The 62,500-nt window shown below is 38.1% G+C and overlaps 3 protein-coding genes across 6 annotated transcripts in view; 2 read left to right on the top strand and 1 right to left on the bottom strand.

Annotated features, from left to right (window-relative positions):
* The window catches only part of fli1 (Fli-1 proto-oncogene, ETS transcription factor), a 33,622-nt gene extending 29,545 nt beyond the window's left edge, over positions 1 to 4,077 (top strand). For all 3 annotated transcript variants that reach the window (XM_077225048.1, XM_077225047.1, XM_077225049.1), the window contains 4 exons: positions 960 to 1,019; positions 1,301 to 1,363; positions 1,584 to 1,631; positions 2,614 to 4,077. In XM_077225048.1, coding sequence (XP_077081163.1) covers positions 960 to 1,019; positions 1,301 to 1,363; positions 1,584 to 1,631; positions 2,614 to 3,131 — 689 coding nt within the window. In that variant the 3' untranslated portion in view covers positions 3,132 to 4,077. The remainder of the gene's footprint in view (positions 1 to 959; positions 1,020 to 1,300; positions 1,364 to 1,583; positions 1,632 to 2,613) is intronic.
* Positions 4,078 to 6,323: 2,246 nt separating this feature from the next.
* Positions 6,324 to 9,751, bottom strand: LOC143733354 (ATP-sensitive inward rectifier potassium channel 1-like). Of its 2 annotated transcripts, none has more exons than XM_077225051.1 (2): positions 9,562 to 9,751; positions 6,324 to 7,981 (listed from the first exon to the last, which is right to left on the bottom strand). In XM_077225051.1, the coding sequence occupies exon 2, from the start codon at positions 7,970 to 7,972 to the stop codon at positions 6,854 to 6,856; it is 1,119 nt and encodes a 372-aa protein (XP_077081166.1). In that variant the 5' UTR covers positions 7,973 to 7,981; positions 9,562 to 9,751; the 3' UTR covers positions 6,324 to 6,853. The 2 variants fall into 2 exon arrangements, with proteins under 2 accessions (XP_077081166.1, XP_077081165.1); XM_077225050.1 differs by having other exon boundaries at positions 6,326 to 7,985.
* A 21,550-nt stretch (positions 9,752 to 31,301) lies between these two features.
* Positions 31,302 to 54,872, top strand: kcnj5 (potassium inwardly rectifying channel subfamily J member 5). The gene is made up of 4 exons (XM_077225034.1): positions 31,302 to 31,582; positions 43,948 to 44,030; positions 45,315 to 46,191; positions 53,116 to 54,872. Exons 2-4 carry the CDS (start codon positions 43,968 to 43,970, stop codon positions 53,457 to 53,459), a joined length of 1,284 nt encoding a protein of 427 aa, XP_077081149.1. The 5' UTR covers positions 31,302 to 31,582; positions 43,948 to 43,967; the 3' UTR covers positions 53,460 to 54,872.
* The last annotated feature ends 7,628 nt before the right edge of the window (positions 54,873 to 62,500 follow it).

Genomic DNA, 62,500 nt, shown 5'->3' with positions numbered 1-62,500 from the left:
TATGTGAGGAAAGGCCAGGGAAACGAGTGCAGCAATGATTTGAAAGTGAAATGAGTTTGAGTTTTTAGGAGTTCCTAGCGTTTAAATGAATCCATTTATTAAAAATATTCATGCACTTAACCACCACATACATTTACTTTTACTTTTCGAAATGTTCACAATTTTATTGGAAAGCTTTTGGAAAAAAGTTTTTAAGTTGTGCTAATAAAACATGTTATGGGAGGAAATATTTCATTGTTTGAGCATAACGCATACCACTGAAGCCTGGGAGACGGATATAACTTATTTCTTTGGCTCTAAAATCAGTCACAGTCTGCTATGTACCTAAGTGCTCAAAATGTGTGTGCAATTTGTGGTTCTGTGAGATCTCTAAAAACAAGACAAGCTGATGTTCTTACCAAACAGATTCTAACTGCAATCCTGACAACATCATTATTGGTTTCTCAGTGTGATTGCATGAGTATGTTGAGTGAGTGTGTTGTGAGTTTGTCAGAAAAAACAAACAGCTTGTTGTTTTTTCATGATTTATGGGGACTTTACATAGACATAAGGCTTTTTATACTGTATAAACTGTATATTCCCTATACACTAACTCTACCTTAAACCTACCCATCACTCAAAACTTTTAGGATTTTTAAATTTTCGAAAAACATCTCTTTTTAAGCTGTTTTCCTCATGGAGACCAAAATATGTCCCCACAAGGATAAGGATTTCGTACAGTATATTGACATCTTTGTGGGGAAATTGTGTCCCCATAATGTAGGATTTACCAGCCACAACCACCCCAACACTCAGCTTTAGTTTGCTCCTCAGGCAAGGACATTGGATATAAACTGCTATAATCGATCCAAATAAAATTCTGCAGGAACATTAAAACATTTTCCAAAGCCTTACAGAGCTTTTGGAAAAGCAATAGCAGGTTACAAAAATACCTTTAAATTCTTTTCTCTTTTCTCCAGATGCGTCGTATGATGCTGTCCGGAGGTCAGGCTGGTCAAACAACATGCACAGCGGCAAAGGTCAGTGTCAACAGTCCACCTCGATTCATTGCTTTCATTGGGTGGTCAGACACTTAAACGCATCATTGTTGGTGTGTGACGTTCTTGATCTGTGCAGGAGAGTCAGCACATGGCCAGGCTTTATTTAAGGGACACTGGGAGCTGAAGAGGCTCATTAAGTGCTTTTGCCCTTGTTTTCTTTGGACCGAGACTTGAGCGTCTGCTCGCCCAGACGAATGTGCTGAACTCTTTTTTTTCTCTTTCTTTCTTGCTGTCGCGCTCTCTTCCTTTCTATTTCTCAGGCTCTCCTACAGTGGTCTCTCAGAACGTGTCCAAGAACACTGAGCCGGCTCGGCCTCAGCCGGGTAAGCGTTCAAAGATATTTCATAATTTATGTATTTAGCAGGTGGCAGCCTAAATGTGCATTTGGATTATATATTCACTTTCTGGGAGTTTAAGTCATGTCCTTTTTGTTGCTAGTACTATTCTTCTGCAGTTCATCTAGTGGATCTCCAATAAAATTGTGGAATTTGTCAACTATCCAGTTCCAAGTTCACATCCAGATTCATTTCTCTTTCCTTTCAGACCCTTACCAGATATTAGGACCCACTAGCAGTCGACTTGCCAACCCAGGTAACAACAGGAAAACTTACCGGTTTAACATTGTACTTTTAGAAAACCAGTTCAATTTTAACCAGTTTAAATTATGGCCAATACGGATTATTTTCTTGTTATGGCCAGTAACTAACCGGTAGATTCTATACTATTCCTCTGCTATTCTAAAATTCTAAACTATTTGGTCTAAATACATTGAAAATTAAAAGTAAAATAATAAAATAATATTGGTAACACTTTACAAAAAAAGTCTAACTAACATGATCTGAGAGTGAGTAATATAGAATAGAATAGAATAGAACAGAATATGTAAATAATGTGCATGCTATGCACAGTGCATTAACTAATGTTAACAGATACAACTTTTTATCTTAATAATGAGTTATTAAATGTTGAGATTAACATTAACGGAGATTAATACATGCGGTAGAAGAATTGTTCATTCTAAGTTCATGTTAAATAATGTAGTTAGTGAAACCTTAATGTAAAGTGTTACCATAATTTTCGTTACTTGATTTAAAACGGCGTTAACTGTTTGAAACTTTACCTGAAATAACCTAACCTAACCCTAACCCTAACCCTAACTTGAAGAACTAAAATAACTAAAACAAAAACTGAAAATAACAATTAATTAGAACTATACATATTTTAAAAGTAATAATACATCACAAAAAAACTTAAAATTAAAAATAAGATTAAAAAATCGATTAATATTACATCCATAAAAATAAGATTAATATTATTTCATAATATTAAAAGCTATAATAGCCAATCAGTGATACTAAATCAACAGCACTCAAAAATTGATAATTAAATTGCATTATTTCAATAATTAATTAAATGTGAAATTTTGAAGTAGAAAGATTGAAATAGTACTTTCTACTAAAACTTACTCAAATAATATTTGTTTTATTGACAACTGGGGGAAGAAAAAATAATTGGTCCTATATATATATCACATGTACCTCTGGTAAGATTCCCTCTTCGTGTCGTTGTCCAGGTTCGGGTCAGATCCAGCTGTGGCAGTTCTTGCTCGAGCTTCTCTCTGACAGCGCCAATGCCGGCTGCATCACCTGGGAGGGAACCAACGGAGAGTTCAAGATGACGGACCCCGACGAAGTAGCGCGTCGCTGGGGGGAGCGCAAGAGTAAACCCAACATGAACTACGACAAACTCAGCCGAGCCCTGCGCTACTACTACGACAAGAACATCATGACCAAAGTGCACGGCAAACGTTACGCCTACAAGTTTGACTTCCACGGCATCGCTCAGGCCTTGCAGCCCCATCCCACCGAGTCCACCATGTACAAGTACCCCACCGACCTGCCCTACGTGCCCAGCTACCACGCTCACCAGCAGAAGGTCAACTTCGTTTCGCCCCATCCTCCGTCCATGCCCGTCACGTCCTCCAATTTCTTCGGGCCCACCACCCCATACTGGAGCTCTCCGGCAGGTGGGATTTATCCCAATCCCGGCATGCCACGTCATACCAATTCTCACCTTGGTAGTTACTACTAAAGCCCCTCACCTCTCACCCGCGCCCCGAATGCCAAAGCTTGAACTGCACTCGGAGTGAAGACAAACAAGGAAGCTGGAAAGGGAGGGATTTTGGCCGAAACGTTTGTACATGGAAGCAGATGTTGAAAGACAGAGAAAGTAAAGACAAAATGGACCACAAATGGCTGATCCTCTTCAAAATGGAGTACTACTTATTCAAAGGACTTGGGTTGGTGTTTGTTTTGGAGAGTCTGCGCATGTTTCTCGTGCATTTCCACAACCGAAATCTGCACCGATGGGCCAGAGTCCCTTTCTACCAAATAAAGACCACATCTATTATGTATAAGTCGGCGAACGAACGAACGAACGAACGAACGAACGACCGACCGAAAAAACGAATCACTGTAAACTCACCCTGTGTGTTAATGCAATTGTGAACCGAGTGTTTATATTTTTGGACTTAGTCCCTGCTTCCCTTTTGGATTTTAAGTAAACCCACCTTGGTTACATGAATTTATCTTTTGTAAGTTGTGACTGAAACTCTCTTTTCTAAAGCAAATCTGGCAACTGGAACAAATATTGGCATTCAGCCGCCATTTATCCTCCTTGCTGGAGGACGTGGCGCCTGATTGTTTTTTAGGAGCTTCTCAGGCTAGCTGGCTCAAGCTGAACTCACTTACTCATCTTTAGCACTCCTCTATGCTGATGAAGAAGACGGTGTTGATGTGAAAGCTTTGTCGAATGGATCGAAACCTGCTTTACATTTCTGATGTCCCTTGTGAATCTCACTGCCTCCTCAGTGAATATCCACTCGTTTTCATCTCAAAACAGCCAAAGTGTTAAATTCACATGAGATGTGTTTGCATTCATATATGTCTTAAAAATCCTGACTAGATTATTGGATCACTGAATGTGGGCATCATGCAAAGTACCTCTTTGAAAGAAGAGAAAAGAAAAGAAAAGAAAATAACAGTTTAAACAGCAGCACAAGACGTTGAAACCAGAGATTCGCGAACGCTGTGCGTTTGTCAGACCTATTTGCTAGTATTTCTTTTTTTTTTGTTTTTTGATCAAAGGTCAACTAGGCATTAAAAGCATCTTACTGTATAAATTATGCAGAGCTATTTTCATATGTGACAGTGTTAAGAATCATACGTTAATACGAGTTGACCTCGGTCAAAATGCAAACTTTTTTATCAGTTACTGAAGGTAGTTTGAACTACGTAGGTGTTTTGTATCTGTACATATGGGCAATAAGTTTATGAATGTTCTCTTGTATTTTTCAGAAAATGCATTTTCTAAAGTTCCTGGTGTGCTGCCATGACAATAAGAAAGTTATTTTGATATGTAGTTAATATTTTTATTCACTAGAAGCAAATGCCTTACCAAACATGCTTGGAGACAATCGGTTTTCCGAAGTGCCATAATAAACCCTCAATGCCAAATCGTATTACTGGCAAATGTATGTGCCTAAGAAAGTGTCCGGACAGTGTTAGTTTCGCACAAGCGTTTTCTCTTGTGTATTTTGTAGCATTAAGACAAAAGATGATCGGAAATTCCCAAGTGTTCATCTCTGGATCACTCTCAGATATGAAGGAATTGTGCTATTTTATATATGCAAGTATTTGGATATTAAATTTATTGCTATATAAATATATATATATATATATATGAAATATTGCAATTAATCTTTTTTTGTTAATTTTGTTGTTTCTGCAATTTATTAAGTATTACCTTTTGTAAAAGGGTCTGTTGAATAAGTAAAATGTGACAAAATAAATGTTTTTACATTAAAAATCTCTCCATATACCTTTCTGTGTGTCATTTGACCAATGCATCAGTTGAAAAAATATCTATAAAAAATATAGGGTATTATTTAAGGTGATTTTAAGGTGACGTAGTTACACGTGCTTACCATAGTAATAACAGTAAATTATGCATAATTACAAATAACTAACCCTAAACCAAACACTAACCGTTTGGTTATAGTACATATATAGTACTTATTTATGTTCTATAGTGCACAATTAAATTACTCAGTACTTATTTGAATAAGTACAATGAAACTATGTCACCTTAAAATAAAATATATCCAAATGTAGTGTGTTGTTAAAAGGGTGATGTTCTAAACCGCTAAACTAAACATGTTTGGCTTACACTTAATTTATATAATCACATAAAAAAGTCATATTTTTCTCAACTGAAGGCCTATTTATTAAAATTTTAAATCAAATATTAAATCACATGATATTTCAAATGTCAGATATTTCATCTAATACAGATATTTCATCTAATGTTTCATCTAATCCAGTACTGAGTGATAATAAACCATCATGAGCACATCTGGGGACCATGATTGCACATTAAATCTGCTGGGTATTAATAATGTTTTATTAACGAAGTCCGGGAGGAACATGTAAGGAGGCCTGTATATACTATACATGTATATACACATAGCCGACTCACCTGTGTTCCTCAATGGTTCTTCTGTATCCCTCCGTTACCCCGAATCCTTTCTCTCGTTTGGTTCCTATCCCAGCCAGGGATTCGAGGGAAGTACTCTGGGTTCAGGCCAAATTCCTCCCCTAAGAGAGCATGCCAAATACTTAATACTCTATTACTCTATCTGACGTAATTTCAGTGCTAAAGGATTGCACACACATATGGATAGTCTAAGGTAAGATGTATTAATTCTAAATGTTTGGCAGTGAATGCTCTTCGGGGAATTATCTTCATCCCACATCTAATATATTTTAAAGGCGCTTTATTATTTGATGTGTCATGTAGTGAGTCAGTGGGCCACAGCTTCAGACAACAGATATCTATCACGCACCACCCTTTCTTACGCACAACACTGCATGCTTATGCTTTATGAGCTATACAAATTTCCAAGTACTCATCGCTGCTTAGGGCAAAGCTCTTTGTATGGGCAAAGCGATTGCTTTGTTTGGCTGTGTTTGATACACATTAGGGCACTGTTATCTAGGAGCCTGGGACTGAGAATGGATATAATATAATGTTGATCCAGCACAGTGGACACAAAAAAACAAGAGTTGTCAACTATAGCTTTGTCTTGTACGCCCCCATGTGGTTAGTTTTAGCAGAAAAATGTAGATTGGTTTCAATGACATTTAAATTAATTAACACACCAACTCAAATTCATATTTTTTATTATTATAAAAAAATATATTTACAAAGTACAAATGGAATTTACAAATTCAATAATACAATATTAACAATATCTATTAATTTACAAAGGAACGCACCATCCCAGAGTGATTCAGAGCATACATGCATCTGCTGGTTAATTGGTATTTGAAATCAGTTCATCTTAGACTTTTATATTCAGACAGGAGTAATAAAAGTCAATCTCGTATTAATGAACTTGCAGTTAACACTCTCATTCCCGACACAATGACCCTGTAACAGAAGCATTCACAATTTTATATTTTTGATATTGTCAGAACAAAGATACAAAAATATTGTTTTGTTGATGCGGTTTTGAATGCTAGTCGCTCTAAAATATGCAATAAAATAATTATAAAAGAAATGGACTGCAATATGGGTTTTACCCTGTCAAGACGACATTTTCCAGTTTTTCTTCAAATAAGGGGTATTTCAAGAGATAAAAACACTATGAGAGACAAAAAGCTTGTGTGTCCAGTGCTTCTTGTATAGTGCAAGATGTTGACCTCGCAATGTTGCTCTGTGCAATACATACAGTACATGTCAGGCAAAGAGTTCTACATTTTGGTGCTGTTGGGCGGCTCAATTTCAATGACCTCAAAGCCCTGGTTATCGATGCCGTTTATTGAGTGGTGATGGTGTCCTGCCTCGTTGTGGTAGCAGTAAGCGCAATGAGCCGTTGGTACGGGCACCATTTTGGTGAAGTTGGAAAAGTCCACCCGGTATTTTCCCTCTTTGCTGCGGGAAATGATAGGGAGAAAGTTGTATCCCCACATGATCTCCTGTGGGATGTATGAAGTCCTGACCTGGCAGGACGAGCTGGTGGACTCGGCCGTGCCATCGAGAAACACCACGAGCTCGAACTCCTGCTGATGCAGAGTGTCTACGGCCATGTCGAAGAACGGGCTGGATTTATTGATGACGTGGTAGAGAGTTAAAGGGCAGACGAAAAACAGGTTGTCCTTGCCGGCGTCCACCATGAAGTCGATGTTGACCTGGTCCATGATAATGGTCTCACCTTCAGGGGTGATCGTGGTCCTCAACAGCTTGCCGTAAACCTGACTGCCGATCATCAGGGTCTTGCGCAGGTTGGCCACGCGGATCTGAAGGCAAAGAGTTCCTTTTTTAGGGCAGATAACTGCGGATTCGCTGAACGTTATGGTCTTGGCTCTCTTCTTCGGAAGGGCGATTTTTGTCATAACCACACCGCACCAGAAGCAGTTGATTATGGCACCCATAAGACTCTGAATTATAATCAGAGCCACGGCTCCTGTGCAGGCGTTGGTCACGTACAGATTGCCGTAACCGATGGTGGTTTGGGTCTCCAGCGAGAAGAGGAAAGCGTAAGTCAGGTCGGTCACACTATAGACGCATGGCGTGTGGTTATTGGCTGGATTCTGCCAAGTTAGATCACCGTTGTCTCTGGCGATCCAGTACCAGATGAGGCCGAAGATGAACCAGCTAAGGGTGAAGGACGCCACGAAGTGCAAGATGACGAAACGCCATCGGGTCTCTACGAAGGTGGTCCATATGTCAAGCACATAGGCGAAGCGGTTTCTGTGCATCACGTTGCCAAACTCGATGTTGCAGCGGCCATCTTTGGTCACCAGGCGATATTTGCGAACCCTCCGCTCCGACATGTACTCTTTCAACACCTCTCTCACGGAGCGAGTCATTTTCAGGATCTGTCTGGGAAGAGAATCAAGCCATATTTGTTACTAGAATCAAACCAAGATTTGATGCAAAACAGCAGAACTATGGATTCATTGTGATCCTCTCCAGTCATTCTGTTGCTACAGCGTTTCAAACAGGACAGAGAACGTGTTGTCCAACAGACTGAAGTATTTAGGGATAAACACTTGCTATTGTTATGCATGAGATAAGATAGCCGAATCCGTCCACATACTGTATACAAGCAAGTGAACACCTGATGTGATTTCATATTTTGCAAACAGTAAATCATAATTTTGAATCTGGGCCATTTCAAATAACATTCCCAATAACACCTTTCAGTGGCATTGTTATTAGCAGCTGATGCTCTTTTTGCATTTTGTGACTTTTTTCTCCAGGACATTATGGCCTGGTTTCACAAACCAGGATTTCAGGATTAGGTTTCAGTTCAATTAAGTTAAGTGTTCTAAACACAAGTCTAAACATTCATATATAGTCTGTAACATATCGTGGTATGCACGGCCCCAGAGTGTTAAGATATATCAGTGCACGTTGCTTTCTGTTAAAACAGCTCAAACATGCATTTTAGTCTTTAGTCTAGGCTTAAGCCTTGTCTGTGAAACCGGGGGTATTAGAGTTCATTTGAAGCTAGCTATAATTTCCCAGGCTGTGCTTAGTGCAAGAGGCAAAGCATGAGTGAGTGTGTTATCATTAATTAGCCAAAAGCCAATCTCTGAACTCTATGCAGAGTGAAATCAACACTGCTGAAGTGTTTTGAGGTCATAACATAGTAATTTGTAAGGAACCGTGTGGAAATAAGTCTTAATTAATTCATTATCTGCTACTGTAATCATAGTGTGATTTAAGTGTTCATTTCAGCTGCAGTGAAGCCTATGTTTAGGTACGTTTTTCCAGAGTCACTTATTTCCTATGAATGCTGTTTAAAAGGCACACTTGCGAACCGGTGTTCGGAGATCCTCTTAAAATATGACCACAATTAAAAAAAAAAAATATTAAAAAAACTATGCATACAAGTGCAAATTAGTTGAATAAATAAGCGAGTCCAAGCACTCAAGCAAGAATTTCGTCTCACACCTGACTGTGTTTCGCTGCAGGCTTTGATTTGCGATCATTTTACTCCCCTTGACACATTCTGAATGTTTCTTTGTACTTAATTACAACAAAAGCGTTGATAAACGCAGGCGTCGCATGGCAGCGTGTTCAGGGCAGTTAGCTACGGGTAATCTCCGCTTATCTGTCGCTATGAGCGACTGAGTGCTGCTCGGTTTGCTCCAGATCCATTTGTTCCATCTCCGGAGTGTGCTTAATGTTTAATGCAGAGTCTATTAGAATACACATCAACTCTGTGCTGAAGCTCAATTACAGCACAGAATAGCAAGTGTTCAGCCCAGCCAGAGGAACCCGCAGTTCTCATCCACCACCCATCATCTGCTGTGCAGATTTATGAATTTAATGTTCCCAAAATACCATGAGGAATATCGGTGCTGATGACTGAACCAGACCACACATCAGATGAGCAGAGATTTACATGGCAGACCAGACACACGCACTGTAAGAAAAATGTTCAGCTTACCTAGAAAAGTCTGACCAGGTGCCAATCACAAACTTCTTCAGTCGCTCACCGGCTCTCTTGCTCGTTGTCCTCTCTTTTAAATGTGAGCTAAAGCAGGAAATTGTAAATGAACATGTGTGTGTTACTCATTAATAAGCTGTGTCCCTCCTCAACTGTTTCACACTCCGCTACTCTCTCTTTCTCTCTCTTTCCGTCCAGGTGTCTGTGTGACAACTAATGCCCAACTCTTCCCTTTTCTAGGCTTCCCTCCTACTCACACAGTCATCCCTGTTTATGTATACACAAGTCGACGAGTGTATACACACAAATGCTTTACACAAGGGGAGCATGCAGGGTGCACTTACTTTCGCATCCTCAAGACGGACGTACGCATCAACACACGCACACACTCCCGCACGTTTGATTGGGACGCCCTGGTACCCCTACAAAATCACTACTTTTTGCTTTACCATAAATATTAATCAGCAGCGATGGTCATGTTTTATTTAGCGATGCATGCAGTGATAAATCAGGCTTCTGGGAATGTTTCAGGACACCAACCGGCTGCAAATCATAAAGGTCACAGGTCACGCTTTGCTGCAACTGAAGAGGATTTGATTTCGGGGGTCTATAGATGAATATCTGATGTGTGTATTTGCATTTTTGTACATTTGGATAGACACCAAAAGAGTGATAATCACAAAACCATTATGAGGGCCCACGCTGCAGGTCAATATTCAGACACAATCCCATAGCGAGACTCTCATTTGTTAGCAAATGATGTTGAAACGTTGTTTTGATGTGCATTTTAGTGTTTATCCGAACATGCAAAACTATATGTGCGCAGGAAACACCCTTTACTTGTGAATTTTGGCAAATATTAATTATGAGATCCCGTTTGTATTGCACATCGGATCTGATTCAAAGTCTAGAACAAATAATAATCATTCCATTCGAGTTTAATCAAGTCTCTCAGATATTCAGAATCACACTCTTTCTTCTAGCAGAGCAACTCAGATCATAAATGTGATTCTCTGATCTTTTGTTCTTTGGACAGAGAGTAAAAAATGACAATTGTTTCAACCTGAGAACTCAAAGCATTTCCACAGAGACTGATTCTACAAGTGTGCGGACATTCATACAGTCCTTTGACACTGAAATGAGGGACTGATGTTGAAATCGCTTCCTAGAAGTCTTCACTTGTTGTTTTAACAATCAAATCATGTGATTAAGAATTTATTAAATGTCCCTGTGTTCCATATTGTATTATGCTATACAAAAGTTAGTTCCTGCACTGAAATCTGATTCTAAATAAGCGACACGCAAAAGTTGTTCCTCCATTGTTTGTAACTAAATAGACAAAATAATGCAATACTGTTTCTAAGATGTAAGTTTCTAAGAAATGAAAATATTAAATGTATTTTAAATTTATATTACAGCTATATTAGACTTACAATTGTGATTTACAGCGATATTCAGTTAAAAAATATATATTAAAGATAGTTCAGCCAAACATTCTATCATCTAACAAATTTTGAAGAATGTTCTGCTCTCAGAAGGAGTAAACGCAATTCAATATCCCATTGTTAGAAAATGGTTCCATGTAAATCAACCTCTCATAAGACAGTGATTAATGTAAATTCCCACTGTGAACTCATGTTTACATCGGAAAAGAGGTTTCTGCTTTGGTCTGTCTATATAATGAAATGCAACGAGAGGCTGGTGTGATTCTGTAACCCAGACTAGCCCGTGATGTGAAGTGTAAAAAACACTTTTCATCATGTATTTTATAATGTCAAAGTATTGCATCTTCTCTCTTTATTCCAGAGCATTTGATGTTTGTATCTATTATCGTTGTACTGATTATGCAATTGGCGTGATACATTTACCTGACATAATAAATTGTAAATATTTGATTTTATTCTAATCGACTCTGATTTTATTTTCAGTAAAGAGTTAAAAAGAATAGTCAAACACTCGCTCACATTTAATGATGCCCAGATATCATTAAAACCTTTTTTCATTTATGGAGTCAGATGAAATAACGAGTTAATACATATGAGAAAATGTATTTCCTTTAATCAAATTACTTTGCCACGCAGATAGGCCGTAACGAGCAGAGACCTTCACCCGCTGACCGGAAAACCTTCTTTGGGCCGATCAGGCCGGGTTTTACAGTGACCATTGACTTTCATGGTGTATATATAAAAAACTACATTTCTCAAAATATCTCTTTTGTGTACCACAAAAGGATTGGAATGAAATGGTAAGCCATCCCTTTAATCATAAAACTAGCAAAGAACGATATTCAAAGCAATCCAAAAATACTTTGATTGCTATGTATATAATGTGAGTTTCCATTTGTCATCACAGCTCATTTCATGATTGGATTTCAAATTGGCCTTGTGTTTTCTAGTTAACTGAATCAATTTAAAGCAATGGTTATTTAGGATTCAGAGAGCCTTGAGCTTAAACACAGATAAATGTTTCTGAAGTATTATCACACTTTTGGTTGTGTTTACATCAGTATTCTGTCTTGTTACAAGGATTACTTTGGGAAGAACTGGGAGAATTTCCACTTCTGGCAGTGACCAAATGACACAATATTATTTAGCCTAACAGATTATTCATTAGACGTTCACAGCTGTTGTTTAAATCACTATTCTGGGGTGTGTTTCCCGTACAATGACGTAACCCGCTGCTTAATACCATAGTACAATGCATCGTTGTAAGAAATCAAATAGCTGGTCACGACTGTTTCACAAAACCGTATTCTCCTGTCAGTCATTCGGCTATAATCTTCATTCAGTTCAATACCTTTGTGAGCTTTGACATGCCGAAGACCAAATTTACCTCAGCAAAGCTTTCAATGGAAAATCCATAATAAGCTTTTCAATAATACCAAACCACAACATGTTGCCTTAGGCCGCCATTCAAGATCACTGATCCAAGAAAGTTTTTCCACACTGACTTTTCTGCTGAACTTATTTGTGTAAACAGCAAAAGTTGTAAGTTTCAAACCACTTCTTGTACAGTACAACAACACGCCCGTTACTCTATTTAGAAAATGCTGAGTTTCTATGGCCTGGATGTTTTACTTCACAAATTATTTTGAAATTCATTTCTTTTCATGCATACAAATTGCCATCGGGACTGAGCAGAACATGTTTTAATGAAAACCTCCCAGCATATAAAATGTTACCAATAAGCACTGAAAGGACTCTAAACTCTAAACTGGAAAAATGCCTGACTTTTTGAACTTTTCCCTCATTCGAATAATTCACAGAAGCATTGCCCTCTTAGTCGAGGTGGCAAAGTAAAGTTTCTCTTCACCCTTCTGTGATCATAATGATATAATCACCTGTGCCAGGTGGCTGAGGGGGTATTTCACTATTGAAGTGTGAACGTTAATGACCAACTTAGTTCCATTGAACGACCCGAGCGAGTCACACGCTCCAGGCGACACTCCCACTCATATTTTCTGCTTTTGTTGCCTGATTTTTTGACTCCTAAATAGTCATCGTAGCTTTTCGAGCCGTTCGGTGGATAATTTGAGCACTCGGTCGGTGGTCGAAAATTAGAGCCAAAAGTCATAAGCATTGTTTGCCAAGCTAAAATCTATTTAATACATTTTTTATTAAAACATTTAATAATATGTTTTGTATATCATTTACTTCAAGTCCTGGAAGTCATTATCATTCATGGCCAATGTATCATTCTTTGTAAAGTCATGGTTTCTATTGGTACATGGTTCGCTCTAATACCAGCAAAAACCTGAATTACTCCATAAACCAACCTTGACTTGACATAAGGGAATCCAAGGAAACAAGTCATGACTTTAACTGTCATTGAAAGAATGATACTCCCTTCATTTATTTTGGTGTTTTGCTAGTGGACTTAAAGGGATAGTTCACCCAAAAGGGTGAGTAAATTATAGGATAATTACATGTTTTGGTGAACTATCCCTTTAAACAAATGACTGTTTAAACGCAGATGTGCCAAATTAAAGTGTATTGTCCTCCACTCACTTGTGTACGTGTGTATGCACAACTGCTACAGTTTGTCATTGCAATGCCATGAAGGGCCTATATCTGTGAGGTGTAAAGGGTGGAGGAATCATAAACTTTGTGAATCAAGAACTCATTTCATACCAGATTTAAGAATTTATCCATCCTGGACTATGCTATGGCCCAAGCTGATACTGCACAAATTGTTTCACTACATAACACTGACAGATTTGGCAGACGCATTTATCTAAAGCAAAGCACATTGCGTTCAAGGTGTACATTTCATCAGTTCATGCCTTTCCAGGGAATCGAACCCATGACTCTGTCTTTGTCAGCAGCATTTATTACTGTTTGAGCTACAGACCCAGAGAAAATCAACATCAAATATGTGACTGTGCATACATATTTTTGTGTGAATTTGTAGAGACAACCTAATGTGTTTTCACGAATATATTGTCTTAATAAAACAAGCACACAGCTTTGAAACTTATCCAGTCTTCTTTACAATTTAATTGATTCAAAATTATTCAGATTAATTTGGAGCACCACTCATTAGATTATTGCTTATTTAAAATATACATATATATATATATATATATTAGGTTTTATTATGTTATCCTATTCGTTTTTGTTCCCAATTTACCCAATTTTTTGTCTTTTTACCGAAGATATTTCATTTTAAATAACAATGCAGTTAGCTTCAGTTAGCTTGAGTATAGCTGAACTACTTTAAATTACTTTTTTTTAGTCATGGTCATGGTTTCTATTGGTACATGGTTCGCTCTAATACCAGCAAAAACCTGAATTACTCCATAAACCAACCTTGACTTGACATAAGGGAATCCAAGGAAACAAGTCATGACTTTAACTGTCATTGAAAGAATGGTACTGCCTTCATTTATTTTGGTTTTAACAGTTTTAACAAATATGGTTTTAACAAATATGGTATTTCAGCCATGGAGAGAAAAATTAGAGATAAAAACTGCAAACTCACCTTCCTTTAGTGTGAAGAAACAGCAGCTCGATCAGTCAATACTGTGGCCATTCGCACTTCCTTCTCATACATTGCGCTGATTCTGTAATTCAAACCTCTTTTTATATTCATACTCAGTTTCTGAGAGTACAAAGAGTTCATAAAATAGATACATAGTACTTTATAATGTGCCCAAAACCTGCTCGGATCCTTGGTTTGCTTGATAAACTACAGCAGTCAGAGCTGGTGTGTGGCCAGCAGAAAGCTGTCAGTATACGCAAGGCCAAAGACGCTTGGCAAACAGCGGCTGTATATTTGCCAACAGCTCCTTGTTTAATTCAAGAAGGAAAGCATCTGAGAAAAAGCCTGATTTTCCTCTTAAGAATATTTATGGCACCTGCAAATGGAACCATTGCAATTCCGGTACTTTCAGAAAGGTGTCACTGCTGAGCAAACACACACATTTGATGCTTGCTAAGTCTTTGTTCTCATGGATAATCAGCTTCGAGACATCAGAGTTGCACATGAAACCTCAGTCCTGAATGTAAAGGTAATAAAGTCAGCGGAACACACCGCTAATGCGACAAACTAATCCTCTCTTCTGATAACATGACAAGCGTTCATGTTATACTCTCGTATGTGGGCGCTGAACAGCACTTCAAGCTAAAGTGAAACAGTCCAGTGTGATTTATGATCAAACTCAGATCAGAGGGGGAGTAAAGCGCACTGGATTATTGAACACTATAGTCTGACAATATTCATTATTAATGTTGTCACCCACAGTAAAGTGATAGTTTAACCAAAAATGAAAACTTTGTCATAATTTACTCGCCCTTATGTCGTTTCAGACCTTTATGCAGTAACAGTTTTGGTGACCATTGACTTCCGTTGTATAGACAGAAAATAAAGTTGTCAAAATATAATCTTCCACATTACATATATATTTGATTCATGCTCCAAGGAAGAAAGAAACTTTGGTTTGGAATGACATGAGGTTATATTTGTTAACTAAAACTAAAATCATAAAAAAAAAAAAACATTTTCATTTCATTAACTGGTCTCATTTAATTTTAGTTACAAGCTGTTCACACACTGGTTATAAAAATAAAATAATTCCAAAATAATAAATAATAATAATGTCAAAACTGAAAATAAAATTACTAAAACCTTAATTAAAATGAAAAAGAAAATAGAAGAATAAAATAGAATCAAAATATTAACAAAAACTATTACAGCATAAAACAACACTATAGGGGGAGCAAATCATGCATTATGAATTATGCTTTTAAAGCCTGACATGGTCCACAAAAGGCATTCAGTGTCAGTATAATTGTCCTTGTTCAAAGTAATTGTCTCTTCACAAAGCAAAATACAGAGAATAAAGTGCTTTCTGTATGATAGAACATTTCTATGGTTAGTAAAAGACGCTTGTGTAACATTATACAGAGGAAGATGGCAATGTGTATTTATATGCAAAATTATTCATGAAGTTCCTAGTTGTAATTTTGATTTGAAGGGATGTTCAGGTGCAACTTTAAAGTTTGCAACTGATAATTATGATATTTCTGACAGAATGAAAGCAGCAATAGCCACCTCGATATAGGACAATTGGGAACATACTGAAACCACCAATGATGCACTAGAGATTATCCTTTGTTTAACAATGTTTGTTTTTACAGACCAGAACATTTATAGTATACCAGTTGAAATGGTAGAGAAATGGCGATTACATAAACATTGAAAACTAGCTCAATGCAAAAGACGTGTGCAGTGAACACAGAACAAAATTTCAAGGGCATGTTATGACATAAAATATGACGCATATTTTGGTACTGACGAAGACAAAAATTGGTTGAAAAAAAAAAAAAAACACCCCAACCACTAAGTTTTGTTATCACATCAACTATGATGCACATTTCCCTGTTAAGAGAATAAAAGAGATAAAATATGTCATGTCACTCTGGTGACAATAACACTTGCTTCACACACGGGCAACAAATGTAGCCGAGCCTCAAGGACTGTGGCATTTGCAAATGAACTGTAACACAAAAGATAATTAAACAACAAAAGAAAATGAAAAAAAGAAAAAAGAGTAAGCATCCCTACACTGATAAAATGATTCTGTGGTGAAGTAACTACAAAATTAGGTTTTTTTTTTAAATTTCTTCAAGAAAAAGTTAGTTCAGGAAACAATTTAAAAAACAAAGTAAATTCTATATTAGTACACAATTCAAGTGTGTAGAAATGAAAGCGTAAATATCAACCTTATAGAATTACTCAACTTTTGATACTGGTGTTTCCATCATGCAGTGGGCCTTGAATAATTAATGAGGTTGATTTTTCACTGTTTTCTAGCTGTATTTACACTGTTTTATCATTGCTTTTATTGTTAGGATTAGTAACTTGCCATTTTGTGACATTAGAGTTAATTTTCTACGTTCTGCGTTAATTAATTACATGATGTTTGAAATATAGATCTAGTGTCTCCACGATATCTATTGTATAAAATACTTAAATGTTTCTAAGTAAAGCATATACTTTAAAAGTGTGGTTTTGTTCAATGTTATATTGTTTGAGTGAAATGTATTGTGAAGGAAACTTAAAGTTTTAAGTCTTGCCATCAGATTGAGGTCTGGCTTTCGACATATCGGTTATTGGTTTTAAGTAGCTTTAGAAGTGTATTAGGAACCTTTCACACAAAATCATTTCAAACTAAAACTGAAAACCTTTTATGTGTTTTGTTTTACACAACAATAGAGCTTTAGCGGCCTGAAAATGCAAACATTTGAAAACCGGTTTCAAAGTGTAAGTATTTGACACTGCTACCGTCTCCTGTAAATTACAAAAACATGAATTTGTGAAAATGGTTACATCATGCGCAAGCACATCACGTGTTCAGTTTATAGGCAGCAGAATACAGTGATTTTAGTCGGTTTCGGATCTGTGTGAACGGGAATAGTTTTTGACGACATTGTCATCCGCATGCAAAACATTTCAAAAACACACAGGAAAAACATTTCTGTTTTTAGTACATCACTGTCGTGTAAACATACCCTAAATGTCATTGTCCTGACATTGTAACTTCCACACCCGTCTCAAGTCTTTTGCAGACTGAAATAAGTTTCCTCAAGAATTGCCCATTTGCCCATTGCCCTTAATCCATCACAAAACAAGGACCGTACTGTTTGAGTACGGGAATAAAGTGTTTCAAGCATTTGGCAAATGCTTTTATCTAAAGTAACTTTCTGAACATTGCATTCAAATTAGACATTTATCATTTCATGTATGCCTTAATATTATTAATTCATCGTTGTCATTAGGATACGTACCAAACACTTTTAAGCTGGCTGTTTGTTAAAACTCTTGATCCGGGAGAATTAGTTAATTACACACTGATATCGAATCTCCCTTTTCTGTAAAAAATACTAGAAAAGACAGTATCCGCACAACTTTGTTCCTTCTTAGAAAGAAATGATGGTATCGGCGAGGATTTCCAGTCAGGATTCACATCATTGTACTAAGACAACTCTCATTAGAGTTACAAATTATTTGCTCTTTTCATCGGATCATGGTTGTATCTCGCTATTAGTGTTACTGGATCTTAGTGTATTGGTACTATCGACCACAACATTATTTTGAATAGACTTGAAATTATGTTGGCACTGGTGGAATTATATTGGCATAGTTTAAATCATATTTATCTGACTGTTATCAGTTTGTAGCAGTAAATGAAGAGATGTCTTATCGATCACAAGTTCAGTATGGAGTACCTCAAGGCTCAGTACTAGGACCGTTGCTGTTCACCCTGCACATGCAACCCTTTTATGCTGATGATACTCAGCTCTATATTTCTTCACACCCTGCCAAAACATACCAATTCACAAAATTAACAGAATGCATTGATATAAAAATTGGATTACTATAATTTTTAATACTACTTAAATCTGAAGCCAGATCCGGGTCGTATTCAGATCAGATGGTGGACCTGCACCTAGACAGGACCTCATCGCAGCAAAGAATGTCAGCAGAAACAAGATCTACTTAAACAATCCCATTTGAAGGCTTTCTCGACATGACAGCCATCGGCACAGATCCTCAACACAAGAACCAGACACGTCCTCTGCACAGATCCCTATGGCCAACTTCGTCTCCATACCAGCGTGATGAATCCGATCTACAAGCAGAAAGAACTGGACGAAATGATACCGATCCACAATCTGACTTGTGATGCAGCCTGAATGATAATCACACCATGTTTGTTCATTGGCCAGAGGAGAACTGGTCCTCGACTGAGTCTGGTTTCTCCCAAGGTTTCTGTTCTCTATTTCTGTCACTGATGGAGTTTGGGATCTTTGCCACTGTCGCCTCTGGCTTGCTTAGTTGGGGACACTTAATATTCAGGAATATTACTGACACCATTGTATGAGAAATTAACTGAGATGGAAGATGACGACATTTTTTTCTGCAGAACTGCTGTATAGATGAATTGAACTCATTTCGTAATTGATGTACAAAGTTATTGAACTGAAATGAACAGACACTGAACTGATTTCAAGTGAATGATGACTGTTTACTATTGTATATTGTTTTTAGTGCTGCTTTACCGCAGAATTGAATTCTGTTTGCATCATTGAATCTTTATGTTCCAGTTTATCACTGTAAAGCTGCTTTGAAACAATCTGTAGTGTGTAGACATAAAGGTGACTTGACTATTCCCTGTGATTCAAAACTTCACCATCACTTTTTTTAAAATGAATAAACAAAGATGTAAAAGCCTTTGTTAGTTGGTACTGTACATTACAATGTCAATAGGAAAATGAACTGATGCTATAACATTCCCCAGGGGCGTGTTATTTATTTATTTTTCCCCTTCGTGCACTTCAATAGGAAAATATGCTTCATAGTAAATGTCAAACATTTGAAATCCTTACGTCAAGCGTTTTTGCCTGCAGACTATTTTTAGTGATGTATTATTTTTGTGTTTATTTTAATCGCCATTAAATATTTCTTCTGAAGTATTGTTTTTAGATCTGTTTGCCATGGAATAAAAAAACCAATACTTTTGATGGCACTGTAAGTAGTATCAAGGACTTGTTGCACAATTTATTTATTATTTTTCTTTGCAATAACATGTGAATCGTTTAAAATAAGACCAGGAAAGTGCATTAAGTAAATAGGGTGAATTTGAATGTAATATGTTCTCTTTGTTTTCATGTGTCATCAAATGGCATTATTCGATTTAATGTTAATGTTACAATTAACTGTTTCATATTAAAAGAGAGAAGTGACAAAAATAAAAAAATAAAAAATGCACTAGATCTAATAAGACGTGGCCAAAGTAAAATTAAACACTTTTTTTTTTTTTTAAATTTAGTAGGTCTGTATAAATGTATTTCAATTTATTCCTTTGATGTCTGGATTTTCAGCAGCCAAACTTCAAAAAACTTCCCGATCCCAAACTTTTGAACAGTACTGTATATATGTGTAGGGATGTCTCACAACATCATGACAAATTGATTTCTTTGCAAACCTACAGTCGCTCAACTTGAGGTAAATCCAATCAACTTTTCCAAAAGTGTGTTTCACCGAGGATCATGTGAAGGACCTTTAGAAATGTTCCAGAACCAATGATGTAATCGGGGACAAACTGCTGTTTTTATCCCACAGCCAAAAAAAACCTTCAGAAAGAAATTGTAAATATTGCAATAAACAGTGATGCAAATGACCGCTAACAAAAACACTAAACAATAGGGTTTGAAGGGTATGTTATAACAGCAAATATGATATTTTCCTTTTTGAGGAAGAAAAAAGGAAAATGATATATATTTAGCATGACCCAAAAGAGTATGTTATAACATCAAATATGAAGCAAACTTTCCTAGTGATGATGCATGGAAAAAAAATAAAAATAACAAAGAGATTAATGTCCTTGGTCCGTAACAAACAAAAAAAAAACATTGAAATAAATAGAAGTTACTAAACGGTACTAAAATATGAATAACATATTTTAAAAATGAAAAAAATACATTTTACCTAGTTGCCAACATTACTCATGTTCTTTGATTTAGCTTGATGTACTAAAATAACTTAAACTATAGACATAAAAATAAAAAACTAATAAATGAAAATAAGTTTTCAAATATATATATATATTTGAAAACTTATTTTCATTTATTAGTTTATATATATATATATATATATATATATATATATATATATATATATATATATATACATATGTACATGACATAAAATATTAAATGTGAGTATAATCTGGTATTATTCTAAGTGTTATAATTAATGACAGAATGTTCATTTTTGGGTGAATATCCCTTTAAGAGAAACTCCTTTAAATTTTGGGTCAAATTAAACAGTTGACATTAGCAAGCCTGTCATCTTATATTGCACGATTGAATTACAAAGATGGTCAATCCATTTTCTGAAATCACATTTTGCAATTTTATTTGACATCTTTTCTTGTCAGTCCGTAAAAAAATAATAATAATAGTTTCATCTTTAAAAAGTCAGTATTAGTGCTGCCTTAAAATGTTAAGTTTAGTCAACTTAAACGCTCATGTGTGCGTTCGTGCGTGCGTGTGTGTGTGTGTGTGTGTGTGTGTGTGTGTGTGCGTGCGTGCGTGCGTGCGTGTGTGTGTGTGTGTGTGTGTGTACTTGTTTTACTTACCAAACTAAAGGAAAACACATTCTTTAATGTGGGACATTTAATGTTTAAATGTGTGAAATAAAATGTCATTTGAAAATAAAAGGCTTTTTAATAGGCTTTGTTTCAAAAAGTCTTAGAAGACTGTTTTTGGTTCATGGTTGAATATGCATCCTCGTTTTGACATTGTGTTTGGAGCAATAGAAAAACGGTCAAGATGGCAGATTAACTTGAATGTTTACCAGCTTGTCAAACTCACAACACTGCCATATTTAACATGCACATAAAGTAGATCAGTCATACCTTTAATTTTTAACTAACTATTAATATAATTTGATATATTTGTCCAATGAATACTGTTTGCATTTTACAGATCTATCACACAAATAAGGTGATGTTTTTTTCTTATGTGTGGGAGTAAATGACAAGATCCTGACGAGTAACATTTCTACCTGTACAAAACAACAAGAACACAAGTGTACCAAAAAAAAGACAACCAACCCACACAACATGAGCAGTCTGGCGATGTGGATTTCATAGCTTCAGTCCTCAATAGTCTTTCTGCTTAAAACAACTTAACCAGCAAGCACTTCTTGATGTCTCTTGTACATAAAAAGGAGATTCGTGAAGTGAGCACTTTCAAGCACTTATATCTGAGGTTCCTCACAGACTCCCTGCATTTACACTCCAGTTTCTGCATTCAAATGGTAATTCAATGCTTACTCAAAGATTTATTTAGGCAAACTCCAGCTGGAAAACAACTCAAAATGATTTTACAGACTGCCTGGTTAAAAAAAAACAAAAAAACTTCACTGTGTGCCCCCATACCATTCAGTCAATAAGTTGAATATTTTAGTGGAAGTGTATCGTTCTTTTGCTTCAACTATTACATTTCTCCATATCACTTCTCCCTCTAAAGCTCCTAATATAAATGTTCACTGCTTTTGCTCACTCGGCTGATGAATATTTAAAAAAAACTGCATTTGGTTTCTTCTCACCCATCTTGGAAAGCAGAAACTCCCCTAACTAAACATCTAGGAACATTAGGATACTGTATTTTGTAAAATCCTTCATATGCTTTACATATGTTTATTGGAAAGGGTTTAAAAGCAATGTTCTTCATGCAACCATAAACAATTATTGTACATGCACATATTGCATGACAGGCGGTAGACTATTAACTCTTTCACTGCCAGCGTTTTTGAAAAAAGTTGCCAGAAAGTTTTGACCATTTTCACAAAAGTTTCATGGCTCCCAGAATATTTTGTTTGAATGTCTGAATATGCAATGAATAGAGTAGATGGAGTAGATCAAGTACATCAATACCTCCACAGCTTCACAGTCCTGTAGCTCGTGCTGGGACGACATTTCATTCAGTAACATTAGGCAGTTTTGATTTATATGCTGTTTAATGTTGCTGATCGCATTATTTTACATATGCATCTGCTATGATATTGCTTGTTTCTGCTTCTTCTTCACCTGTGTTGTTTTGGGGGGTGGGGGGGTGTGATGGTTCCTGACAGGCGCCTTTTAAAAATACCCCCCCCCTTAAAAACAACATTAAAATATGTGTATTGTAAATATAATGATATATACTTTAAATGGTTGTGTAAGTAGTAAAACAATACAAATGCAAACGGGGCAACAACAACAACAACAACAAAAAAACGTTTTAACATTTTGAGTCAACCTCCCTTGCTTTGGTCCATGAAGAAATGATAATTTTCTCTTTAATATAGATGATGCTGCGTCATTAATAAATCATGACAAATTTTTTTTATGAAAACCAATGTACTTTTGTCTGCCTCGCTATGTTAGCGATTATAACGTTTACCCTTGTTTTATACAGTCTATGCATGAACTTAGATTGTTTAAAATCGTTCCCTCACACTCACACACACACACACACACACACACACACACACACACACACACACACACACACACACACACACACACACACACACACACACACACACACACACACACACACACACACATAGAGTGTATGTACACATACACTACGCGCAGTCTTGTAGATTAGACTAGTGCGGGTGCGCATTTAGATTTTCATGCTTTCACTGTGTGATTTATTCGGTTTATATAATTTAATATAGTTAATCTAATATAATATCACACGAAGTGTGCATTTTGCTCCAGATATTAGCATGATAATAAATACGATTTTGTTTAATAAACAAAAAGTTAATATTAAGTGACTTTTACACACCACATTGCCTGTTTTAACTCTATTTCGGCAACGAAAATAGTTGAAAACTAAGCCACAGCACTGTATTTGCGTCTCTGAGAAACACACATTTCCTTACTGAATGAATCAGCTTTTTGAACGAATCAGTTGAATCGCAATGACTCACTCATTAACAGTGACTTGCTGCCACCTACTGGCGGTTTTAATTTCACATTTAAAGTATCTTTTCATGTTTTAAAATCATTTCAAATATCAATATTCAACATTTTATGTTTTAAACAAAACATTATGTATGTCAACATATAAATGTCATTTCAAATGCAGCTTTCCTCTCCATTGCAAAGATTGTGTTGATACTTATTTAATTTGATTGGTAACAGCCCTATGTCGTCTTATTATTATAATTAAATGTAATTAAGTTTAAAATAAATTTATAAAGGTAAAAATGCCAATTAAGGTAAAAATCAATTGATACTTTTTTGGAAAAAATGATCTCTGTCACTGCTGTGAACTGACCGCCAGAATATGAAGAATATCAAAAACTTTAGGAGTCGGCTGTCCACGGCAGTCATAAACATGCCAAGGTACCGGCACAATAACACACTCAGCAAAATAATGTCTAATTATCGTTATATCGATAAAATCCCTGAAAATAATTATAATTTAAAAAAGATAATTTTTTGTCAATATCACACACCAATGAAGAATATTGTGGTCAATTTAGTCAGCTTTTTCAGTGAACCAGAGAGAATCTTTGAGAAGAAGGATAATGGCACGTTCTCCATGCAACACTAGTAATAGTAGGAGGCTTTCCTCTGTGTACACATATCCTTAGAAAGTACAATTTTGCCTGTATTATTGGCGTCCCCTTCAAAAATTGCTCTTGAGGAATGTTATGTTTATTGCCCCCCCCCCCCCCAACACTTAGATGAAATGTACGTATGATGTATAAGTCCGGGACTACATCTCCTGTAAGACAAATTAAAAAAATTGTAAAAAAAAGATGACGATAAATAAAACGGTAGACTAGTGTATAGCGCACTCTAGTCGCATCCATTCATTGGATCTTCGAACAAGCGTGTGCTAGTATCAGGTCACCTTCATTTAATTAAATGTGAGCATGAGGAAGGTATGGGTTTTGTCATTGAGAACTCCTTGTTTGTTGATGGTGAAAGGCCTGATGACAGTCTTCAGAGTTTATGAATGATGTGTAAGCGAACTTTGCTTGAAGGTCTCTTTTAAAGAAGGACCCTCTGGTTGATTTTTAATACCTCTCTTTCTATCTTTTTATTTATTTAGTTAGTTTTCTGGTTCTTTTTGGGGACATTGTGTTGATATTATTGCACATTTTTGATTGATTTAGTTTTGTGATGCCATGGCAGCTGCAGGGTCTCCTCCATGCGTGTGAGTCGTGCTTCTTTTTGAGCGCTGTGAATTCTCTGCTGAATTGGAGTGTGTATTGTGATTAGTGGTTGTATTATTTCTATTCACACTTATGTCCTGTTGAACCCCTTTGGATTGTTGTGAATTTCTGTTTTATTCTCTTTCTCCTTGAATGAGATTTGTATTAGTGTTTTAGACATTTACTATTTCATGCAAAATCTGGTATCTGTTAATTGTAATATAAATTTTACAGTAATTTTTTCTCTTCTTTTTTTTACAGTGTAATTATTACACGTTACATATAGTAATAATTAAAAATTATGCATAATTACATGCAATTAAACCTTAACCTCACAAATGGATGGATAAAAGTCAACACATTCATCCAGAAAGCAACATAGTGTCGGCGCAGATCCGGCCCACATCTGGTGCATGTGGAATCCTAACCGAACCAGATGTGGGCCGACACTATGTTGCTGTCTAGGGTCAGTACATTCTGCAGTACACTTCAAACTCAATTTAAAGACTATGGAAGTAATTATGAAACTACATATATAGATATATACTTTAGTGTGTCAAAAAAGCATGCTTAAGGGTTAACTGTTGCCTTGGCTTTTGGCTTGCTTAGTTGGGGACATTTAATATTCAATAATATTATTGATCTGCCTTACTTAAGGTGGACGTTGAAGCAGTTTTCTTTTAGAAACAAACTCTGTTATATTATTTTCATGTTATCACTGTGAAGCTGCTTTGATACAATCTGTATTGTAAAAAGCGCTATATAAATAAAGGTGACTTGACTTGACTTGACTTAATTGCTAACTAATAGCATTTAACATAAATTGAAAATATCATTTAATTGCAATTAACATGCAGTAAAGTGTCAAAAAATATTAGTGAGTAATATATTATTTTAAGTATATTATTTGCATAATAAGGACTCCTTTTTAAAGAAGGATTTGCCAAATTCATAAAAATGAGCAACAGCTAAGAAAAATGAAAGTCACGCAATTCAAAGCCTGAGAGTTGTTCTCAATGCTTAAAGGTTCACCAATTACATTTGTGTTTCGCCAGTTCAGCTCTGGAGCACAGTTATGAATTACTGCATGTTGACTGATGAGAAAGTTAAATAAATCAAATAAGAAATTCTCTTGAAAATGTCAAAGTTTGATGGCGTGGATTAAATCAGTGAAATTACAAAACATGCCTAGACATATAATTGGCAAGAACCATGACAATTTGCGATTTAATCATTTTTGAGATTTCCCCAGCCTGAAGCCTTCATTTAATGTGTACACCTTTTTAAACATTTGTCAGATGTAGCTACAATTGATTTCTTTAGATCTAAAAACACTAAAATAGACCTTTAACATCAGCAATCTTGATGGCAACATCAATATTCACGGTACACATGCTGTGCACTTCATCTGTTCCTCAGAGCCCTGAAACACCTACAGTAAATGAAATACAATCAGACATTTGACCAGTGCTGTGATTCGCTATTGTTGCACCCAAGTATTTAACTGACCCCATGGCATTGGCCCAGAGTCTTGTTTCATCCACATTTTCTACTTCACATCATCAGCACTGTGAACAATATCTTTTCCTCTCTGCATGCAGCCTATATAGTGCTCCGTGAAGACACTTCAGCATCAGCCAATCATCCTCTGGGCTTTTTCGTCTCCCTGCACTGTGAACATTCCTGAAGTGCAAATGAACAAACAGTACATCCTCCAACAACAAATGACACCATCTAACCGATGACACCTTAACGTCACCTTACCCCAGTAGGAGATCTTAAATCGGTTCCATTCTCTTGTTTCAATCGTCACCTTATGTTCACAGCTAATTGAACACCTGGAGCCAAATCCCCACAGTGACACACAATTAACCCTAAAAGGCATATGTGCATTTGATTTTGTTTAATTTTTCTCTCCATGCATATTCTATGAATTCATTAACTATGCCTTTGATCATGTGAGATAATATATATATATGCACACTCACCGGACACTTTATTAGGCACACCTTGCTAATACCGGGTTGGACCAGCTTTTACCTTCAGATCTGCATTAATTCTTAATGGCATTGATTTAACAAGGTGCAGGAAACATTCCTCTGAGATTCTGGTCCATATTGACATGAAAACATCCCTCAGTTTCTGCAGATTTATCAGCTGCTCATCCATGATGTGAATCTCCTGTTCCTCCACAAGCAAAGCTGCTCTGTTAGACTGAGATCTGGAGACTGTGGAGGCCGTTTGAGTTTAGTGAACTCACCGTCATGATCAAGAAACCAGTTTGAGATGAGTTGAGCTTCATGACGTGTGTGTTATCCTGCTGGAAGTATCCATCAGAAGATGGTCCAATGTGGTCATAAAGGGATGGACATGGTCAGCAACAATACTCAATCTACACCCTACCATCTGAATGTTGCATCAGAAAATGAGACTCTTCTAAAAGAAATCTTCTATTGTCCAGTTCTGGTGAGTCCGTGTGAATTGTGGCCTCAGTTTCTGCACTCAGGAGTGTGTGTGTGTGTGTGTGTGTTGTGTGTGTGTGTGTTGTGTGTGTGTGTGTGTGTGTGTGTGTGTGTGTGTGTGTGTGTGTGTGTGTGTGTGTGTGTGTGTGTGTGTGTGTGTATGTGTGTGTGTGTGTGTGTGTGTGTGTGTGTGTGTGTGTGTGTGTGTGTGTGTGTGTGTGTGTGTGTGTGTGTGTGTGTGTGTGTGTGTGTGTGTGTGTGTGTGACAAAATGTCCCCATGAGGATGGCAATATCTGAAATCCTTGTTCGTGTGGGGACATTTTTTGGTCCCCATGAGGAAAACAGCTTATAAATCATACTAAGTGATGTTTTTTGAAAATGTAAAAATGCAGAAAGTTTTCTGTGATGGGTAGGTTTAGGGGTAGGGTTAGTGTAAGGGAATAGAATATACAGTTTGTACAGTATAAAAATCATTATGTCTATGGAAAGTCCCCATAAAACATGGAAACACTACGTGTGTGTGTGTGTGTGTGTGTGTTTGTGTGTGTGTGTATGTGTGTGTGTGTGTGTGTGTGTGTGTGTGTGTGTGTGTGTGTGTGTGTGTGTGTGTGTGTGTTGTGTGTGTGTGTGTGTGTGTGTGTGTGTGTGTGTGTGTGTGTGTGTGTGTGTGTGTGTGTGTGTGTGTGTGTGTGTGTGTGTGTGTGTGTGTGTGTGTGTGTGTGTGAAGATGCTCTTCTGCAGACCTCGGTTGTAACGATGGTTATTTGAGTTACTGTTGCCTTTCCATCAGCTGAACCAGTCTGGCCATTCTCCTCTGACATCAACAAGGCATTTTCAACAACTGCTGTTCACTGAATATTTTTCTCTCTCTCTTTTTCTGACTATATGTGACCCTGGATCACAAAACCAGTCACAAGTAGCACGTGTATACTTGTGGCAATAGCAACAATACATTGTATGGGTCAAAATTATCGATTTTTCTTTTATGCCAAAAATCATTAGGATATTAAGTAAAGATCATGTTCCATGAAGATATTTTGTCAATTTCCTACCGTAAATGTATAAAACATTTATTTTTGTGAGTGAATGCAGCACAATCGAGAACATAAATGGAAAACTTTAAAGGTGATTTTCTCAATGTTTAAACTTTTTTGAACCTTCAGATTCCAGATTTTCAAATAGTTGCATCTTAGCCAAATATTGTCCTAACCTAACAAACCATACATCAATGGAAAGCGTATTTATTCAGTTTAATAAAATTGAACCATGCTACTGGTTTTGTTGTCCAGGATCACATATTCTATGTAAACTCTATATTTCGCCTTAATTATTATTGTAATAATTGGCTGTCCCCAATGGATCAGATTTACTAGGTAGGGGTGGTGATTTAGCTATGTTTGCTAAGGGTTTTAAATGTATGAATATAAAAACGAAAAGGCAAAAGTTGAGCTAAATAAAAATATCCTCTGAAAACAAATGTTCATAGACGCTGTTTCTCATTCAGTGATCAGAGCAAAGCAAATTACTGACAGACTGCTACAAGACAATGCTTTTTCCGTTCTCCCTTTCATTCTGTCTTTATCCTTTATTCAAATTTATACCGGAGAACAATGAGAGAAACTGGTCAGAATGTGAAATAAAATAAATGCAGTCTTGAACATTACATCTGCTAAACACTTCCAATTCTACAAATTACGAAATGGTTCAACTTTATTTAAAGATAATTTACACACTGATACACATTGCATTGATTACAGCTGGCCTCATCTAACCAGATGAAATTAAAAATGAAAGATTTAAGACACACTGCATTGACATACTGTCTTTCCTTTCCTACCACCGGTCTCACGTCTATATAACCTTCCTCTCAACACTCTAGTGATCCAGAGAAAAAATAAATAAATAAAGGACACACTTGGAGTAATGAAGGACCAAGGCCTTGATTACATTTAGAGGATTGATAACCCATTGAAAATGTTTATTGATTTTGCAATTACAGGCTCGGTTGACTGATGCAGAATCGCACAATGCTTTATCACACATTAAAAACAGAGCAAATTAAGTGCTGTAGTGTTTCTTCATTAACAGTTTGTTCTCAAAGCATAAAACTGATCAAAACAGACCACTATTTTGAGTTTAGAAGTCTCTTAAAAGTGATTCAGGCACAATATAATAGAAGTGTGCTTACTTAAGGACTTTCTTAAAATCTGCTAAATATATAACTATATAGTAATAATATATTAATAATAACTATAATTGTAACCATTAAGACTAGGGTGCAATTAAAACATGTCTCAGATTGTGCATCCCAAACAGCATGAGCCTATAACTGTCTGTAAGCATTCCCGCTCGTCTCAAAGGCAGCCAAATCTGTGCAAACTACTTTTTTACCATTCATTTGTTTGTTTGTTTGTTTGCTTGCAAAAGCATAAAACTCAAATTGACAATTTAACAAGACATGGCAGCTCATAGTGACCGAAAAGAAATAGACTGAATAATTTTAAGCATTGCATCCCTTGTGAAAAAGAAGTTAATTGTACTGAATGTGCACTTATAGTGTACTTTAAATCTTAAAAGATTTTTTTTTTTTTAAACAACACTTTAAGGGTCCAACAACATTGCAAGTGTCCAAAGTCATTCAGTTTCCATTTATTATATTCATTTAAAGTATAGTTTTTACATTATCTGTACTCACATAATGGGACATAATGTTCCTTCACATCACAGGCTCCTTTATACTGCCACTCCATCATGTCAATCGGTGCACACTGTATATCCGGTCCGTTGTGCACACGAATCAATAAACAACATTCAAGCATTGGATTGGATTCCTGTGTAAGAAGAAGAATTGAAATCCTGTGTAAATGCATTTATGCTACTATGTGCAGCATTTAGAAGTGTGAAAACTATATTTGAATAACCACAGTATAACGTCAAAAAGGGCCTGACGCACTGGTTTCTGGACCCGTCAGCACCAGCTGGATGCCCTTTACACCAATGGCCACCATGATCCAATACTGGCCGCATTGGTTTTACATTCCCAGCCAACATTTCAAGGTGGCGGCAATGTAGGCACAGGTTTGCAGTGTGTGTGTTTGGGCTTTTGGCCCTGAATGGGTTTGTTCCATGTTGACCCATTCTGAATAAATCCTATTAGGGGCCCAAACCTTAAGACCATCTAACGCTTTCTCATCCTTTTGCGTCATATGTGACGCCATATGACAAAACGGCGAAATACTACGCACATGGCACCCTTTATCGTCAAGATAACACGCACTGTGATGGGTAGGTTTAGGTGTGGGGTAGGGTCTGCGTCTCATATTCACGCTAAAGGATGGATGCCAGTCAACTTTATGACGCCTTGGGTTCGCGTGTTATATTCACGCTAAAGGGTGCCATGTGCGTAGTATTTCGCCGTTTTGTCACATGGCGTCACATATGCCGCCAAAGGATGAGAACGGGCTCGACCATAGTGTGTCTACACCATGAAAGTTGACTGGGAATGTAAAACCAACGAGTCCAGTATTGGATAACGGTGGCCAGTGGCGTAAAGGGCATCCCGCTGGTGCCTGCACTGAAACACATGCGTGGGCAGTTTTACTTCGAATAGAAGTAGACAGGACATGATGTCGTGTGTGATTGCATGTGTTTGTGTGAGACTGCAGAGTCATAAATCAGAGTCCATGCCTCATGTTTAACCTTGCTTTAGTGCTCCCTGCCATCCCGAAACATCTGCTCGCCTCAATCTGACAACCTTGAAGAGTAAACGTCCAAGTTTATCTCTCGCAACACACTCTCAATCAGTCCTGCCCCTCCTCTCGGCTTCTGTACATACAGTATCTTCCAGAACTGTGCTGTGGTGAATCTCACCCTCAGGCTGTTCTTAAGCAAAAAAAAAAAGAGAGAGGAATTGATTATCCGGCACATCTAACACGATTCCTTCTCTCCCTCGTCTCGTTTTCACGCAGTTGCGTAAATCTCAGCCTGCGAATCCAACTCATCACGCACTAGGATGCTTCCACACACACACACACACACACACACACACACACGAAAGGACAAATCCTGTGCGGGGAGACGGAGGAACAGGGGGATGTGGGGGAGGAAACATCCTCTCATGCTCACTTTCACATCCCTCCCTCTCTCTTTCTCTCTTTCTCTCGCTCTCTCGCTCGCATCCTCCAGGAGAGCGAGGTAAGGAGGTGGTGGAGCGCTGTGTGTGTCGAGTCAGTGAGGCAGTTGAGATGAGCGCATCAGAGCTGGAGTCCGAGCAGAGTGCAGATGCCCTAACATGACACCGCACAGACACCCCTTCGCTCCAATGAAGGTAAGTCTGAGAGAGTAGAGTCCGATTGTGTCAGCGTTGAATGGGGTCTCGATTTCATCGTGCCTCTTGAGAAGGATCGTCATGCTGAGAGGAACAGAGAGCCGGCGGGGATCACAGGATTACCCCATGGGCGACCCCTGTCCCATTGAGACGCCAAGCATTTGCTCCTCATCCACAATGCCATGGATCTAAAACGCCTTTCAGCACGCGAGGCTGTGTGTTTCCCCAGCGTTCCCTGGTTAGAGAGTGAGCACGTGTTTTAGTGCATTGCAGGAGTTTCGCAAGCCCTGCCAGTTGCATTGCAGGAGAACTTGCATGTGAGTGCATGCACGTGTGCGTTTGCGTGTGCGTTCACGTGTGTTGCGGCAATCACACACTTAGTAGAGGAGAACCTAGTGAATGTCTGTCGGCGGGAGTCATATCGATTCTCTCTGATTCTTGGTTACAGGGGTATTAGTCCTCTCGCCTGGGGCTGCGAATACAAAGTGAGATTTTCCTCTCTCCAGCCTCTCTGGTCCTGTCACACTCAGAGTCTCCAGATAACTCAGCTCGAAAAGCCGGGAACAAAGCGGGGGCTGCTCGATAAAGGGGAAGATTATAAAAGCCAGCTCGATTGAGGTTTCAAGGAGAGGGAATGAGTGCGAGATTGTGAATTTTTCATAGTTTGCTTGCAGCTTGCATAGCTAATGTGTAAAATGTGCTGTACGGTTTCACTTTACCTTCACTCATGTCATGTTTAAATATACATGGAGTTACTAGAAACACAAACATTATGCAAATGTTGTATCCTCTAACCTTAGGTTTAAACCTTAACTCTCACTCTTTTAGATTTTCCTTAAGACATTATTTAGTATGTTTACTAAGCAGTTTTCCCCCGTGGGGATTGTTGGCTGTTGCTCATAAGTGACAGTGATTTTAGTTTTTACGATTCTCGTGGGGATATTTGTTCCCTACATTATAGGCTAAGCCTGATCAACACACACACACACACACACACACACACACACACACACACACACACACACACACACACACACACACACACACACACACACACACACCTCTGAGCACATACATGCAGTAAGGAGTTTTCAGCCTAATCCATTTGCAGAATGGTCAGTGTTTGCCAGAGTTTGCGCATCATTTAAGTCTCTGGTTGCCATGGCACAGTTGATTCTGACAGAGTGACCTTTGACCTTTTTGACTTCACGAGAATTCCCTAAACTCTGAGCAAAACAGCTGCGTCACACACACCAAATGCCTTACTCAATTACCTTCTGCCAATTTCACCGGTGTGAATTACTAAAGGCAGAATAATTTACTGACTCAAACTACAGTAGTAGCCTATGACTTTAACATGTTTGTGAATTGCAATAGATGAAATGTTTTCAATGCAACTACAATTAATGTGGGATGAAATGATGTTCCTCACACATAACTATTTTATAGCTCCAGAATATAGTGCATGTCATATGGAATATTTCTTATAATGGGTTGTTTGTGTTGTTTTTTTAAGCTTGAAAGCCTCAGCAAGCGGACGTTTTTAAAAACTGTTTCATAAAAAATATAAGTCATATAGATTTGAGCTTTATTTATTATTGTTGTTTAATGTGGTGTTCCATGAAAGAAGCCACAGATTTGCAATGGCATGAGGATGAGTGCATAATGACATCATTTAAATTCAAATCTATTCCTTCAGAACTGGGCATAACATATTCAGCAAAGTGAGCACAGAAAACACTTGCAATCCTGAACATTCAGCAGAAATACGGCTCTCTGAAGTCACGGTCAGGCTAAATGTTCTTGAAAAGTCAGAGTGATCTTACACTTCACATTTGTGGAAGTCTCAACTGATACTGTGTTACCTTGAAAGAAACTGATTTTGATTTTGCACACATATGGTGTAACTGTGTTTGTGTTGATGTGTGTGAGTTGCACCTCACTTGTTCCCAAAGTCCGTGCTCCATTTGTATTGTGTGAGGTGAGATCCGGGCAGAAAAGTCCTCAAGCGCAATCCATCTCCTTGTTCATAATTAGATCAAACTTCTGTCTTATACATTCAGAGTATTTTCATGTCTGCTGCCGTTTGAGAGGAATTTTATTTCCTGCTGCATTGATCCGTATGCTTTGAAAGTGTAGCGGTCTAAAGGACAGGTATTTAAATGAAATCTTCATGGGTCATTCATCTTATGCTGTACTTTCTCAATTTGCTCAGGCAATTCAACTTTATTAATTACAGCTTAATTATTTAAATAATGGCGAGATAATAAACAGGATGGAAATAAAGAGCTAAAGTCAATGGTCAAAATGCTGAGATGATCATACTAATTTATGTTTATCAAGCAGAATGCAGTGTTTTGCAGTTATAACAACTAATTCCACGGAATATCACCCAATTAATTTAATAAAATGAACTTACTGTTGTTTGTTTCGGATGATGTTTTCACATCGACTGATGTCACTTCCTGACAGCTGATGTCATTGAGGAAATAACTTTTGTTAAAGAGATGTTGAGTCCAAAGGATTTTAGGGATGGAATTTGATATTAAAGAGACAAAATATCATTTAAATTGATAACAAAAATACATTCGTATTATACCAACAACATTGTCAAAACAGTGTTTTGCATATAACATTTTGATTATAGAAAGTAACAAGGGAAGAAATACCTGTTTTTCTAAGAATTTTAGCAAATATTGGAAAATAAATTGGAAAAAAATGCTAACATACAATTGAAATTATTTTCTATAATGTTTTTATTTAGTTCTACCTCATAATATTATGATAAAAATAAACTCTCTTGACAACACATACAATACATAATTACAACAAATTATGCATATGCATATAAAATATCGAGCTAAAAAGTCTATTCAACCGGAACAAATCAGACAAGACTTAAGAAGACAAATAAACCAATGAAAGACTACACAAGGAAACCAAGAAATAAAAGACAGGAACTAGACCTTTAAGACATAACAAAATAAAAGACATGAAACTGCAAGTGACTTTGTTCAAATGAGAAATAGTTAACCCTTCACATCTTTGTCAGACATATCAAGTTTTATGACTTTTATGAAAGCTTCAGCTTCTCCTGCATGTGACCTCACGTAAAAACACCCGGACCACTCCAACATTTAAAGGTATTATAACCACTTTTACTCTTTGTTCCTCCACTTTTTTTGCAAGAGAATATAAAGGTGTGAATTACAGAGATTTGAGTTAATTGAGTGATTAGGTACTTTGAAGCTCTTTCGGTGTTGTGAGTGTTGCCATAGAAACGAATAATCTCTGAGTCTGAGGATGTGAACAGCTTCAGCGTAGAAGTTATGGTAATTATCAAATACGTGAAAGCAGGATCACATTTGAATGTAGATCTTCTTTTTACACTCCGGCATGTCACCGCAGTTCTGTAGACATATAGAGCTGACGTGAGCAAAACAGTGGGAAGTAATACGGCAATCGTAAAACAGACGATCCGCTCCGTGCCGTGCCGTAACAGAGAATCATTCCCTCTTCTTCTGCCTCATAAACACGGCAGGCCTTGTGGTTGTGTGTGCCTGTGTGAAACTGACAGCGTGCAATAAAAGCAGACATAACAGATAATGAAAAGGCAAGAGTAAAGAACAAAAGGCGTGGTTAAACGTCAGATTTACAGTTACATTCAGGCCTGGTTTCTGCATCGAGATGCATGCACACGATGCTGCCGACACACTTACGCAGACAAATCAGAGATGCATCAGAACGTCTGATGTGTATCTGAAAGAAACAAGCTCTAGCCTTCGCTAAATATAGCAGGTATTGATTTATAAGCATGAAAAGATGTGCTTGGAGAAATTTTACAACAAACACAATCAAAAGTTTTCCAGACGCTTTATTTTAGCTGCATCCAATCTCTGCAAGAAATAGGACATCTTTGGTCGTGAAAGACTGCAGTGTGTATGTGTGTGTGTGTACTTGTATAGTTATCTTTGTGAGGACCAGTTTGAGTTTTAAACCATCAGGGTGAGGTCCCCAATTGAGGGTTAAGGTTGGGGTTAGGGATTGCCTTATATCAATGAATGTCCTCACAAAGATCAATGTCCTCACGTCGTACAAACGTGTGTGTGTGTGTGTGTGTGCATGCATCAGTCATTCAAAAGTCAAGAAGGTGATCAATGTCAAATCGATGAAGCACCATGTAAATTGTAATAGATGTATATATTGTGTATATACAATGTATATATTACATTGGTATACATTGTTGCAACATTGGAAATGTCAGACATTAGTTTTGTGATGCTTTTAAAGACAGAAGAGTTTCAGGCCTTTCCCTCACGCAAAATTCCCAATCGTGTGAATTCCTGGTGAGATGACTGGATTATACCTGCATAAAATATTACTTTTTTATTACAAGATAAGGTTAGTAAAGATACTGATTAATGAAAAATTAAGGAATAATTTATTTTTGTGAACATTTTTTTTTTAACTTTACCTAGAAAATAAATATTTAAACTCAATACATCCTTTAGAGACAGATTTACTAACAGCTTGTGCCAGCACGAACCCTGTTTTGGCATTAACAAACTACAGTTTAGATTTACTAAAGACATGCACTGAAACATTAGCACTGAAAAGGCTTTATCTGCGTCTGACCTTGTTGCATATGCATTTGTAGGAGTTTCCCTTTCAGACGCAAAATTGATGGGAGGAGAATATTTAAAGGAATCACGCAAGGTGATTTACTAAGGTTTGCGCTAGTCAAATTACTGGTATTTGCGACATTATTTACCGCCCAAAAAAGCACGTCTTACACCAGCCGCTAATTTACGCTGCTCTTGATAGATTGCATTGGTCATTATGGAAATGATCCGGCTGCGTCTGTGTTCCTTCATTTACGTCAGTAAATCAAGCGCAGATCTTTCCGCCCCCATCGGCGCTTCTATGGAATTGCGCTCTCAAGCTAATTTGCCCTGTTTAGTAAATCTGGCCCTTTGTGTATACAGTAATGAGGCATAGATTTCTAAAAAAATATTTTTTTATTCCTTTATTGTCGATACTGTTGTTTGTTATTGAGCCGTGAAGGGAAATCCAAACCGATTGCATCGTATAGGTATCCCCCTTGCTCAGTATAGAGAATAAGAGCTCTGATTTCCAGTACAGTGAACTGGTTTACAGTGTGTTTGTGCAGAACAGATGGTCTGTCTTCAGGAGGATCTGAATGCGCTGCTCCAATCATTTCACATGTGCTGACATTTTGAATATTTCCCAGAGATTCCCCAGAGATCCCAGTCCATTATCACTGGATTACAAGTGTTCCCAAAAGAAAAGGATTTAGCATGGTCTGTTCGCGCACCACTTTATTGACCCGAGTCAGACTTAAGGTGTTTTAGAGGCCTTGTTGAGGCAGTGATTCAGTGATCGAGGAATGCTAATTAGGGCAGTTGGACACGGCGCTCACTTTGGCAGACCCGATGCTGCAAATCACTTCAGGGAGCTGACAGGCCATCTGATAAACACAGGAGAGAGTGTTGAAGAGCCTGTTCTCTACTTAACACAACGCACCCCCAGCAAACACACACGTACACATACAGTCAGGACCGCCTAGAGAGCATGGCCTTGTTAGCACTCTTGAGTGAGTGTCATTGGACCAGGGATGTATGCATTCATGCACACCCTATAAAGCCTTTTGGAGTGGGTGTGATTTGGCCGCCTATGTGAACTTCCCGAAGCATCACTTGTGTTGGTGTGGGACGGCGAGGAAGGTCGCTGTCATGGCGCCAGTGCCGGCTTAGTTTCAGCCACTGCTATTCCTGTCACTGATAGGACGCTCTCTCCGAGACGCACTCCTTTCATTAGGCTAATTGTCCTTAGTGTGGACAGGATGTCTTCTTGAAGGCTTGGTGTCATTCAGAGCGATAGGGACACTAATACACACTTGCACAGCTGAACACACACGCAGGCGAGTGAATGTGGAGCTGGCAGCGAGCCGCGCTGGATGCTGTTCGTTCCAGGGGCATTTTAACTTATTTGCCCCGACTAACCTCAAAGTGTCATAACAGTTTCAGATATAGACAGCCGAGCCATCATCCGCTGTGTGTGTGTGTGTGCATGCATGTTCACACACATTCGCACTCACACCAAAGACGACGCTGAAACGGGGACATTGACAAAGTGTCCGAACGCAGGGTATGTTCCAATCTCTCATAAAGTAGACTTTGTTTTTTAGGTCCCTTTGACCTGAAGTAACGACACATTTCCATGTTTGTGGTTCTCATTATAAGCAGGTAAACAAATAAACTATATAATATTTTCTAATAAGTGTATTATTTTGACTTAAATTATTTCAGGTTTATATTTTAGGATTTAAAATATGACCCTCTGAAGATCCCTCCAGTTTGGGAAAACCTTTTTTTAAAGTGATGGTTCATCCAAAAATCTACTTTTTATCATAATTTACTCACCCTCAAGTCATTGCAAATCTATATGAATTTCTTTTTTCTGTGAGACACAAAATTGCGTAGTTATTCTTTTTAATGCAATTTCAATTCAAGAGGACTAGTCCGGTGAGCAGGAAGGGACATGTTCTGTTCACTTAGTTTTGTCGTGGCCACGTATTAATTTGTAGGAACGTCGTATCAACTCGTGGGAACGTGATAATAAGTCGTGGTTGCGTGATAATCATCTTTATGTCGTGTCCACGTGATGTAAAGTCGTTGAGGGATTATGTCGTTCATATGTTGAGGGAACAAAATCTATCTCTCATAGCCACGAGTTAAATACGTAAACAACCTGCGTAACCATAGCAACCTGGAATTATCAGAAATGGATAGGCCTATAATAAGATTTATTTTTAATTAAGAATGATAAAATAAGGGCAGAATTAAGAAATTATTATATTAATATATAATGTATGGGCAACATTGGGTGCGATATAATAGGCAACATATTAATATAATAACTTCTTAATTCCACACCTTTTCTTAATTAAAAATAAATCTTATTATAGGCCTATCCATTTCTAATAATTCCAGGTTGGTCACGCAGGTTGTTTAACCATTTATCTTGTGGACACGAGAAATAGATTCTGTTCCTTCAACACATGAAGTCGTGGCCATGAGAAACATATTTTGTTCTCTCATCATATGATCTCTAGGCCACAACTTTATATCGCGTGGCCACGACTTATTATCATGGCCATGACAAAACTAAGTGAACCGAACATGTCCCCTCCTGCTCACCATAGATTATAGCTTTTAAGCTTTTAAGCTTCAAAAAAGGATGCAAAAGTTTTCCATAACATACTATATTTTACATTTTTCAATAATGCCTTTTCCACATAGTTATCCTACGGCTTCTGAAAACTTGGAATACAGCACACAAGTCAAATGGATGACTTTTATAATACGTTCATGGATCCCTTTAAAGCTTCACAGCTTAATATTTGTTCATTATGAAATGATTTGTTCAGGCAACTGTGTTTGACTAGTTTGGGCAACATTTGGGGGAATTCTTTTGTTGCTTCAACTAATTCACATTTAGTTAATTTTTTTTACAGTGTAAAATGTGCTTGTTACGGTGCCATTATTATGACCATAGGTTATCAAACGCTGAAAAAAATTATAGGACTTTTTTTTGTTAACGCATTGTAGCTTCACTGTGAAGTTGCAGGGCATTCCACTGAATTTTTAAATTTCATCTTCTACAGAAGTCCTTATTAAGTGTGTAGGCAGCAGTGATTTGCACAGGGACTGTGTGAATTGTAACACTGGTACAGAAATGCTCTGTTGAAGAGTCGAAAGCTCTACGATGTCTCCACCAATCAAAAGTCTGGCTTGTTCTGTTTGTTTTGATGGCTCTTCAGAATTGCTTACTCCTACTAAATGTAAAGGGAAGAGAGCAAAAAGCGCAACCCCTGACTGCAGGACATGGATGAATGAACTCATCTCTGAGTAGTAAACGCACCGCTGCAGTGTGAGCTTTATTCCTCCTCCCGCAGTCATTGCTCTCCCATGTGTTTGAGTAGATCGGGTTGTTGGACATCACTGGTACTGCAGTGTGTTGTTGACAAAAACACGTGGGTCATTCCCCAGACATTGCAGGAAATGTCTCTCTTTGCGATAAAGCAGCTGGTCCAATTTGTTTAGGGAGGTTTTAACAGCCCTGCAGTCTGATGACAAATCCGCAGGTCTAGCGAATGAAGTGTTTCCCAGCGTGTCGCGCTGATCTGCTGTATGAAGGGGTGAAAGTGTGTGTTAGAAACTGAATCTTCCCACTAAACTCTGCCATTCAAACACTAATTAGTATTGATACAAGTGCACGTCTGGAGTGTGTTACTCACGGGGAAGAGGTCACCTTTCAGAGGGAAAAGAAGCTGATGTTGACAAATTATGCAGCAGCATTTCTTCCAGTGCAATTAAAGCAGTCTGACAGCCAAAACTGTTGCTGTACAAACATAATTTCAGCCACTTAGAGATACTGATGCCGGTCAGAAAGTAATAGAGCATACGAGAGCTGAATTTTTTTTTTAAAAATCCTGCATTCTCCACCATATAAATATCTCTCCTGAATAAGTTTCCATTAACAGATGTCGCATGTGTTTTAATCCAGTGATGCAGACAGAACTTTGAATAAGAATACACTTAAAGTACGATTCCGGAACGAATGATTCATTCGGTTAATTTTAATTATTCAAAAGCACACAGCACAACCAGTGTAGTCCTATTCCAGAACATATGACTCTGATAAAACAGTTATTTTTTGCTGAATCAAACGCATACGGTGTAGTCTGATTCTTTGACAAATGAGTCTTATACTTATGAGTCGCTACTTTTTAGTGTGAATTTATCAAATACACAGCACACAAATGTGTTGTAATTAAGGCTCATGGAGATTTAAATCATTAACTGCTGGTTTTTTATGACAACGTATGGTTAAAGAGCTAGGAACATACCCTTTTATAAAAACAGAACGGATGAAATATGTAACCATAGTTTTGTTTTGGTGTTATTAGTCTTTAAAATGTCTGTAAACACACCTTCAATACGAACATGTTGACATGTATTTATTATTGTAACAATGTGTTCATGCATTGGCTTTTTTTAATTCTTGAAAGTATCGATAGAATCGTTAATGGAACTGTAACGGAATCAGAACCAGAATCGTTGAACATACGCTTCTCTCTCTCTCTCTCTCTCTCTCTCTCTCTCTCTCTCTCTCTCTCTCTCTCTCTCTCTCTCTCTCTCTTTATCTCTCTCTCTCTCTATCTCTCTCTTTATCTCTCTCTCTCTCTCTCTATCTCTCTCTCTCTCTTTATCTCTCTCTCTCTCTATCTCTCTCTTTATCTCTCTCTCTCTCTCTCTCTCTCTCTCTCTCTCTCTCTCTCTCTCTTTATCTCTCTCTCTCTCTCTCTCTCTCTCTCTTTATCTCTCTCTCTCTCTCTCTTTCTCTCTCTCTCTCTCTCTCTCTCTCTCTCTCTCTCTCTCTCTCTCTCTCTCTCTCTCTCTCTCTCTCTCTCTCTCTCTCTCTCTCTCTCTCTCTCTCTCTCTTCTCTCTGCTGCATTCCCCATCTGGCTTGCAACCAGACATCAAAATCACAAAAAGCATTGCTACTCTAAAAGCTCGATAAGGAGCTTGTTACCTCCTCAGAACCGCCAGATAAGCAGGAGGGAACAGACTCTGCTCTGGCTCACTTCACCGGCGTGCAACCATCAAAGTCACATGGAGCTGCACAGGGACCGTTTTGTCATAAAATGTGGAAATGGTAGAGGAGAGAATGTTGTGGAGGCCTGCCGTCTGTCTGTGATGTATTCTCCATGTGCATTCGGATGCGGGTCACGTCAGTGTGCCCTTTCACTGCAGACCTGTCAGTCAACACTGTATTCCTGAGTGGATGGCAGCTCTGACGTGCCATCTGCGCGCAAGCAGGGCCGAGCAAATACAGATGAGTGATGTAACTGCAGTGGAGTGGAATTAGACAAATAAGAACAAGGGTCAAACAAAGGACTTGAATCTCCAGTGAGGCCGGCCTTCAAATTCCTGTAAAACTACAAATTGTGTGTAAATGTACAAATTGAATTTAGCTCTATTACGAGAGGTTTTCTATCTAGTGTGCACTAATTAGTCAGAGATCAGCTGTTGGCCAATACATATAACACCAGGTTTTGTGTGTTTAGCTCTACGCAGTGCTGATTATCTCATTCCCGACTGTGTGGGTTATTTTGTCTGAGCTCAAACTGTGTGTGTGGCCATTACAGGGCATGGAAGAAAAATATGCACCAGCATTTTGTGGTAATTTGCTCCCGGGGTTCATCGGTTCACCTGATTACTCTACATTGATTTACTCTCCTAGATGATCAATACCTATTTTAAGGTCTTTTTTTTTTTAAGCAATGGCGGATTTGAAAAATATCCCCCTAAATAGAGTGCATTCTCTCTCTCTCTCTGGTTCTCACTCCCTTCTTATTTTACACTGTGTTTCAGATGAATATATATACAGTATATGCCATTACTTAACTAATATCCTAAACAGCTTTCAGATCACTTAGAGAGTGAACATGACTGGCATGACTTGCAGATATGCTGTCAGGGATACATTTTTGCCGTCATTAGTCACCTTATGTAAGCGATTAGCATAGATTAGCGACGGGAGCACAGGTGCAGTGTGGGAGTGACCAGGATCTGGAACTGAATGATTGCTTAATGCACCATGTCATAACATCTGAACTAGAAGTTAAACTAACAATGGAAACAAAAAAATACAGTCAAATGTAACGTAAAGCTCTGCTCCAAAACCTAGTGAACGTAGGCAGGGGTGTCCAAACTTCGTAGGACAGTGGCCGTCCGGGAGCAGGATCGGACACCCTGTGTTAAGGCATGTTGAACTTGATTTCTGTTTAACCTCTTTGTTGATCCTGGAACAACATAAAAAATATATATTTAATGAAAAGAATTATAAATGAACATTGCAATTGTTTATGTCAAGTTTTGTCAACCAGGGTTAGATGCTTCTACATCAGTGTAACATCCCACTGATGTTAGGGATAAGTTATGGCTAGGGTTGGGTTTACAGGGAGGGATAGAATTAGGAATACATTTTCTGACAGAAAAGTTGTTCCAGGATCAACAAAATATGTTGATCCAGGAACTTGGCAAAATCATGGTTCATCATAGTAACTCCATTTGCTTAAATTATTTTATTTACTTATTTATTTTTTATTATTTATTTTTTTATGTTTTATTTTTTATTAAAAATATAAATATAAATATATATATATAAATGTGTATATATTATTTTATAAAAATGTTGTATTCATTATGTCCAGATCATAGACACTTAATTTGCTTAAACTATTTATTATTTTAGTTTTGTTTTGTTTTGTTTATTAATTATGTCCAGATTATAGACACTCATTTAAAAAAAAAATCATCAAAAGGATTCAGGATATCATCTCATATCACCCTAGCAGCACTTTCTGTTCGGGCCGTATCAGCTCAGAGTGTAGCTCAATAGATTTGACAGGTGAGCACTAAAAGTGTCAGAATGGAGATAGCGAGCTGCCGGGAGCGAGGAGTACGCAGAGGTGCTCACCCAGGTTGGCGTAACTTCTGTGTGTTAGTATGACGGAGAGCTTGACTGGATGATGGAGACAGCAGCAGCTTTCATGGCGTGACGGTGCTGATGCAGTCAGTCTTTAGGGAGCAGGGAACAGCTGAGACTGCCAGCCTGTTTTAGGCACAAATTAAACTCAATCCACACACTCAGAAAGTACATCTCCCTTGTGAGCTTTGATTTAATCCTTCAATGTTCTCCCGAAGGTGTCCGTGTGTGTGCATCTCGTTCTGTCTTACAGTCATGTCATGTCACATTTAAAAAAAAACACTCTATTTAATGTGAGAACCTGAGCAGTCAGGTTAAGTTATTCTGTTTGCCCATTAGAGAGTCAAACAGCCATGGTTGAACAGCTTTTCCCGAAGTGTTTGACATGATGAATCTGTTTACTCACCTAATTGAGAGAGGGTGAGACAGTGAGTGAGATATTAGCTGATCAGATTAACCCTGATTTTGAATGAGCCTTGTTTGCTCATGTGAATCTGTAAACAGTGGTAATCCTAAAACCAACCATTCCATATCCCCATAGGACACAATAAATCCATGTAATGACATTTGTCTCTCCAAAAGCAATAATGGTAATGTATCAAGGCTTAGCCCATGCTCAGACTAGTAAATCCCATAGGTTGATTGACTATTCATTAAAGGTCTACTCAATATTATTTTCCTCTAACTAAAAGTTTTACACACAAGAATGTGCATGTTTTTTTTACTAAGCAATAAGCATGGGCGATTATGTTGTTTTATTCTTTTGAGTTATCTCTCTCTGTTTCAGGTTTGCAGTCGAAGCTGAGGATGGCAGGAGATTCCCGCGTCCACATGGACCACGACATGGAGATAGGAGTGACTCCAAGAGAGGTCAGCCGGACCCAGTATCACTGTCAGCTTCAGTAGTTGTGTAAAATCAAATGTATTTTTTAAAGCTCTTTATGTTATGTTTATGTGAATATTGTATATGTTATGAATTACAACAGTTATTTTTAAGTGTATTTAATACATAATAATTAATGCATATTTTATATTAATTCTAGAATTTATATAATTAATTCATGTTTCATTATAACTTTAAATAGAATACTGAATGTAATATCTATCTTGAAGTACAAAGTTGGAAGCACATCGAGTACTGAAAATTGGCTCTTTTGTAGATATTTATTTTGCGATGTTTACAAAAAGAGTCTTTTATTTTTTTATTTTTTTGTTGTTGTCCAAGATCTGGCTTTGTCTGACAGAGAATAGAGGGCCGCAGGTGTGTGTGCAGCATGTGCCAGTTTTTTCATAAGCACTTTAAGGCTTGCCTATAATTGTCCGCCACCACCTTAACATGATACCACGTTTCAATTAACAACCAAGTACAATCTTCAACAAATGGAGAGACAACGTGCCAAAGCGTCCTTGTGGAGGACACTGTGCTGTTGAATTGGGAGGCGGACAAGGATTCTTATCTGGGCTTGCCAGTGTCCCATAGGGAAGAGGAAGGCAATGGGGGAAGTGTCCCATTGAGCTGTCGTAGAACAAAAAATCAAAAAATGGACTGGAGCCAGGGATAGAAAGCGACAGGGAGTCATGGGGAAGAAAAGAACAGTAATAGAAAAAAGAAAAAGCCACTAGTGTTTTTACAATGTTGCAGTAATCTGCATGTGCTGTATGTGCCGAGACGTACTGTGAAAATGTCATGACAGTAGCAAAGATCAGAGCACTTACGTTGTTAGGAAGGAACAGTGGGAACACGTCTGCTTGATGTTGGCAACTATGTGATCCATCGCTGTCATTGCCTGGCTTATAGCAGCTCAGTGAAGAGATAGAACTGAGACAGATGGGAGCTGTTGACCTGGCATGCAAAATATGCTATATGATTCTGGTGGGACTAGATTGCAACACCATATGACGTGTTGGAAGCATCACATCCTGCATGTATTATTCCTCAACAAACCAACGGTCTCCCTAGAACTCCCTAACAGTGATGCTTAATATAGGTCTACAGGTTCAGACTTGCTAATATTGTAGCCCGTTTTATCATCATCATCATCATTATTTTGAATCAGTTCCTTACTCTGGAAGGAAAAGCGCAGCAGAAAGATTTCTATGTCACATTGATCCTGTTACCCAAGAATGAATTTGTTACTTTTCTCTCTCTTACAGCAGGTGAAGAAACTCCCCAAGCACCTGAGGGAATCACAAATCCCTACGGATCGCACCCACCTCATCTCAGATCCTGTTAAGAAACCCCGCCAGCGCTATGTACAGAAAGACGGCAAGTGCAATGTCCATCATGGAAACGTTCAAGAGACATACCGCTATCTCAGCGACCTCTTCACAACACTGGTTGACTTACGTTGGCGCCTCAGTTTCTTTATTTTCACCTTAGTCTATGTGGTCAACTGGCTCTTCTTTGGGTTTTTGTGGTGGCTTATTGCGCTCATACGAGGAGATCTCCTACACGGCGATGAGGAGGGCTGGACCCCATGTGTTGAAAACCTCAACAGCTTTGTCTCGGCTTTCCTCTTTTCCATTGAAACTGAGACCACCATTGGCTACGGCTACCGTGTCATCACGGAGAAGTGCCCAGAAGGGATCATACTTCTGCTGATACAGGCCATCTTGGGGTCCATTGTCAACGCCATGATGGTGGGCTGCATGTTCGTAAAGATCTCGCAACCCAAGAACAGAGCAGAGACGCTGATGTTCTCCCACAAGGCCGTGATATCTGTGAGGGACAACAAGATGTGCCTGATGTTTAGAGTGGGTGACCTGAGGAATTCCCACATTGTGGAAGCGTCAATCCGTGCCAAACTCATTCGTTCGCAGCAGACCAAGGAGGGCGAGTTCATTCCGCTCAACCAGACGGATATCAACATTGGCTTTGACACAGGAGACGATCGCCTCTTCCTGGTGTCGCCTCTCATTATCTCACACGAGATCAATGAGAAGAGTCCTTTCTGGGAGCTGTCCAGGGCACAGATAGAAAAGGAAGAGTTTGAGATTGTCGTCATCTTGGAGGGCATGGTGGAAGCTACAGGTATGTTCTCCTTGACATCAAGCAATTCAACTCTTGACCTGTAAGTGTCATAGTCTCCGTGAGTAAGAAATGACAGAAATAAAGCTTTGCATTAACCCTCTATACTATCAGTCATTTGGAATGGCTTCAAGGAGCAAGTTGTGCATTAACTGCCAAGCTCTGTAGAGCAGTTGACCTCAATTAATTTTCCATGATTTTGTTTGTGGTAAGCGAGAAACTTAAAGGTCAGTCATTTAAATATACAAAACTGCTCTGGCATTATTCATTTGCTGACAGCGCTGAGTCATCCCTTCCATATGTATGCTGACTACAAGAAATAACTTACAAAAACTGACAAGAAGATAAATGATTTGATATTGATGCTGTATTTCCTACACATGAGTTGGGTTGGGTCTGAGAGCCTCTTGTTGTCTGGCTAGCCATGTCCTTGCAAACCTGTCCAGGCTGGAGTTGTGGAAAGAGGTGAAAGGTGATGAAAGTACTCCGGGTATGTTCCACTCTGCTGGAGGGGATCCTTTGGAAAGCTTATTGGAGCAAAAAAAGTTTCTTTTTCCACTCTTCATTTTAATTAACATTGTTCCAGTTCTTAGGTCAGTGAAACTCAATAACGGTCAGGCAGTTCAATGAGGAAACTGCTTTTAAAATGTATTTGAGAGCACAGTATTATACCTTAAGACATCAGCAGGCTACACTCAGACTGCAGGCAAAAGTGGCCCAAATCCGATTTTTTTTGCTCAGATCTGATTTTTTCTTTTATAACAGTGAGAACAGTGCAAACCTTGTGGAATATGATCTTTTCGATTCTGATTTTGGCCGCTCCTATATGTGGTCCTTCAGCATGATCTCATGAAATACGTTCTCTATAGCACGCCTTGTATTTATCATGCAATTTATACGTGAAAATTATTTTCTACGTGCATATGATACGCAGTTTTCACGTGCATATGAAAAGCACTTTATGGTGTGTAATATGCATGTACCCCACACCATTAATCCTACTCAAGGGGTTTGAAATGGATATCATATGCACGTGAAAAAACACATTTTCGTGTATAAATTGCATGATAAATACAATGCGTGCTTTAGAGAAGCATTTCATGAGATCGGATTGGGTCCTAAATCAGATGTAGGTCGGGTGTTTTGCAATGCGTCCTCAGTCTGAACAGTCATATCGGAATTCATATGGCTTGTACGTCACTCTATATCGACATTCATCACAATTCTGTGCTGATGGGATGGTGAGCTGTTATACTCATAATTTTCACGGTGACAGCTCTATACAAGCAAAACTTGAGGAAAAACTGTTCGAGAAAGTTGCTCAATGCTGTCTTTCTGCTCATCCTCGTCTGCGTCCTCCTTATTGCCCGTGCATGAATTCACTGGCTTCTGCGGCACATAATCTTATAAATTAACATGTAAATGCTGACTTCAGTAACCTCCGTGTTAACTTCCGTATGACACTGTGCTGCGTACCGTTATCGTTATTTTGTTCATGAGGGGCAGTTCAGGACCGTAACCAATTAACACTCGAATCTGATATTGGCCACATTTAAAAGATAATGTGAACAGCCAAACAAACAAAACAGAAATTGGATCTGAACAATTAATCAGGACTGAGCATTGAGGCTTGCAGTGTGCACGTAGCCTAATTCACATTACACAACAAAGAGCCCAGGGTGTTGTGGCATTCAGATTGATTATTAATAATGCTATTAATGGGGAGATACTTTAGCAGTCCTGAGACAGTTTATTCCATTTTCAGGGCCATCTAATTTTTAGTCCATTACTTAAAAAATGTGTCATAGTCTGCTAAATGCAATCAATAGAAAATAATTTAGGAACAGTCTGTACAAGGTTAAGTAATACTAGTTTAATACCCGGGCTTTAGCAGAAAACATATGCCATCTGAATATATAAAAGTGGATGGATTTATCTAGAGATCTCATTCTCAGCTACTTGGTTAACCTTGCAGAACACTGTGTGCAATATTGATTTGAGAAGATTTCTTTATTCTAGTGGCTGTTTGGGGAATAAAGAGGCCTGTATTGTCTAATTGCAGATTCATTCCCAGGCTGAAACATTTCCCATGGTTTATCAGATATATCAGGTGAATGTTTGCAATTTAAATTACTTATTGGGCCTTTGTCCAAAAAGAACTTACACTGCTAATCTAAATCCAATTCATTATACATGCTTCCCCGTGAAGGCATCCAATTTTTTGCTTGTTTTGCAGTGAATACCAATGAGGATTCAGCAAAGAAAAGGTGAAAAGCATTGTATGATTTCATGCATTCATAATGCAAAAATTTGCATGTTTGGAGGTTTTTATACCACAAACATGCAATTCTTATTGATTGATTTATCCAAGGATCTAATGGGAAGAATTTAATCTTACACTAACCTTGCTCTGGGCCCTAGACGCCATATGACATATCAGCAGCGTCCTCAACCTTCCTGTCACTTTGAAATGTTTTCCACTTTCCACTGTAGAGATGTGCCTACGTAAGCGCATGTCAATAGCCATGTGCTATGATACCTTTGATCTACTGAAGTCTGTGTAAATTACGCCTTTAACAGATCACCAGGTATAGATCAGAGTGCTGTTGGCCAGGATAAGCCTATACAAATAGGCTCGCAAACCAGATCGAAGTCATTGCTAATGAGGGATGATGGCTTCCTTTAGATGTGCAGTACAGAGAGCTAATGACCTGGTGAGTGTAATAAGGTCACAAACAACCAGGTGTCTGATTTGTCAAATTTAGCAATGCTTTAATTCAGCCCTGGCATGTGTCAGAGATGATGGATAGCCGCTTTGGTCTAGTCTATTATTTTTCCAGTAGTGAGGGTCAGGAGTTCTATAGGGAGTCTCTCGAGTACTGCTTGCAATTTGCATGAACGTGACGAGACTGTAATGATGGTTAGTCAGATGTAATTTGCATCATATAATTGTTGCTACATAAGCAGTTTTCATTTTAGAAATGTGTTTGATCCTGAACGATACGATCGGGAACAACAGCTTTTCCCTAATGAAAGATTCATCACACTGCAGAACAAGACATGCAAACGTATGTGAGACACTCTGTTCCAAAAGCTATAGTGAGCTGACTACATAGGCAGCAGTTTAAAGGATTAGTTCATTTCAGAATGAAAATGTGCTCACCCCCATGTCATCCAAGATGTTCATGTCTTTCTTTCTTCAGTCGAAAAGAAATTAAGGTTTTTGAGGAAAACATCTGTGTCCATATAGTGGACTTCAACGGGTTGAAGGTCCAAATTGCAGTTTTAATGCAGCTTCAAAGACTCTACACGATCCTAGCCGAGGAATGAGGGTCTTATCTAGCCAAACAATCGGTCATTGTCTAGTAAAAATAAATATATATATATACTTTTTATAACCTAACATTGGAAAGGTTAGGCGGTGACGTTTTTTAATTTTTTTTTTTTTGTAAAGGGTGTTTGATATAGTCTTTGCACGTTGGCTTTGTAAACATTAGGTCTCTTTCTTCTTCCGCCTACGTCACACGTGACCTTTCAACGTGATTATGTAATGTGTGGCGCTGTCGTTAAAAAATATATACATGTTTTTTTAGAAAATGACCACTGGTTTGTCTAGATAAGACTCTTATTCCTCGGCTGGGATCGTGTCGAGACTTTGAAGCTCCACTGAAACTCACATTTGGACCTTCAACTCGTTGATAACCATTGAAATCCACTATATGGAGAAAATCCTGGAATGTTTTTCTCAAAAATCTTAATTTCTTTTTGACTGAAGAAAAAAAGACATGCATCTTGGATGACATGGTGGTGAATAAATAATCAGGATTTTTTTTATTCTGAAGTGAACTAATTCTTTAAAGCTTAATTTGCTACCTTTGATTATGCTACCTCTTAAGATGTCTTCTTTTCTAAGCATTGCATACATTATTTGCTGAGAAGACAAAAGCATTGCTATGAAATGTTGATTATCAAAACAATTCTTCAGCAAAAAGCAAATAGTTCAAACTGACTGTTATACCACATGTGCTTGCTATGAAATTTTAGCAACATCCCTAAACTCTGGTGTTCTTCATTTAAGGAGCGCTACATGTTAGTACTTGATGCCTACATAGGGCATTTCAAATTGATCATTGGTATTGCTTCTGGGCTGGCTATTATGCGGTACAATCAACACTGAAAGTTTAGAAGCAGATCACAAATGTCTAACAATATGGATTTAAAATCAATCGGGTTTATTACCTATTAGAGAAAAATAACCTGCCATTGAATGCTTGTCTTCTCATCAGCATAATAAATGCCTAAAACACAGCAGCCCATTGAGTGCTCATAACCAACAGCATCTACTAAAAAATACGATGGCATTAAGATAGGCCTCTCTGTGTTTTAAGTAGAACCCATTAACTTTCCATTCATTTTGCTATTAATGAGTCTCAAACCCACAGAAAAGAAATTGCTTTGAATTAATGTTCTATAACTAATATAGATTTTTAAAGGTTGACTGTATGAGGTTGTGTGTTGATTAAGGGAAGAACTGCGGAGGCAGTTTAAAGGTTATTGATGTGTGCTTGAACAGTTTAAATTTTAACACTGGCTATTAGTGCTGGGTTTTCATTTAAAGCTCAGACAAACCTGTGGAGAATTCTGGCGTCCTCTGAAGGCGGTGATTTTCACTTCTCATGTCTTTGCCACTCATGAACCATAAGATAAGTGCTAAGTGCTTAACCAATATTTTTATTACAGATTAGTTTAGTTACCCAGGTGAGTTTCATACCATTTGGCATTATGTGTACTAATCCATGCACACAGATTTATAATATAATTCATAATGTAGTATGTTGAAGCGAAATGAAGACAACAGCAGCTCCTATATTGGTGCTTCTAATCAGAGGAGAAATGATAGTACACATATGTGTCAGTAGCTTTCAGTGTCACCGTTGTTCTCCACAAATAGGCATAGGACCTCCTGGCCTTGAGGTGCTGTGCCCTTATTTATAGATTTGAAAAGCATCTTCGTGCATGAAACCAGCCTATGCTAGGTTACTGAGATCAACACACCCTCTCCATGTCTTTGTCATTCACTCAAACACGCACAGAGTAAACTACAATGCTAAATGAGTTACACCCACTCCCACACACTCTTGCTGCTCTAAAACATGTGAAGTAAAAGCAGGGGGAGTCAGAGACTCTCAGAGCGTTACGTTCATTTATGTTTCAATCAATGCAACATTGTAGATCAGTGGTTTTCAATTGGTTTTGCTTCAGGAGCCAGATTTTACATCAAGGGGCGACCCAACACAGTACTACGTTTGTTTATACAAAAGTAGGTAAACATTCACTTGTAGATCTTGGAGATGAAGTTGCACCAATCTTTTAAAAGTATACCTTTTCAGACTATTTTTTTTTTTTTTTACCAATGCATGATTATATTTTTAATTGCTGATTACTTTTTCCAATTGGCATTCAGTGATCTTTTCAGAACGGGCATGCAACCCATTTTTTGGTTTTGACGCACCAGTTGAGAACCAGTGACGTAGATTGTGACACAGTTGGATTTATGTACTGGTGTTGTTTAATTCTCTATAATCTTTAATTACAGTTGTATCTATAATATATGACATCACTGAGTATTATAGCTATAATCATGAGGTTTTAGTCTAGTATTATTCTTAATGTTTTGCAAAAACATAAATGCAGTGATTAACAACTTGGACTTTTTCCGTAATTACAGGTCTACACTAAATGGACTGCATGATTTTGAGTTTCTGATCACATTAAGGCAAAACATAAACTGCTGAGGTGACGCAAGACATGCATACAAATGTAGGAAATTTCCTTTTATCCTCTAGCTGTTTTTTTTGTTTGTTTTTTTTGCTGGGTGTGTATGAGGTCACGAGAAAAGATAATGATCATCTTGAGGTTTTGTTTTTGTGTTTTGCATCCTGTCTTCTGTGTATGGATATTGAAGTGGGAAGCACACAGCACATTAACTCAGCTTTACATGACAACTTAGTGATATGGGCCAACAATTATGTTTCAAGCTGTTTCCAAATAATCACAACTGAAGACACACACTGCACCAAATAGTAAATGAAATATGCCGTAATGCCTTTGGCTTCCAGCTCATGCTACATTATGTCACACCCAAAAACATTCGGAAAAGGAAATGTAAAACAATCTGCTTAACAAACAAACTTGACTTCCCTTGGGCACAAACCCACAATTGGTGACGAGTCTGAGAACCGCAGCACTCCTCATCGATTATGTTTTATTTTCCAGTGGAATGTCTTTCTTTTTTTTTGTTAATTATACATTAATTAATACATTTTAAAAAAAAAATCGAATTCCCTAGTTTTATTTTGCTGCATTTTATTTGCATTTTCATAAACCATGCAACAAAGTTTTAATCATATTTCAGGATGAGTGCTTTTAAAATAAAGTAATAAAAATAAAGTTAACATACATAACAAACATTCTGAAAATTGGCACATCTTACCCCCATGCGAATATACATTGATGGAATTCGATATCCACAGTATGTAATTTTATCACAGAAAGAAGAGAACATTGTGTCATTGAAATAAAAAGGATTAAAAGACAGACAACAAATGCAATGTTGTGATGTAATAGACATTGCGGACCTTCTCTTCTTGGCTCTAAAATGTGAGCGTAATGTGAAATGCAGCTTACAAACTGATACGGCCCATATCTCACCGCGAAAGCTTGTAGCTCCAATATCATCTGACCGGTACAGCTGCTGTAAACATTAAGAGCCTGTCTCATAAATAATTTCTTTCTCTCCCTCTCTCCCCTTTTTTTTTCTCTGTGTGTGTGTGTGTGTATGTACATAACCGTGTGCACGTGTTCATCTGTTTTGTATGTACCTGCATGTGTGCGTGTCTGCGCCCATATTTCCCTCCATGTATCCAGGCATGACGTGTCAGGCGCGCAGCTCCTACCTGGACTCTGAAGTGTTGTGGGGCTACCGCTTCACCCCAGTGCTTTCCCTGGAAAAGGGCTTCTACGAAGTCGACTACAACAACTTTCACGACATATACGAGACCAACACCCCCACCTGTAGCGCTAAAGAACTGTCCGCTCGATTAAAAGAGAGCCCACTCCTCCCTCACCTGCCTCTCCTCAGCCCCGACCTCAGGCAACACACGCCAGACCCCTTCTCCACCCAAACCTCACGGGACGACACGGACAAGGACAGCGAGAAGCCGGCGGAGACAAACAATGGCTCCGCCAACCGTTTAGAGGAGAACCCCTGAGGGAAACCCTGCTCCGAACAGACTCAAGGACTCTGTAGTGACTGGCAAGCTTCTTCCCCCTTGCATGGAGAGATATCCTTGCAATATCCATGCAATACGACCCTCTAGAGAGCCGAGCTGATGTGTAGATCAAGGTTAGACGCACAAACAGATGAGAATCCGTATATTTATTCCGCACACGTTATTGACGCCTACACGTACTCTATTTTAGCTTTATAAACTTTGTCGTGCAGATTTTCATGGTATCGATCAACGCCCTGTACCTCAAGGACGAAATAGTAGCCATATATTGTACACATCAGTCCCACCGCAAATGAACGACCCGGAGGTCAAACCTCTTAATCGAACCATAACAGAAAAGCAGCTTTACTAGAATCCCGATGCAAAGACTCTTACGAGAAATATGAAGCCAAACGCAACGCTTGTGTATTTAACCACGGCGAAGGCCCGCGGTGTTGGTTTCTTTAAGCTATTCTATTGTATGTTTTATCTGCATTATAATTATGCATTATAATGATCAATTTCCCCTAAAGGCCCGTTCACACCAAGACAAATAGCTATAATGATAACTAGGATCCACACATGTTCTGTTTATTATAAACGCACGTGCAGTTATGTTGTTTGCTGCTTTAAAAGCGCGAGCTCTTTAAATTTAAGTGGATTCTGATTGGCTGTCAATGATTTTATCATTCATTACCTGAAAAAAAAAAAATCCTTCTGAGAGTGATTCCAATGATATTTTTTTTATAGTATTATAATAGTTATCGTCTTTGGTGTGAGCGGGCCTTGACTCTTATTGAAGTGCATTATTGCATGTGTTTCGGCTTGAATTTGAGACAATTTGAAGGCTGGAAAATGTTTGCTGGTGCACCAGACAAAAGCACAACCGCTGCAGTGGCAGACGCACAGTACGTAAACCTGCAGCACACTAAAATAACGGCGAAGAATGGAAATATTGCACATGCATTGTCTCTGTGAAGGATTGGTTGACCTGCTGAGTTCAGTCTTGCCCTGTCCGCACTCCTGGACTCATATTTTGTCTATCACATTTGATTTGTGTGCAAATTTGAGGCCACGCGCGTGAGACTGTCAGTCCTATTTCCAAGCGGTCCGAAGAACTGCTTTAAAGCATGAACCCTAACGCAAGTTCTATACACTTTCTGAACAGGGTATTTTCTATAAGGCATGCAGACTTCAAAAACACAAATGCTTTCTACAAAAATTGTACAACTTAATTATGGATGAAGGTGAGCGGAAAGCTCCACTTACAGCAGAGACTTTAAAGGAGACTTCACCCCTGCTCAGAGTTTATGTGCAGTTTAGACGGATCTCACCTATGACAAGTCATTTTCACTGAATAATATTATATGCAGGCAATTTACATAAATAAAATGAATAAAGAAACGTATAATTGAATACTGGTTTTGTTGTTTGTACATGGGGAATAAACTAAATTGCTAAATTTTTAGGGCAGTTGATAAATGTTGATGATGATGATGATGATGATGATGATGATGATGATAATGATGATGATGATGATGATGATGATGATGATGATGATGATGATTTATAGGCGAGAATATTATTGAATAGACATCTAAACAAGTGGCTTTGAATATATACACTTTTTTACGAACACGACACACTTTAGATTCTTTGTGCTGTTTGCTTTTATATAATTTCACGCCTTTTGTTGCAAGTTAAATTTAAGTGTCGATTATCTGAATACATTTTCTTGGGGGTTTCAAATGTCAGGGCATGTGAGCTAATCGCTTATTTTTTCATTTCATAATTTTTTATTTATTACTTAATTATTACTTACTTATTACTAACTTATTACTGATTACTTAGTATCTTGTTTGTTTGTTTAATGGATTCAGGACAAATGGATTTTTTTTACAGTAGCAGATGCTGAGAGTTTTCCTTTTTGGCTCTGAGAAGTTTTGTTCCCTTAATTATATTTAACAATATGCTTCGTTCTAGCCATATGTTACGTGCCGGTGCTCCTTCTGCCCACGTACATATGCATTATTCAAAGATGAGAGAAAATTAGTTATCTGCAGAAATTGGGTCACATAAAAGTTACTTACATTTCTCTAAATGTATCACACATCAAGTTCTTATGAGGAAAATGCCCTAGTGTACCTGACACAGCTGACTGCGTGGGGAACACATATCAATTCATAATACCTCTGAGTTTAACTGATGCGCACTAGGGCATGCTCCTCATCATCCGTCTTCATGCTCCCTGAAAGTTGCTTTACGACAAATAAAACAGTTTAATAAGAACAATATGCAACGGTTCAAATGCCAGACGGCTTACAGTTTTGTCACATTGCATCTAAAATAGGATGATATTTCATCTCTTTGCACAATACAAGCGATATTGCCTGTGAAACTCAAAAGCAGCGTAATCCCTCAGAAAAATGCATTTTTTGCGTTACAATGATTTTACCACTGTAAGAAAGCCTAAAATCCTCCAGACTATGATAAATCTTTAATGCATGTCCACAAGGATTGTGTTTATAAAATATGGCCACAGTAATATGATTAAAGTCACACATGTCTAATAAACAGTTAGATATAGGGATGTCCTGAGCCGATCATAGGATGGTATTGGGGATTATAAAGCGTGTTTTTACTGATCGGTATAAGCTATCCTATGCCGGATTCTTCACTTTCCGTCAGTTGTCACTAGCGTTCATTTTGAGAGCAAATTTCAATTTAGTTTTAGTCATAATCTTTTGACTAGTCATCTGAATTGTTTTAGTTTTAGCCTAGTTTTAGTTGACTAAAATCTAATTGTTTTAGTTAAATTGTAAAGTATCAATTAAGCATTTCTCTACTCATAATATACTCCTGTAGAAAACATCTATTAACCTCTTAATGTGAATGACATTATTACAGACACATATCTTAACTGTCTTTATCTTAAAATTAAATAAAACCACTTTTTAAAAAGAAACAATAACATGGTCTTCTTTTCAATTAATTATATATTCATTCTTTATAAAAACTCGCATAAAACAATTGTTATTTCAAGCAGACATACATTTTTGTAGAAGTTAAATATATTTTAATCCATATTAAACCTACGAAAGTTATTCAGTCAAGAGTATTGTGTGATTTTCTCTTTTGATGTTTGATTCACATCGGTTTATTAGACTACCGTCACTATAAGGTCAAATACACAGAACCAATACACTGATAAACTAATGCATATCCTCCCAAATGTTTACGTTCACCTAAGACATAACCGACTGTGTTTACGTGAATACTGGCCAAAACTGAAATTTTCACATAATTTTTGTCCAGTCAAATCAGTGCTCGTGCGCTGACGTCTGAGAGGCGGCTTTCTGTCTCTTTCGTATCGTCACGCTTTTTCCAACACAATCTCATGAAAGTGCGTATCTATACCACGAATGTTATTTCTCGTGCCATTTATTCGCCAAAAATGGTTTTAGCGTGCATATGCTCGCACTGAAAACCCCTTGGTTAGGATTAGGGGTGGGGAGTGCGTGCGCATTAAGTGCGTATCATTTGCACGCGAAAACTGCGTATCATATGCATGCAAAAAAAATGTTTGGCGTATAAATGGCACGAGAAATAACATTCGTTTATAGATATGCACTTTCATGAGACTGGGCTGGCTTTTTTCAGATTTATCCACAGTTTGTGGCAACTTATGTCCCGCCGGATATAATAGTTAAGGACGTTACAATACAAATGTGCGCATCATCTTCCAGACATCAGTTCTGACTGGATCTCTTCCCAAATCGTCTCTCCCTTACATTTTTTGTCAATAGTGTCAAAAATGTCTATAGATTTTCATCATAGTGTTTGCCAATCAAAACTGTTTTTTATTTAGTTATCGTCTCGTTTTCGTCAGTGAATAAAAAAAAAAAAAGACAATTATTCGTCAACAAAGGTAACACTGGCTGGCATGCAGGTGTGGTGCAGTAGGTGGCAGTGTTTGCCAACCGCCGTTAAAAGGAAGTTGAAAAAAAAAGTGAATAAACGATTTTTGAGCGATTCATTATAAAGGTATACATCAAATATGCTAAACATGGCAATGCCATAACACATTGCTATGGGTTGTGTCTGGCTTCGGACTGACAGACTGGCATTTTGGCGCCACAAGCTTTCTAACCTTATCTACACAAGTTATTCTGTTTATTCTACATATAAAATACAAGAAGTGTGGACCAAGCATAGGAAAATACAAGTATCGGATCAGGACTCGGGTTATTCGTATAGTCCTTATCTAAAAAACGTGATTGGGACATTCCTGGATAAAATCTATTATTAATAATAATCACAATAAACACTTTAATACTATAATATGCAGTATTAAAGTTTATTAGCCTACTGGTTACAGTTGTCAAAGCTGTTATACACCTCAAGCTCCTCAAAAAGATTAAAAATGTCCGATTATCACTGTATTCCGGAAAATAAATCTTTAAATCGAGCGGCATCTAAACAAATGCAAAGAAATATATATTTTTTTATCAATAGGCCTATATCAATTGTTTGATCTAACTTGTTTTGTGTGTGGAATGCTTGTTATCTTTCTTTAAAATAAATAGCATGGTTTGACATTTTGTTATATAATGCATTAGATTTTTAAATGTGACTTAAGTGTGTAAATAGCTTTTGGAGACATACAATCCTCTGGAAGTGATGTTCACCCAACAAATAGACCTATACACTCCACCTAGACTGAGAACGGGGTCACCATACATATGTCCGCTGCTTTTCAGAGGTATATATTTATATGAAAACATGCTGTCCAATGGTGTCAGGATGTACGTATTTATACAACAATATGGATTTGCATAAATGGATACGTCACAGTCCTTTCTCTTCTCATTGTTTCAAAATAAATATCAGTGACAGCGACTAGGGCTGTTCCCGATTCCCAGTTCATTACCATATTTGGCCATGCGAAACGGATAATGAATACTCCTGAATATCAGAAATAATATTAATTCGACTGATTATAAAATGAGCAATATAACAATCGAAACATTAATTCCTATAGAAATTATATTTTCCTTGTAAATTCCTAATATGCAACACATTGAAATTTCTTTTCTAAGAGGATTCAAATGAAAAGAAAGAGCACAGACTGTCGTGTTGTCAAGAAGTCATGCACTATTAAGAAATGCAATGAAACGCGGAGAACAGACTTGTTAGTGCTGTTTGTTTGTGCAAATTTAAGTTGCCAAGGGAGAGAAATGCACCGCCGAGAGCCAGTGATTCTGCATCGGATTGAGAGAGAAAATATCTGGGATCGTTACAAAGTCGCTGCACACGACTTAGGCTTCTTTACACCTGCAGTTAACATGCATTTAAAATGATTGGATCACAGTCAAACGGCACTTGACCTCAGTAAAGGTCAGATACGGTATAAAAGACACATTACTAAAACACATTCGCTGACGGTCATGGATGGATTGGATGCTAATGTGTTTTCCTTACTCATACAGGGATGCCAAGTAATGGGCCTATATGTGAGTAGCTTTTGTATCTGATTTAATTCTGACATAAAAGAGTTAGCCTATAAAGGTCTTAGCAAAATTTTGACGAGATTTTGAGTTCCTTTGTCTGTTTCATCACAATTTTAATTTTAAATCTCAGCTCTAATTACATTAATGCATTTGATAGACATTATTATCCAAAATATTGGTTTCACTTTATTTTGATGGTCCCTTTAACTTATTCTGTTGACTATAAGTAACGTTGCACCTACATGTCTACTAACTCTCATTAGAGTATTAGTAGAGTATTAGTAGAGTATTAGTAGAGTATTAGTAGAGTATTAGTAGAGTTTTAGTAGAGTATTAGTAGAGTATTAGTAGAGTATTAGTAGAGTAGAGTATTAGTAGAGTATTAGTAGAGTATTAGTAGAGTTTTAGTAGAGTATTAGTAGAGTATTAGTAGAGTAGAGTATTAGTAGAGTATTAGTAGAGTATTAGTACAGTAGAGTATTAGTAGAGTAGAGTATTAGTAGAGTAGAGTATTAGTAGAGTATTAGTAGAGTATTAGTAGAGTAGAGTATTAGTAGAGTATTAGTACAGTAGAGTATTAGTAGAGTAGAGTATTAGTAGAGTAGAGTATTAGTAGAGTAGAGTAGAGTATTAGTAGAGTATTAGTAGAGTATTAGTAGAGTAGAGTATTAGTAGAGTATTAGTGGAGTATTAGTAGAGTAGAGTATTAGTAGAGTATTAGTAGAGTATTAGTAGAGTATTAGTAGACTGGTAGGGTTAGAATAAGTTGACATGTACTTGCAGTTATCACAATAAATAGTTAGCAGATATTAACCAGACAGTCTACTAATACTCTAATGAGAGTTAGTTGACATGTAGTTGCAAAGTTACTTATAGTTAACAGAATGCTCAAAAGGGACCATCAAAATAAAGTGTTACCAAAATAATTTACAGTGCTTTTCATCAGGAGTTTTATCAGCATTGGTGTTCCCTGAGAATTGAACCCGATTGGTTTCTCTATCAGAGATTTGCAGGATCCGTCTAGTATGCATCAAATAATCATGTGTAAGACTTATACAACAGTCCTAGATCAAATCCCTTGGTCAAGTCTAACCCTCCCACATTAAAAAGTTTCTTCTGCAGTCCTCCAGACATTTCTGATGCTGCGATCTATTTGAGAGTCTAGAAAACAAGACTCCTTCAAATGAATCACACAACAAGTCTTAAAGCAACCATTGTTTTCCATGAAGAGCTCAGAAAACTGCTCAGTCACAGGCGTTTAAGAGATTTTAGCCAATTAATGTAGACAAACATCCAAACTGATCATCCACTATTTGATAAAGTGTCAAAAATGAAAATGTAATTTAAAAGATTTGCATTCAATGTGCCATTTTTCTTGAATGGCATTTGCTGTCAAGAGTAGAAAGGCAAGCAAAAAAATATATATATTTAGAATTGATTTTATTCTGTTTCACTCTTTATAGAAATCCAAGGTTTATTCATGTAGTTAGACTCTACACACACACACACACACACACACACACACACACAAACACCCATATATATATATATAGAGAGAGAGAGAGAGAGAGAGAGAGAGAGAGAGAGAGAGATTTTGAAAATAATATTTAATATATTTACACTCACACAAGGTGTAGAACATTTTTTATAAATATGTTATTGCATTTCACTTGACGCTTGCACCAGAAGGCATTCATTTAATTTGCTTTACATTTTTATTAGACTTATTGTTAGGGAATCTCAAACACATCATTATGATGCAGCAAGGATGTGTTTGTTATGGATGAGCATTTATAAGTTTATCTACTGAGTGAAAGTAATCTGACACCCACAGCAGTTTCCTGCTGGAACATGATTTCTCAGTCTTATCACGAAAAACATGCATTTTTAAAGCCACATCTGTACAGAAAAGCTGCCAACAGAGATCTGGTGCTCTTTCTCTGGTTGCAGCCCCAACATAAGTCTCAGGTCTGTTCTGATAGCATTAAGAAGCATGCTTGATGCAAACAATACAGTTTATATAACAGAGCACAGATTGACTGGATTAAAATCCTAAACCATTGAAATAAAGACCGTGCTCATTTGAACATCCATTATGGTTAATTGAGTGTTGAAAGAGACAGGTACTCTTAAATCTGACTGCCAAAATTGATGGATTTCAAGCACCACAGAATTATGCAACATTTCCATCCATGAGTTGATCCGTCGTTTTCACACTGTGCAGAGGACAAAAGCATCTGTGGAAAATGGCTGCAGTAAACAGAAAATTCAGATGATTTTCAGGGTTTCTCTTGCAGCTCCATCAATCCTGGAACAAGAACATATGGCTGAGATGAGGAGGAAAACCTCTATCAATAGTGCGGCAATAATCTCTCAAAAGAAACCAGAGCGAAAAGAGAGGATGAGCAGGGGGTTTGAGTCTGCCTCCTTGTGTTTGCTGTTATGGACTCCATGAGTTTTCTCCAAAACAATGTGAGGGGAAGGACACGTATAGAAGCTGATGGCTGGAAGGGGTGAGAGAGAAAACTAACTATGGATGAAAGATCAGAGCCCTGAGCCCAAACAGAGTCCAGGATCCATGCAGGGCTGCGGGGATGAGAGAGAGAGAGAGGAGGAGAAAGAGAGGGGGAGAGAGAGAGAGAGAGTGGGAGAGAGAGAAAGAGAGAGAGAGAGCGAGGGGGGGGGGATAGAGAGAGAGAGAGGGGGGAGGGGGGGGAAGAGGGGGGGTTTGGGGAAGAGAGAGAGAGAGAAAGAGAGGGGGGGGGATGGGGAGAGAGGGGGGAGAGGGGGGTTTGGGGAAAAGAGAGAGAGAGAGGGGGGATTGGGAGAGAGGGGGGTTTGGGGAAGAGAGAGAGAGAGAGGGGGGGATTGGGAGAGAGGGGGGTTTGGGGAAGAGAGAGAGAGAGAGGGGGGGAAGAGGGGGGGTTTGGGGAAGAGAGAGAGAGAGAGGGGGGGAGAGGGGGGTTTGGGGAAGAGAGAGAGAGAGAGAGAGAGAGAGAGAGAGAGGGGAGGGAGAAGAGAGGGGTGGGGAGAGAGGGGGGAGAGGGGGGTTTGGAGAAGAGAAAGAGAGAGAGAGAGAGAGAGAGAGAGAGAGACAGAGAGAGTGGAGAGGAGAGAGAGAGGAGGAGAAAGAGAGGGGAGAGAGAGAGAGAGAGAGAGAGAGGGGGGAGACAGAGAAAGAGAGAGAGAGAGAGAGAGAGGGAGAGAGAGAGCGGAGAGAGAGAGAGAGAGAGAGAGAGAGAGGAGAAAGAGAGGAGAGAGAGAGAGAGAGAGAGAGAGAGAGAGAGAGAGAAGAGAGAGAGAGAGAGAGAGAGCGAGGGGGGGGAGAGGAGAAAGAGAGAGAGAGAGAGAGAAAGAGAGAGAGAGAGAGGGGGGGAGAGGAGAGAGAGAGAGAGAGGGGGGGAGAGAGAAGAGAGAGGGAGAGAGAAAGAGAGAGGGGGAGAGGAGAGAGAGAGGGGGGAGAGAGAGAGAGAGGGGAGAGAGAGAGGAGAGAGAGAGAGAGAGAGTGAGAGGAGAGAGAGAGGGAAGGAG

The sequence above is a fragment of the Siphateles boraxobius genome, unplaced genomic scaffold (genome assembly GCF_051911475.1).
Source record: "Siphateles boraxobius isolate OS27281-9 unplaced genomic scaffold, OSU_SipBor_1 98, whole genome shotgun sequence".
Taxonomy (NCBI): Eukaryota; Metazoa; Chordata; class Actinopteri; order Cypriniformes; family Leuciscidae; genus Siphateles; species Siphateles boraxobius.
This window is presented reverse-complemented; position numbering and strand designations above follow the sequence as displayed.

Bases quoted from the DNA above. Each gene is read 5' to 3' on its own strand.
- LOC143733354 (XM_077225051.1), bottom strand. From the start codon at position 7,972: ATGACTCGCTCCGTGAGAGAGGTGTTGAAAGAGTACATGTCGGAGCGG.
- kcnj5 (XM_077225034.1), top strand. From the start codon at position 43,968: ATGGCAGGAGATTCCCGCGTCCACATGGACCACGACATGGAGATAGGA. The intron at 44,031-45,314 runs GTCAGCCGGACC...TCTCTCTTACAG, and splicing joins TAGGAGTGACTCCAAGAGAG to CAGGTGAAGAAACTCCCCAA. The intron at 46,192-53,115 runs GTATGTTCTCCT...CCATGTATCCAG, and splicing joins GGGCATGGTGGAAGCTACAG to GCATGACGTGTCAGGCGCGC.